Here is a 72,089-nt window from a genome sequence, read left to right as displayed (position 1 = left end):
AATCGCGTGCCGGCGTCGGGGTGGCGTGGCGCAGTTACGGGGATTCTCCGGCCCGGCGCGGGGCTGGGAGAATCCCGCCCAAGGTATTTCCAAGCAGACAACGTTACTGTCATTATTGTGGGTGGGATTCTCCGATTGCCAACGCCAAAATCATGTTTGGCGATTGGCCAGAGAATGCGGGCTGGATTCTTCGTTTTGGAGACTAAGTCCCCACGCCGGCATGAAAACGGTCGTCCTTTACGCCAGGAAAACTGGCACAAAACGGTCACCAATTCACCATTTTGCTGGGGGCTAGCAGGCAGGAGCGTAGAGTTCTAGCTGCCGATATTGCTCTGAGCATTTCTGTTTCGTGGCTGCGCACACGCTGCGGCCGCGCCATGCTTCTTGGCAAACACGGCCTGCGGACCCGGACCGCAAAAGTAGTGCCCCCCTTCGGCCGCTTGCACGTCCCAAACCCGCCCGCCCACAGTGCTCTCAGCCCCGAATGATGTACCCCCCCTGCCCGCGGATTGGCCCTGCTCCAACTGTGGCAGTGCCGGATTCAGGATGCGGCCGCCTCGCGAGGTTCCCGGACGATGTAAGCACACATAACCCACGTCGTCGGGAACTCAGCCGTTCAGGGCCGGAGCCTCGTGGGGCAGGCCTCAGACAATAACCTGAGGCCATGGATGATCGGCGCAGCGTACTCTTCAGCAGTTGTAGAATACAAAAACCAGCGCCACTCCCGATATTGGCGTCAAAATGGATTATCTGTCCCGTCGCCGAATGCGATTTCAGCGTCGGGAAGCGGAGAATCCAGCCCTACATTTTTACGATGAAATCGGGGGCGGTGCCGTTTTTCAGATGCCCCGCCCCCTCAAAAACACCATAATTGCTGAGTATGCCGTACGCCTCAGGACGACTCACGAAGATCGACCTCCCTGAATCTCCGCCCCCAATGGGCCGACTTCCCGACGGCATCGGTCACGTGACCTCACGGTTTTCGGGGACCTCGGATGGCGGCTGTGGACTGTGTGTAGCGCCGCCATAGTCGGAGGGGGTGGGGGCAGCCACTCCGCTGGGCAAGGGGGCTTCGGCAGGGGCTGGGGGGACTGCTGGGGGTTAGTCCGGAGGTGCTGAGGGGGGTTACATGGGGGCACTATCTGGCAGGCCAGGACCGTGCGCGGCCGCACCATGTAGTACGATGCAGCCGCCGCAGGTTGCCGCCATGCGCATGCGCGGCCACGGACTCGGCCATTCTCCATCCGTATCTGCAGGTAAAACCGGGGGCTTTACGTGTCTGCTAGCCCCCTACTGGGCAGAGCATTGGTGCGGGGATGGCACTGACGTTTTGGTCGTAAGATCAGAAGCTTCCTCCAAAGATAGCCGCAAAATCGGAGAATCCAGTCAGTGTGTTTCTCAGTCATAACTTCCTGCAAATCAGGATCACCCGATCTCTCTGTCATAAACTCCTCCTCATAGATGATTTAATCATTTTCCTCAACCACTTATTCGGACTAATGCCTTGCTGAACTTTAAGCACTATGTACTGTTCATCAGCAAGACTGCCTATTTCCACCTCTGTCCACAGGATCCTCTGTCGGGAGATTTGGCCTGAAAAATCGGATGAGGGCAAATGGCTAGATTTTTTTTGCCTGATCAGCGTTGGAAGCAGGGGTTCTAATCCTGTTTGGAAGATTTGGGAATATTTGGTTCGATCTGGCAGATTGCTGCCTCCGCCTTTATTATAGCATTTTCTGTTGAGACAATTCTTTTGAAACCCTTATCCATAGACTAAATCTTCCAGTCTCCGGATTGTCGGGGACCAGATGTACAACTGGAGAGACACTTTGGGATCCATCGGAAGTTTCGATGCACTGGCTCCATGAGAATTACCCAGTAAATTTGAACTTCCAATGGACAATCTCCAGGACTTCGCCCAGAAGGTCTCCGGCTCTGAATTAAGAGTCAGAGACTTTGGATCATACCTGAATAGTTATGCAGGAAATGGAGAGAGAAGAACCTTAGTCTAAGTCCTGGGTAACTGTACAAGGTAAAGGTAAAGTTGCCATAGTCCCAGATGACCATTGACTGCTTTTCTCTTTGAGGAGGAGAGCTGACTGGTGGTGATTGAACCTGAGGATCACCCCACCTCAGGTGGGAGACACAGTTGAGAAGGCGGGGTCTTCATGAATACCCTCATCCTGTACAATACACAAGTGACTCCCACAATGACTCACATTGACCCCTGTCCCCCAACTCTCCACTGACCTAACCTGACTAGTCCCCTGTCATAATCCCCAAGAGCACTATGGGGGAACCACTATCGATTTCCCTGTGGGACTCATGGAGTACAAGCTCTCCAGATGGGGGACAAAGTCCACCCATCTATGGCTCGTTATGTACAGATATAAAAGCTGGCCCAAAGCAGGGTCTAGACAGACTAATCCTCCCAACAAGGATTGTAGTGGGAGCGAGATACTGCTTTACGCAGAGCTTTGTGTACAGTTAAAATAAATTAGTATTCAATTTTCGTCTGCTTCCTCAAGTTACAACACTGAAAACTGCCCCCCCAGCCATAACTTCCCACTCCTCCCCAAACTGACTTCACCACCCTACTCAGCTGCCACCCTGCCCAGCTGCCAACCTACTCACTTACCTCACCCACCCTACCCCCTTACACATGTACCTCACCCACCCTACCCACTTATACACCTATACATTCCCAAATTGCTCATACTCTCATTCGTTAACACATTGAGATGTTTTGGGACATTTAATATTTGACAAGAATATGGCAGCTGGTGCTGCAAAATGGGCGTGGCTTCTGCAGTTTCTCTCCGCTGCTTTCTTCGAGGTTTCCTGCACTGAATTCGTTTTTCGGGATCCCCCCTTGGAAGATTGGCCTGGAAAATTAGAGGAGGGCGAGTGGGTAGATTTCTTGTCTAATCGGAGTCAGAAACAGGAGGTTCTCACTCTGATTGGAAGATTTGTGTCAATGTTTGGTTCAGTCTGGACAAAATTACATTGCCCATTCTTAAGATGAATAAATCCTGTTGATTTGAAGCTGATCTGACTGAACTGAAAACCAGGTCTCAACGCACCAAAGTTACCAAATCAGAACGTTTGAAATAGAAACCATCAGTTTTTGTTTGGATAAATAGTAATATGAGAGCATTTACCCATTTATTTGAAATCTGTACGAGATGCCAACATGAGCAAAGTGATCCTGCAACTAATAGATTAAAGCCCGTCTCTGTTGCGCTGTTATATCTAGTTATGAATGGTAGTGAACAATTTGGCAACTAACAGTAGGAGAGGACTACATAAACATCTCCGAACTCAACAGTGCTGAAGCTAAACAAGAAAACAAATGCTGAGGCTGCAATGTATGAAAAGGTCTTCAGTCAAAAGATGCTCAAGAGGCCAAAGTCATCATCATGGAGGCCAGTGTCTAGCCAGTTCCTTCACTCCCCATGACACCTGGAAGCAGCTGAGTACACTGTACATGGCAAGGGGTCCTGATCATTTAGTGGCTCTATTGCTGAAGACCACTGCACCAGCAATGGCTGTCATCCAAGCCTTAACTATTTCCGTGTAGCTATGACACTGTGGAAATTGTCCAGGTATCTTCTATCCACGATAACGAGGACAATTCTAAATTGAATAATTAATGTCACATCAACATCCTCCCATCATCAGGAAGTTAATGGAGTCATCAATAACGCCATCGGGTAACATCTCCTCACCAATAACTTACTTGCCAGCACAAAATCTGGGTTTCCCAAAACAACTGAGTTTTGGTTCTTATTGCAGCCTTGATGCATAGGTGCAAGAGCAGCATCTCAAAATCAAGGCAACATTTGATCGACCATGGTGCCAAGGATTCCGAGCAAAACTGAAGTCAGTGGGGATTTCGGAAAAACCCTTCAATGGCTAGAGTCATACCTGATGCAAAATAGGATGAACAAAGTTGTTGGAGGCCACTCACCATTGCCTCAGGACATTGCTGCAGGAGTCCCTCAGGGAAGTGTCCTCAACCATCAGTGACCTCCCCACCGTCATAAGATCAAGGATGGGACTGACGGCTGACCATTCTATAGTGTGCGGCTTCATTCATGGCTATTCCAATAATGATGCACTACAACAGAATTTGGAAATCAGGGGCTGGATTCTCCCCTACTCGGCGTGACGGAGGGTCCCGGAGTAGGGGAGTGGCGCCAACCACTCAGGGGTCGGGCCTCCCCAAAGGTGGGGAATTCTCCCCACCTTTGGGGGCCAGCCCCGCGCCGGAGCGGTTGGCACCAGAAGACTGCCGCAAAAAACTGGCGCCCCTGGCAGCGGGGCTGGCCGAAAGGCTTTTACTGGCCGGCGCATGCGCGATGTGGGTTTCTCTTCCGCTTCCGCCATGGCGGAGGCCGTGGCGGTCGCGGAGGAGAAATAGTGCACCCAGGGCACTGGCCCGGAGTCTGAGCGGGGGGCCCCGATCGTGGGCCAGGCCACCGTGGGGGTTCGGTCGCCCCCCGTCCCCTCCCCAGAACCCCGGGGCCCGCTCGCGCCGCTGATCCCGCCGTTCCAGAGGTAGTTCAAACCTCGGCGGCGGGAGAGGCCTCCCAGCGGCGGGACTTCGGCCCATCCAGGCCGGAGAATCACCGCAGGGGCCTCTCCGATCGGAGTGGCGAGATTCCCGCCACCGCCACTGCCCGGGTGGCGGAGAATCTCTGCCACGGCGGGGGCGGGATTTTTGGCGGCCCCGGGCGATTCTCCGACCCTGCTGGGGGTCGGAGAATTTCGCCACAGGTGTGGGTCGAGCAGTGGCAGATAAATACAATACCACACAAGTGTTAGATTATCACCATCTGAAAAAACAAAAGGGAAAAATACTCCCCCTGCCCCATCTCTCACCCAAATCATCAATTGCACCAATGTCACAAAGTTACTCAATGCCCAACATTCTGGAGGTTGTCGTCACTGCTAACTAGAAACTGAACTGGACCAGACATACCAACAGTGTAGTTATACACTAAGCAAAGTAGAATCCGGGTACTCCTCAATGCCCTTCCTCTACCTACAAGCTCAAGGCAGGATTATGAGATACTAGCCCGAATGAATGCAAATCCAGATACACTTCAGGGGCGGAATTCTCCAATCCCCCATCGGGTCGGAGAATCACCCGGGGCCGACGTCAATCCCGCCCCCGCCGTGTCCCAAATTGTCCGTCCCCCGAGATTTTGCGGGGGCGGGAATCGCGGCGTGCCGGTCGGCGGGCCCCCCTCGCCGTTCGGCGGGCCCCCCGGGGTGATTCTCCGGCCCGTGATGGGCCAAAGTCCCGCCGCTGACAGGCCTCTCCCGCCGCCGGGAATCAAAACACCTCTCTTACCGGCGGGATTGGCGGTGCGGGCGGGCTCCGGGTTCCTGGCGGGGGGCGCGGGGCGATCTGACCCCGGGGGGTGCCCCCACGGTGGCCTGGCCCGCGATCGGGGCCCACCGATCGGCGGGCGGGCCTGTGCCATGGGGGCACTCTTTTTCTTCCCCCACCGCCACGGCCTCCACCATGACGGGGGCGGAAGAGACCCCCTCCTCTGTGCATGTGACGGTATGACGTCAGCAGCCGCTGATGCACTGGCGCATGCGCGGACTTCCGCCAGCCGGCGAAGGCCTTTTGGCCCCGCCTGGCGGGGCGCCAAAGGCCGTTCGCGCCGGCCGGCGGAGCGAGAGCCACTCCGGCGCGGGCCTAGCCCCTCAATGTGAGGGCTTGGCCCATAAAGGTGCGGAGAATTCTGCATGTTTGGGGAGGCCCGATGCCGGAGTGGTTCCCGCCAATCCGTCCCGCCGGGACCCCCCCCCCCCCCCCCCCGCCCCGCCGGGTAGGGGAGAATCCCGGCCCATGTTCTCTATCACCAATAAACACAAGATTATCAAGATTCTGGAAACACCATCACCTCCAAGCTCCCCTTCAAACCACACGCGATCCTAACCTGGACTTGATCATCACCTTTGGACAAAAGTCCTCAAACTCTCCAACTAAAGTTCTGGGAATATCATAGCCACAAAGGTTTTGCAGTACAAGGAGGAGGCCGACTCCCACTTTCTCAGGGGAATGCAGGGTAAAAATAATGCTTCGCCAATGTCCTGAGAACAAATTTTGGAAAATAACCAAATTTGCATGGGCTGTTTACCTTTAAATATTAAGTCGTGCCGTGCACTGACAGTCGGTTTTGACACCTTGGCACAGGAACCGCTGCATTAAAAAAGATCACTCTCCATGAAGGCCTCTTGTCAAAAACACAAAATTCTTCAGCTGCTGTTATTTTCTTTTCTGTTCTCTTCCTCCCAACTCCCCACAGCGACTCAAACATCCCAATCACAAGTATCCTGTGCTTCATTTGTTGTTCATCTTGGAGCTACATCCATTACAACCATGAGAGGAATGAAGCTTTCTTCGAAATCAAGACAAACAACTTAGAAAACGATTTCTTGCAATCGATGTGATCTATCGGCATTAATAATTTGTGCTGCCACTCTGCAGCCCCAACTTCATTTCAGTAGAAATAAAGCATAAAGTCTTTCCTTTAAAATAGCTTGATTGTTATAACATTCTGACATTTTCCTGGGAAGTACGAGTTGATTTTCTATCCCATGAACTGTGCGATGAATAGCTGTGTAAGTTTCGGGAGGTAATGAACGACAGATGCACTCCCAATCTTCAAAAACATACCACCCCAATGATAGACATGGCTGCAGTGGGACATGATTGAGGAATAGACTGCGAATAACCAGGAAGCTACTGCAATAGATGTTGTTTGTTTTACTGCAGGAAAGAAGGAACTGTACAGTCCAATGTGGATTAAACAGGATTCTCAGTGCTTTAAAGCTATTGATGAAATGCAGGCATAAACCTTAAACGTGACTGTTTCCTTCATTAATGAAACAAAATGATTGGTAATTCAAGATCCAGCAGAGGGCAGCAGAGCAGAGCTTCTGATTGGCTGTTCCGGGGAGATTTGCATACGTGCAGTGCGGTCAGCGTAAGTTGAAGGTGCACCTGCATCAGTGACCTGAGGAGTTCGACGGAAGGCGAGCATCCAGCAGAGGGCAGCAGAGCAGAGCTTCTGATTGGCTGTTCCGGGGAGATTTGCATACGTGCAGTGCGGTCAGCGTAAGTTGAAGGTGGTTTGTGAAGGGGCTGTTCTCGAGTGACAGCTTTACCCGAAACACTACTTACGTAGTGTCTCCCACCCATCCTCCTCCTCTAACCAAAAAAAAAGTTCTGTCCGTTGGATTGCTAAACTAAAAAGTTTTTTATTTTTATTTTTCAATAGTTGGGAAGTTAGTTCAGTGGGAATGGAGGCTAGGGCAGTTAAATGTTCCTCCTGCAGAATGTGGGAGGAAAGGGTCACCTCTAGTGTCCCTTCTGACTACATCTGCGGGAAGTGCACCCAACTCCAGCTCCTCGAGAGCCGCGTTAGGGACCTGGAGCTGGAGCTGTATGAACTTCGGATCATTCGGGAGGTGGAGGAGGTTATTGAGAGGAGTTATAGGGAGGTAGTCACACCTCAGGTAAAAGAAGAAGGTAGATGGGTTACCGTCAGGGGAGGGAGAGGGAACCGGCAGGCAGTGCAGGGATCCCCTGTGGTCGTTCCCCTCTATAACAAGTATACCGTTTTGGATACTGTTGCGGGGGACGACTTACCAGGGATAAGCAATAGGGCACAGGTCTCTGGCACAGAGTCTGTACCTGTTGCTCAGAAGGGAAGGGAGAAGAGGATCAGAGCACTTGTCATTGGGGACTCCATAGTTAGAGGAACAGACAGGAGGTTCTGTGGGAACGAAAGAGACTCACGGTTGGTGTGTTGCCTCCCAGGTGCCAGGGTTCGTGATGTCTCTGATCGTGTTTTTGGGATCCTTAAGGGGGAGGGGGAGCAGCCCCAAGTCGTGGTCCACATAGGTACCAACGACATAGGTAGGAAGAGAGATGGGGATTTGAGACAGAAATTCAGGGAGCTAGGGTGGAAGCTGAGAGCTAGAACAAACAGAGTTGTTATCTCTGGGTTGTTACCCGTGCCACATGCTAGCGAAGTGAGAAATAAGGAGAGAGAGGAGTTAAACACGTGGCTACAGGGATGGTGCAGGAGGGAGGGTTTTTGTTTCCTGGATAATTGGGGCTCATTCTGGGGTAGGTGGGACCTCTACAAACAGGATGGTCTTCACCTGAACCAGAGGGGTACCAATATCCTGGGGGGGAGATTTGCTAGTGCTCTTCGGGGGGGTTTAAACTAATTCAGCAGGGGGATGGGAACCTAAATTGTAGTCCCAGTGTACAGGATGTTGAGAGTAGTGAGGTCAGGGATAGGGTTAAAAGTTCGAAAGAGGGCACCGGCAAGCAGGACGCTGGTTTGAAGTGTGTCTACTTCAACGCCAGGAGCATCCGGAAAAAGGTGGGTGAGCTTGCAGCATGGGTTGGTACCTGGGATCTCGGTGTTGTGCGATTTCGGAGACATGGGTAGAGCAGGGACAGGAATGGTTGTTGCAGGTTCCAGGATTTAGGTGTTTCTGTAAGAACAGAGAAGATGGTAAAAGAGGGGGGGGTGTGGCATTGTTAATCAAGGAAAGTATTACGGCGGTAGAAAGGACGCTTGAGGACTCGTCTACTGAGGCAGTATGGGCCGAGGTTAGGAACAGTAGAGGAGAGGTCATCCTGTTGGGAGTTGTCTATAGACCTCCGAATAGTTCCAGAGATGTAGAGGAAAGGATTGCAAAGATGATTCTTGACAGGAGCGAGAGTAACAGGTAGTTGTTATGGGGGACTTTAACTTTCCAAATATTGACTGGAAATACTATAGTTCGAGTACTATAGATGGGTCAGTTTTTGTGCAGTGTATGCAGGAGGGTTTTCTGACACAGTATGTAGACAGGCCAACAAGGGGCGAGGCCACATTGGATTTGGTACTGGGTAATGAACCCGGCCAGGTGTTAGATTTAGATGTAGGTGAGCACTTTGGTGATAGTGATCACAACTCGGTTATGTTTACTTTAGCAATGGGCAGGGATAGGTATATACCGCAAGGCAAGAATTATAGCTGGGGGAAAGGCAATTATGATGCTATTCGGCAAGATTTAGGATGTATAGGATGGGGAAGGAAACTGCAGGGGATGGGTACAATCGAAATGTGGAGCTTTTTGAAGGGACAGCTACTGCGTGTCCTTGATAAGTATGTACCTGTCAGGCAGGGAGGAAGTTGTCGAGCAAGGGAACCGTGGTTTACTAAGGAAGTTGAAGCACTTGTCAAGAGGAAGAAGAAGGCTTATGTTAGGATGAGACATGAAGGCTCAGTTAGGGCACTTGAGAGTTACAAGTTAGCCAGGAAGGACCTAAAGGGAGAGTTAAGAAGAGTTAAGAAGAGCGAGGAGAGGACACGAAAAGTCATTGGCGGATAGGATCAAGGAAAACCCTAAGGCTTTCTATAGGTATATCAGGAACAAAAGAATGACTAGAGTAAGATTAGGGCCAATCAAGGATAGTAGTGGAAAGTTGTGTGTGGAATCAGAGGAGATAGGGGAAGCATTAAATGGATATTTTTCATCAGTTTTTACACTGGAGAAAGACAATGTTGTCGAGGAGAACACTCAGGTTCAGTCGACCAGGCTAGATGGAATTGAGGTTCAAAAGGAGGAGGTGTTAGCAATTTTAGAAAATGTCAAAATAGATAAGTCCCCTGGGCCAGATGGGATTTATCCTAGGATTCTCTGGGAAGCCAGGGAGGAGATTGCAGAGCCTTTGTCCTTGATCTTTATGTCGTCTTTGTCGACAGGAATAGTGCCGGAAGACTGGAGGATAGCAAATGTTGTCCCCTTGTTCAAGAAGGGGAGTATTTATAGTAATTATAGACCTGTGAGCCTTACTTCGGTTGTGGGTAAAATGTTGGAAAAGGTTATAAGAGAGAGGGTTTATAATCATCTTGAAAAGAACAAGTTGATTAACAATACTCAACACGGTTTTGTGAAGGGTAGGTCATGTCTCACAAACCTTATTGAGTTTTTTGAGAAGGTGACCAAACAGGTGGATCAGGGTAAAGCTGTTGATGTGGTGTATATGGATTTCAGTAAGGCGTTTGATAAGGTTCCCCACGGTAGGCTATTGCAGAAAATAAGGAAGTATGGAATTGAAGGTGATTTAGCGGTTTGGATCAGTAATTGGCTAGCTGAAAGAAGACAGAGGGTGGTGGTTGATGGCAAATGTTCATCCTGGAGTTCAGTTACCAGTGGTGTACCGCAAGGATCTGTTTTGGGGCCACTGCTGTTTGTTATTTTTATAAATGACCTGGAAGAGGGTGTAGAAGGATGGGTTAGTAAATTTGCAGATGACACGAAGGTCGGTGGAGTTGTGGATAGTGCTGAAGGATGTTATAGGATACAGAGGGACATAGATAAGCTGCAGAGCTGGGCTGAGAGGTGGCAGATGGAGTTTAATGCGGAAAAGTGTGAGGTGGTTCACTTTGGAAGGAGTAACAGGAATGCAGAGTACTGGGCTAATGGCAAGATTCTTGGTAGTGTAGATGAACAGAGAGATCTCGGCATCCAGGTACATAAATCCCTGAAAGTTGCCACCCAGGTTAATAGGGCTGTTAAGAAGGCATATGGTGTGCTAGCCTTTATAAGCAGGGGGATTGAGTTTCGGAACCACAAGGTCATGCTGCAGCTGTACATAACTCTGGTGCGGCCGCACCTGGAGTACTGCGTGCAGTTCTGGTCACCACATTATAGGAAGGATGTGGAAGCTTTGGAAAGGGTTCAGAGGAGATTTACTAGGATTGTGCCTGGTATGGAGGGAAGGTCTTACGAGGAAAGGCTCAGGGAATTGAGGTTGTTTTCGTTAGAGAGGAGAAGGCTGAGAGGTGACTTAATAGAGACATATAAGATAGTCAGAGGGTTAGATAGGGTGGACAGTGAGAGTCTTTTTCCTCAGATGGTGATGACCAACAGGAGGGGACATAGCTTTAAATTGAGGGGTGATAGATATAGGACAGATATCAGAGGCAGTTTCTTTACTCAGAGAGTAGTAGGGGTGTGGAACGCCCTGCCTGCAACAGTAGTAGACTCGCCAACTTTAAGGGCATTTAAGTGGTCACTGGATAGACATATGGATGAAAATGGAATAGTGTAGGTCAGATAGGCTTCAGATGGTTTCACAGGTCGGCGCAACATCGAGGGCCGAAGGGCCCGTACTGTGCTGTAGTGTTCTATGTTCTATGTTCTAAGACTTTTGACCATTCTTATTTCCCATTTCAGATTCAGATCAAATTAAGCTGAGTTTCCTTGATTAACTAAAAGTGAACCTCTTCACCCACGGGGAGATATAAATACTTGACATTATGGGGTGGATTCTCCACTGCCTGATGCCAGTCGCGTGTTTCCTGATCGGGTGGAGTATGGGGCATCGGACGAAAAAGGGATGCTGGATTCTCCGATTTTCAGGCTATGTCCTGATGACGGAGGGTGAACGGTGGCGTTTTATGACCGAAAATTCAGCGCGAAATGGCCACCGATCATCCTTCTGGTGGGGGGGGGGGGGGGGGGGGGGGGGGGGGGCCAGCAGGCACGCAGCGTAGAGCTCACGGCTCCACATGCCAATACGGCTGGAGGATTGCTGGGTCCATGGCCGCGGGTGCGCACAAGGGCGGCCTGCAGCGGCCACGTCGTGTAACATGGCGCCTGTTGTGTGTGGACCTGGCCTGCCAAATAGTGCCCCCCCTTTGGCCAGGCTCACCACCCCCATACCACCCCCCACCAGTGCCCCCAACCCCGGCCAAAGCCCCTTGCCCGCGGATGGGCTCTCCCCCGACTGTGGCGCCGCTGGACTGAATCGCAGCCGCCACGCCAAATTCCCGAACAAAAATAGCATGAGAGACCCACAGCGTCAGGAACTCGGCCGGTCGGGGTGAAGCATTGGTGGGGGCGAGCCTCAGGTAACGTCCTGAGGCCGTACATATGGCTTGCGGCATACTCCTAGAATACGCCGCATTGAAGGGGGTGGAGCATCGTGAAAGCGCCGTCGCCCCCGATTTTGTCGCAAACGGGAATTCTCCGGCCGATTGCAAAACGTGACACCGGAGGATCCCGCCCAAGGATCGGAATCGGGTGCCAATCCTGTGCCGATGCACTGATCCCCCGCTGGCACCGGCAGCAAGCTACACGTTCCACGCCGGCGGGAGGATGCAAATCTCTGAGTTGCACATTTCCATCTGATTAATGGGCTGGAAGCCTCAGTCTTCACCTCCCCCACCCCACCCCCGCCCCGCCCCGTTATTGACCGATACTCACAATGATGTTTAACCGCAATGTTCATAAACATTCTTTCTGTGATTGACAGCTCTTCACCACATCAAAAGCAGCTAACTACTCACTTCCTCTTTTTCACATCAGGATTCCCTTGGTGGGGATGGGGCGGGGGGTGGGGGAAAGATTTGCCTTGTCAGGAGGAGGGGCGCCCGCAGCTTGTCTCAGTATCGGACTGCTGCCTCAAAATGGGGGCCTGATACCGGAATTCCGATGAAATCCGGCGAACGCTCCTCCATGTATCAATTAGCATGGTAAAGGAGAGGGGACCTTACCTGGCCACTGCTCCTAGCCCAGTGTAGACCAGTAGTGAGTTTCTGCTGGCAGGGGCACAGTCTCTAGAATGGAGATCCAGCCCTACATTAAGTAAGTACTTTTGTAAGTCTCCCATTATCGTGCTTTGCTGTATAGAATGGTATGTAGATTGCAGAATGACAGGTTGCATTGTAATGCTACAGCTCTATATCCAGCTAGATGTCAGAAACTGTTTTAAAAATTATTCCATCAATGCCAGTGTGTCGAGAGACAATACATGCATATAAGTTCTGTATCCTTACAATTGATTCAGAACAGCTCAGTAATCATTTGTGGGCATCCTCACTCAATAGATCCCTAATCACACCATTGTGCCTGCTTACTAGACATAGATAATATAAGCAGTCACAAAGGGACTTTTTTTGATTTGCTGATTGGATTAAAGTGAAGTTCAACCTCAGAAGTACTAGCTTTATACTGGGAGCTGACATGTTTTACATGGTGGTGATGAAGCTTTGTGTTCTTTCAAAAGCAGGACTGCCACCATCATTAAAGACAGATTAACTGATCACACATTTTATTGCTATTTGCGGATCTTGCTTCGTGCAAAGCTGTTGTTGCATTTATCCATATTATGATAATAACTGCACAATGGATTCATTCCATGTGAAGTATCTCTGAGAGGAACAGTAAGGTGCTTTTATGATTTCACTTCGGTTTAGTGCATTTATTTCACGCCTAAACTTATATAAAATTTACTTGAAAGTAACAACACATTATATTGAGTTTTCTATAGCGCACATAATGGATTGGGTTACAGCACTCCTTGGATGGATTAGGTTATCTAAAGTGCACATTGGACCGGTTTGTGTATCTACAGCATGCAGCGTGCAATATTAAAGGATCTCTGATTAAAAATTGCTCAATTCTGTTTCATTAGATGTTTTTCCAAAAGAGCCACTTTGACAGGGCTATGTTTCATAAATGTGACCCTGGTGGTGATACAAATGGTACTGAAGTACTGTTGACTAAGACATCAATTCACCATTACCCAATTTGCAAAGATCCTGGGCCACCAACTGATGCTTGACACCACATTACAACAACAACTGTATGCTGCAGACAGGTTTCAGAGCCTTATGTTGACTGGGAGAGGAATCCACAAACAGGAGGACTGGATGTTGGATTTTGTTTGGAGCCAAGTGGTAGGTTATTCAAATGTGTACCTGAATGGTTAATCTCCACTTGCTCACACTGGTATTGATTTAAAACTAATTAATCAGCGTAAATATACTATGGGTTGGAGGGGGTATTTTGATGGAGTTGGGGGTCACATCTGACCTGCCAAGATATTTCAAAGGTAGCTTACAATAGAGATCTGATTCGATGGAAAGGTTTTTCACACGTTATCCATGAGTGCAGAGTAAATGACAAAGTCCATCTTCTGCCCAAGTTGGTTGACATTACAGGTTATTAGGAGGATGGCATCTTCCATGGGCAGATCAGTCAATTCCATGGAATACCAATCACAACAAGTAAATTAATCCATGCAGATCTTGATCACAGCCAAAGAAGACTCGGGCTGCCAACATATCTTTCACTTTGAATTTGATGACAGGCACTATGGCCTTGGTCGGTCTTATATTGTACATAAAAGTTGATTAGGGAGGTCCTGTCATGCAATCGATAGTGTCCCAGCCTCTTGCTAGAAGCTCTGGGTTCAAGTACCACTCCAGGACTTAATGACCACAAAAGGTGCATTCATAACGCAGTCAAACAGGTTGATTATCAACCTGAAAATTCATCCAATACACAACAGTGGCAAGCAATTAAAGCAAGAGGAACTCCTGGTCAGCCATGCTTGATGCGGAGTGGCACCCCTCAACCTATAGCCTCTGGCTTCAGGCTAAAAACAAGGTATGGAAACAGATGTAAGCACGTGCGTGGTCTCCCTCATATTTCACACAGCACAGGAAACTTAATCAGAAAAATATACTGTATTATGTGTCTGTTGCAGTAATGTTATTAAAAGAACTTTGGTTGAGGTATCCATGTCTGCAACAGCTGTGATTAAAGGGTTAACAGCTAGACAGGCTGTGATGTCACTCATGGGAGGGGCTGGGTCTCTTTTTAGTTTTGTTTTCAGCTCTGTCCTGTGTCTGCTGTTTTCAATTTCATTTGTAGAATTTTGCTCTGATTCCTGAGGAAAGGAGGGGTGCTTCTCAAACTGACATCTGAAAGCTCTTCTCCCAAGGACTGTGAGCATAAATCTGTAAGCCACTGAGTGTTAACTCCAGCAATAAGCGGTATTTGATATGTGTGTGAGGATTTTGCCTAATTCAAGGTTTAGAAGTAGATGGGAAAGTAAGCTCAAAGACTGAGCTGTTTAACTGTTAATTGAAAAAATGTTAATCCTGTGTTAATAATAGTTTGTTTTAATATAAAAGATCCGTAGTTGTCACTGGAATCACTCCTTGTGCGAAGTATTCTTTCCTCACGGTTTACAAATTGAAAAATTGTTGGGATCCTGTCCTGTTTCCCAATATGAATTGGGATATGGTCTGGGTACTGTACACCTCTAAGTAAACAGAGACAAAGAAAACTTAAAAGAGAAAGGAATTAGTAAAAACAAGCAAGAGAGATGCTGAGTGTTACTTTCCTATCTGTGGCCACAGTGACAGAATGAGAGGAGGCACACATCAAGCTTGTGTAACACAGGGGTTTACTACAAGATGCTGCTAGAACAGGGTACACTGGTAAACTCCACAAAACCCCACAAAACGCTCTGATTATGTCATTACATAACATGTGACACTAACCCGACAATAGTGTTACTCTGATACATAACACCCCACCCTCTTCACTCCTTTAGTGTCCCCAACAATTTTACTTAATAAAACACTTTACACAGATCCGAAATATTATGCCATAACTAACATTGCTATGTTATAGATACATATGTACATTAGTAAGACAATCCCGAGGGTGGACGTCTGGTTCCTTTTGGCAGAACATGACATTCAGGAACTAGGCTCTTAGGGGTACGAGGAGTATCTTCCAGTACACAGGTCAGTGTAACATTTGGCAAAACCAACTCAGGAACTGTCTGCGTTTGTGTGCATGATTCTGTCATAACAGATTCCGTAATTCTGGCAGTTGTAGTCCTCAAATTGGGCATGTCTGTGGTGTAAACATCTGGTACAGATTCTGTACTCTCACTACGTACAGACAGTAATTGGCCATGTCAAATATGTTCGACGTCAGATTGTACCATATATGAAATCGGAACCGTTTTGGCTAATACAATTGCTGGAGTCAACCTGAGGTGTAGTTTCTTGCAAGAACACATTCCTATCTGATTTTGGAATGATCCCTTGTGTCTGAAGTTGTTGCCTAACAATCTCTGAAGCCGAAGAGGGAGTCAAAAGGTCAAACTGTGTGTATAGTTTCCTTTTGAACATCAGTATGGTCAGTGGCCGTTGTGTTGTTGAATGCAGTGTTTCTGTCTACCATTAGAAAGTTATTGATACATTTCGGTAGAGAGCTTTTATCCCTCGAAACCTTCACTGCATACTTGAGTGATTGTACGAAACATTCAGCTAAGTCCTTGGTGAGGGACAGGTTTGTTATGGCGGATGCCACACTCTTTTTGGTAGTTCTCAAATTCAGCTTATGTGAACTGAGTACTGTGATCGCTTACAAGTTGTTCAGGTCTCCCGGATCTTGCAAAAACCTTGTCAAGCTTTTCTATGTTCTGTTCTGCAGTTGTCGATTTCATGATGACAACCCCGGCCCTTCAAAAGTGTATCAACCTGGACCAAAACATGTCTCCCTCGACTGGTCTCATATAATCAACATGGATTTTTTCCATGGCCTGGTACGCCACTCCCATAGATGCAAAGGTTGTAGTGGAGGTACATTTCTCAACGTAGCACAGTGTTGGCATAACCCCATTTCCCCGGTATTTGGGCATTCAACCTGGGCCACCAGAAGTAGCCTCTCGCCAACTCCTTCATTCTAACTACATCAGGATGGTCTACGTGCAGCAGTTCCAGGATTCTACTTCGTAGACACTGCAGAATGATTATTCTAATGTCCCACAACAATACTCCATTTTGAATCAAACTCAAGATGTCTGATATGATAGGGTTTAAAGTCTGGATTCCTTCTGTGCTCTTGTGTTAATGTGACTTTTTGAATCCTGTCCAACACCTTCCCCATCACCAGATCTGTTCAGATAAATGTTCTCACCTGAGAAGACATTACTGGGACATTTTCCGCATGAGACAGATAGAATTTTATGCAGAAGTGTTCATCAGATTCACGCTTATCTTTTTGGCCTTGTTCAACTTACAGCAGCAATCTGGCCCAAGCATCTACATTCATTTGCTATTCAGATGTACGATATTTGATGACATAATCATGTGCCAATAAGATTAACAGTTGTAATTGACTAGCAGCAAGTGAAAGGATGCCCTTATGCAGATCAACTATTAGGTGAATTGGGCATTCTGAATTCTCCCTCAGTGTACCCGAACAGGCGTCAGAATGTGGCGACTAGGGGATTTTCACAGTAACTTCATTGCAGTGTTAATGTAAGCCTACTTGTGACACTAATAAAGATTATTAGAAATGATTATTATGTTATTGTTAAGGCTCGATGGATGGTCAAGAGAGTAAATTGACGGCCAAATAAATAAAAGTGGACCTTTGAAGTACCAAAAATCATGCTGAGAGCTTTTCTCAGGTTGAGCATATTGGACTCAGCGCAAGTCAATGCCTGGAAGCAAATGCTATTGGCCGCTCTTCGCCTGAAGGCATTATATGTGAGACAACTACTCCAATCCAATAGGGTACTCCGTAATAAGCAAGTTGCAACTTCAGTTTTGGGTTATAATGGACGAATAACTCAGATTCTTTTCATTTTTTTTACATTTTGGTAAGCATCCTCACAACCTTTCATCCAGAACAAAGCTTGTTTGTTACAAAGCAACGTGTGTAAAAGCTTCAGTCTTGTTGCAAAGTGCGGTACAAACTTTCCATAGTAATTCAATAATCCTGGAAACCACCTTAACTGAGTTACATTCTTTTTGTTTTTTAAATTTAGAGTATCCAATTCATTGTTTCCAATTAAGAGTCAATTTAGCGTGGCCAATCCTTCTAACCTGCATGTCTTTGGGTTGTGGGGGTGAAACCCACACAAACACGGGGAGAATGTGCAGACTCCACACGGACAGTGACCCAGAGCTGGGATTGAACCTGGGACCTCGGTGCCGTGAGGCAGCAATGCTAACCACTGCGTCACCGTGTTGCCCTCAACTGAGTTACATTCTGTGGTTGTAGAGCATCCAGGATCATTGACATCTTCTTATGTTCTTTGTGAAGACCGTCTTGGTCGATGATATGTCCAAGATAGAGAATAGAAGGTTTAAAAAATTCACACTTCACTTTCTTGACCCTGAGATTATGTGGTTGTGTGAATTGCGCTTTCACGTATCGGATTGTCAGTCCAGAAGTAAAACACTCGAACACGTCAGTAACGAATATTCGTTTATTTACGGCCGGGACAAATCTCTAAGCAGTCGGGTAACTACCTTCGAGAAGTGCCAAAATCCCAGAATAAGGACGGTATCTTTATACATCTTACAGCTTAGGGGTGGTCCCTTTAAATTCCTAGATACACCTATGATTTGGCAAGGATCCAGAACATGTACATATATGGAATTATTCTTCGAGGTCGGGAGGTTATTTTTGACATAATCATTAGCACAAGTCACTATCAATATTAATACAAAGGTTTTTGTATCCCATGGCCATATGGCTCAACTCACTCTAAAGACAGTCCCTCTTACATTTCAATGTTTATTTGTTCCAACTGGTCAAACGAGCTTAATTATGTTATCTCTGCAATAAAGTAACGGTTCCCATTCATTCCATTCTTTGCCTTTTTGACCTCTCTGCTTTTACAGATACGGGTCAGAACATTAATTAGTACCAATGCCACACTCCCTATATTCCATCCCATAACCTTCTGACATCTTTGCTTTTACAGATGCCGGTCAGACACACTCCCTTTATTTCATCCCTTGACCTGTTGACATCTCTTTCACAGAGCTTTTCAGAACTGTTATATTAACCCTATCAGCGAAGTTCCAAATGAAATCCACTTCTACATTCCCCCCTTTGATCATTCCTTGATCACATAACACTCAGGATACTTTAGATGGAAATGAGAGCGAGGCGGAGGTACTCCTCCTCTACTAGGCTCCGGCAGGATGCCACTTCCTCATATAGGTCAGGGGTAGGTGGAACCAGTGTTTCTTTTTCGTCTAGGGCGGATCTCTGAAGCATCTGTGGTAATGCAGTGGCACCCAAACGGTTGCATAGGCATTTCACACCAGTAGCTATGATACAGAGCAACAAACAGATGGTAACGAAGATAATGAGCCCATGGAATAGGTAAGTGGCCCAAGAATTGGACCACATCCAGCTCCACCAGTCAGCCTGACCGGCGAGTCGCAAGCGCTGTACTCCATCTCTGATATGGGTTACCAGACGCGTGATATTCTCTGAACTGTCTGGAATATAACCCATGCAGCCGTCTGTTCGATCGAGAAAGGAACAGATATCAAGGGAACGCCTCCATGGGCATGGGTCGGGACCTGTGTACATACCCAGCAAGAGGAGACACCCACTTTCTTAGCATAGACATAGGACATAAACAGAAATGAATTCGCCGTTACATGGTGCGTTGCCCGCTTCCTTCTGGAAGGCGAGTAGGGGTGAGTAGTCCTTGATGGTAAAATTTGTACCCTGTCCTTATCAATGCACCGGTGGTTCCACCTGCATGTGCGGCGATCGTACATTAGAACCATGTACGTAATCAGGAATCGGCGCTTCTGGTCGTCGGGAGGACCGGTGGTTGGGCAGGTTTTGATAGCGGTGGTGATCCATCGGAGATCTGTCGTTGTTCCACATCGTGGGGTTCCTTCTCGGCACAGGGGTGGACGTCGGCTTCCATACGGGCATCTCCTTCTTTCGGATGCAGCGAGAGAGAGCAGGGTGGCGAGTATTGTGACGGTGAAGAGGGACTTCATCCTGGTACTCGTGTTCCTAGGACTTAAAGGAAAAGTTTAGAACATCATGGATACTTAATTAACTTACAATGGTGCATATGTACCCATGCGTTCCGGCCCTCCACTTTTACTGCAGTGGGGGTAGTGAGTAGAACCTGTAGGGGACCCTCCCATCGAGGTTCCAAACCTTTACGTGTCTAATTTCGAATTAGGACATAATCCCCAGGGTTGATTGGGACGTCATGAGTAATGGATGGGACTTCTTCCTGGGTGGCACGAACTCGGGAGTGTAATCCTTTCAAAATTCTAGTTAGTGTTAATATATAATTAGCCATCTCGGTAGTCATGTAATGGAATTGAACATTCCGTGGAACACTGCTGTCCCAAGGCGTTCGAAAGGGTCTGCCATATAGTATTTCCGCTGGGCTTAGGCGAGTTTTTCCTGCGGGGGTGGCACGTAGCTGGAAGAGTGCTAAAGGCAGGAGTTTGAGCCAAGTGGCCCCAGTGTCTGCTTGTAGTTTAGCGAGTTTAGTCTTTAGAGTCTGATTAGCCCTTTCCACCACTCCAGCGGCTTGTGGTCTGTAGGCACAATGAAACTGTTGCTTTATTCCAAGCAGAGCACAGAATTCCTTATTGATTTGACCTATGAAATGGGGACCATTGTCAGAGCTCAGCCGGGCTGGAATTCCAAATCGCGGAACAATTTCTCGCATTAACACCTTAACTACTGTCGAGGCCTTGTTATCCGTAGTCGGGTAGGCCTCGATCCATTTGCTAAAAGTGTCCACAATGACTAACACATATTTATAGCATTGACATCTTTCCAACTCAATGTAATCCATTTGCAGGGTCTCAAATGGACCCTCAGGTAAGGGGGTTGTGCCAGGATCACAGGGGACGGCCTTACCGGGGTTGTGCTGTTGACAGATTAGGCACCGACTGCTAATTTGTTGGGCCATTTCTTGCAGTCGTGGGTGCCACCAGCTTTTTAACAATATGTCCCCTGTGGCACGAGCTCCACAGTGAGTTGCAAAGTGTACACATTCGGTCACCCAGGCTGCTAATGCATCGGTCATACATGTTTGTCCTACCGGGGTGACCCACAGCTTATTTTCGATATCATATATACATCCTAAGTTTTTCCACATATTTACAGCAGTTGCAGGAGCGTCCTCCTGCATTTGGATTATGTCAGCAATGGTTGGCATAGGTTTTTCAGAGGGGGACTTTCCCGAGGGGGTTTTAGTCTGCCTCATCATTCTAGGCACCATTAGTTTGCCAGATTTAGAAATTTCTTTTGCCTTCTCGTCCGCTCTCCTGTTGCCCGTTTCCACCAGTCCTGTGCCTTTTGTATGCGCTGCGCATTTTATCACCGCTATCTTGTCTGGGAGCATAAGGGCCTGCAATAACTGGGTTACTAACTGCTGGTGTGAGATGGGTGTACCAGCGGAGGTTAGAAATCCTCTGTTTTTCCATCACCGTCTTGATCGATGATTGCATAGCCAGATTGTCTATCCCCCCTTACGCCGACGGAAGAACTTCCATCGGTGAAAAAGGAACAATCTGCACTTGGGAGGGGTATATCGGAGAGGTCGTCTCGAACCGAGGAGACTTCCTGCAACAGTTGCAGACAGTCATGAGTTGGGTCGCGCATGTCTGTGGGAGGATGCGTCAAAAAGTTAGCAGGGTTGATAGTGGTGCAGTGGGCAAACTGGACCTTTGGGTTATTAAGGAGAGCAATCTCATATCTATTCTGACGAGCCATCGTGAGATGCTGAGTCTGTAGCTGTCCCAAAAGGGCCGTAACAGAATGGGAACTATAGACAGTGATATCTTGTTGGAGGGTAATATTAGCAGCCGATTGCAGGCTGTTGTAGATAGCTGCAAGAATTTGGGTACAGATAGGATAGCCAAGGGCTACCGGATCGAGTTTAGAGGAGTAGTATGCAACCGGGCGACAGCGGTCGCCGTGGCGTTGGGTCAGGACAGCTGTGGCGCAGTCGGCAAGGACTGTGCAATAGAGCTGAAAAGGGCGATCATATAAGGGTCGACCAAGGGCAGGGGCTTGGAGGAGTGCCTCCTTGAGGCGGTTCTGCTAGTGACTGTTTGTGATCAGCGGGCACTAGGACCCTGCGGAGCCATGCAGTGTCAATTTCAACGCAGCAGTTTCGAAACTGCCCAGCACAAATTCTTTATCTGTTTATTCTGAGACCAATGTAGTTCTGAACATACTGAGTTACTCATAATACTGATCACATTCCAGGGGCGGTGGCGGAGGTGGCTGTGGGGGCTGTGGAGGCTGTGGAGGCTGTGGGGGCTGTGGGGGCTGTGGGGGCTTCTGACGTCCCCCGCAATTGAACAGATGTTCCTCATCCCCATCGTCCCCCTCCTCCCAACCTTGCTTCGCATTGCTGACCGGCGCCAGGGTAGGATTAGCATTCTTACGTTTCTTATATTCTTTACATTCCCTTTTTAAGACCTCTACTGTTTTAACAATTCCCCCTTTTGTGAGGCCAATACCCAATTTTGAGGCATTTTCCTGCCAGCTAGCCAGTATAGATGCATCTTTCATTAACTGACAGTATTCCCTCCACAAGGCAATTAATTTCTTTGCGGTGGGTTCTTGATAATACAGAAAAATGTGTCATTTGAAACATGAATGTCTGGCAATATCTGGTTTGAGAGGGTACAGGGAAAGATCCCACAAAAGGTTAATAGCAGCTGCAAAGAGCAGGGTTATAAAATGCAGATTCTTGCTCACAATCAGGCCTCAGCAGACACACAGGCTTCATGTGGTAAGCTAAAACAATGGCTCACACCTTCATGGAATGTAACTATCTCAGAAAGCATCTGAAAAAGCATGGATGAGAGTTTCAATTGCATTAAGTGACGAATGTTTAAAACAGGCAAGTCTTTCAAGTCACAACCAAGTTAAATTTTAGCATACAGCTAAGAGCAAAGTTTCACACCTTAACTGAAATAAACTCTCTTAGTAAACAGCTGGAAAGAATGGAAGATGCTCAGTCGAATTTAGTGTCAATTTAAGGGGTAAAATTCTACAAACATCAAGTTAATTAAAAGAAAATTGGAGATGACCTGGCTACGAGAAACAACATTTAAGTCAAAATCAAAGGCAAAGTTATGAACTGGGGACAATTGGAAAATTAAACGATTTGAAATCACAGAAATAAAAGTTAACTATTGAAACAAAAGCATTTTTTAAATCAAATCTGAGAGGAGACAATATGCCTGAAATGAATAACGAGTTGTAGTAAGATGTTTACATCAAAGATACTTTTAAACTATCAAAGTGAAACAAGCCCATATACAATACAGTCGTTAAAACTTACTAACTCTTCGAAAGAGAATATAAACCCAGGGAGCAGAAGCAGCAGCACTCTGCAACAGCAACAGGAGAGAGAGAGAGAGAGAGAGAGAGAGAGACGCAGCCTGCTGGAGAAAGACAAGGAAATCTGTAACTGACTTTGTAAGCAAATATCAACGATAACCCACTAGGATAGACAAGGAAAGCAGCCGAATTTAAACAGCTAATACAACTCAAGAAGACCAGATTTTAAGTGGTTATTAGCTTACTTCACTTCCTTAATAACACAGGACCCAGGACACCAATGCTATTAAGGGGTAAGTAGGTAAAATTCTTTGGTGAAGGTATGGGTTATACCGGGGGATAGGCTCCGAGAACCCCGCCCGTAACTTCCAGAGAACGCTGCCTGGAATCACGGCGGCAGTCCCGTCCGGAGCCCACAGCCCGTTAACCGTCCCCTAGCAATCCTGAGAACCCCGCCCGTAACTCCAGCGAACGCTGCCTGGAATCACAGCGGCTCCTCAGGCTGCCTCTAGCAGTCCTGGCAACCCCGCCCGTAACTCCAGCGAACGCTGCCTGGAATCACGGCGGCAGTCCCAGGCTGCCCACAGCCCGTTAACCGTCCCCTAGCAATCCTGAGAACCCCGCCCGTAACTCCAGCGAACGCTGCCTGGAATCACGGCGGCTCCTCAGGCTGCCCCCAGCAGTCCTGGCAACCCCGCCCGTAACTCCAGCGAACGCTGCCTGGAATCACGGCGGCAGTCCCAGGCTGCCCCTAGAGACGATAACCACAGAACGAGGTCATTCAGCCCATTGAGTCTGCACTGAATCTCCGAAAAAGCACCGTACCCAGGCCTACTCCCCTACCCTATACCCGTAACCTCATAACCCCACTTAATCTGCACATCTTTGGACTGTGGGAGGAAATTGGAGGATCTGGAGGAAACCCACGAAGATACAAGGAGAACGCGCAAACTCCACACAGTCACCCAAGACCAGAATCAACCCTGGTTCACACTACAGCGCTAAGTGTACTGAAAACTTCAATCCTCCGTTTGAAGTAAGCCTCCTGTAATTCACAGTTTGATAGCCTTTTATTAAAAAAAACTTTTACTTGCACCGATGGCGGTCGTGATTGACCGGATGATTCATTGACGCCTCACTACAAACTGTATGGTGCCCAAGTATTTACTTGAGAGTTAGTTTTACTTGCCACAATGACAATTTCCCCTGGGAAGTCAATGATATTTCTTCTGGCCTCACTCCTGATGGTTTATGGGTTGGATCTCCATTGATGATTCCTTGGGTTAAAGATATATGGCGAACAGATAGGGAGGCAGCTTTGAGACTAGGAAGAGATCAGTCATGATCTGATTGAATGGCAGAGTAAGCTCGAAGGGCTGAATTGCCTATTTCTGCCCCTAATTCCTATGTTCGTCTGGCTCACAAAACCATCATCGAAAGTTGATTTTCTCCCTTTCGTTTTATGGCCCAGATCTCATCACCATTTTCCCTTTTGTTATGTCCTTTGTTGCAGAGAAAGAATAAGAAGTAGTACACATCAAGTTCATATAACATAGTGCAATGGGTTCATTTACAAGATGTTGCTTGAACAGGGTACAATGATAAACTCGACAAAAGCCTGCTCCAATGACATCACTGTGCAACATGTGACATTACCCCATCCAATGGGGTTACTCTAATACATAACATTGAGATAAAACTGAAAAGCAATATTAGGCCTGGGTGTTTCAGTGAGATTATCCTGTACTTTCAGGACAGAACTGCAGAATGTGGTAATTGAAGGCTAAGTACTCCCACACAGTGTTGGAAGGTTGATCAGTAGGGGATTGACCCGATGCCATTCTGTCTGACCTCTTAATATTAGCTTGAATGGAGTTCATAACACATTTGTCCCTCTGCATCTAGAACTGTGGAAAATACATTTTGACACTTTCAGGTTAAAGCAGTTGTGTTCTATTGCTCGACTGTATCAGTGTGACACTTTGATTTGTTACATTCACTAAACTTCTGTCCTCTCAAAATACGACTGTGAATTCGAATCAATAACTGTTAAGCCTGAGGGAAATATCAGGCTCTGAAATATTGCCATCTGACAGACAAGTTGACGGTGCACAGATTAATTGCACCCACAATCTGAACAATCTTTGGAAATTAGAGAGTTGCGTTCCACCTTTCTAAAATGGACTCAAACCAAGATCAAAAGATATTGCCAGTGTGTGATCTGATCCTTTCGCTTGAAAGATGCGTCGAATATGCAATTCACTGATGCTTAAAATCATTTTGGTGATTTGAATAATTAGGACAGTCCGACATTGTTACTCTTATCGCAGTAACTATTTTCTCTGTTTTTATATATTTTGCTCGACTGAAAGGCAGGGTGTTCTATTCTATTTCCACTCTGCAGCTGAACAAGCAATTCTCTGCTCCAAAGAGGTGCGCGGGTGCCAGGACTGGTCGATTGGAACCTTCTGATCGCTGATGGAAAGATGTCAGAAGTGAAAAGCAAAGGTTGCCTGCAACATCTTTGTGCTGCCCACCATCTCCACACTGTCACTTCCCCCTATCCACTTCTTAAGCCGAAAGCCCGGCAGACATTGGCTCCTTTGGGCTCTTTGTGCTAGCCTGGGGCTGGATTCTCCGACCCCCTGAAGGGTCGGAGAATCGGCGGGGGCCGGCGTGAATCCCGCCCCCGCTGGCAGCCGAATTCTCCGGCACCGGATATTCGGCGGGGGTGGGAATCGCGCCGCGCCTGTAGGTGGGCCCCCCCCCTGGCGATTCTCCGGCCCGTGATGGGCCGAAGTCCCACTGCTGCTATGCCGGTTCCGCCGGCGTGAATTAAACAAGGTATTTACCGGCGGGACCAGGCGGCGCGGGTGGGCTCCGGGGTCCTGGGGTGGGAGCGCGGGGCGATCTGGCCCCGGGGGGTGCTCCCACGGTGGCCTGGCCTGCAATCGGGGACCACCGATCCGCGGGCGGGCTTGTGCCGTGGGGGCACTCTTTTCCTTCCACGTCGGGCATCAGCCTCCGGGATGGCCGACGCGGAGGTGACCCTCCCCCTCGCATGCGCGGGGATGACATCAGCAGCTGCTGACGCTCCCGCGCATGCGTGGATTTCCGCCGGCCGGCGGAGTCCCTTCGGCCCCGGCTGGCATGGTGCCAAAGGCCTTTCCCACCGGCCGGCGGCGCGCCAACCATTCCGGCACGGGCCTAGCCCCTAAAGGTGAGGGCTTGGCCCCTGAAGGTGCAGAGGATTCCGCATCTTTGGGGCGGCTCGACACCGGAGTGGGTCACACCACTCCATCCCACCAGGACCCCCCGCCCCGCCGGGTAGGGGAGAATCCAGCCCCTGGTTACCAAAATTAGGTACCTGTAAAGATGCACTTCTGCAGATTTCATTGGTGAACACAAAAGATATTTACTAAGAAGAGTCGTACAATAGTAGCATGACTGGAGTTAGCTAGCTCCCAAAATGGGCCAGAATCTCTGGCCTCCCAGCCGCGTGTTCCTTGGCAGTGCATCATTTGCTGGTGGTGGGATACTTTGTTCTTGCTGCTTTCAATGGAAATTCCCATTGAAGCCATCCTGTGCCACGGGGAAACAGGTGGGTGGCAGCGTGCTGCTGGCAGGAGCAGAGAATCCCACTGCCAGCAAACGGCAGGAGAATTCCAGCCAATGTCCTTTTATCAATAAGGACTCGGCTCCCTGGAGTGAGTTCCTGTTCGAAGTCCCAATTGGTCACCCAGACCAGGTGATCCTTAGTCTGCTGTGTTGCCCTTAAAAGGACAATCACCGCAGCACCCAACAATCGACTGAAGGAAAGCGAGGTTAGGGACGGTAACAATCCGTTGGCCATTTTTTAAATGTCTCTGTGATGAGCCCACCCTTTCTGTAGGTGTAGACCCAGCTGTGGTGATTGTAGATCTGTGTAGATGCAATACAATTGAGCAAGCACTAGAGGGAGCACGGGAGAGCTATAAATACAGAGGAACAGGAAGTGAGGGCACACTTCACAGAAGGGGGAATTGGCAGCAGGACAGGCAGGCAGCATTGAGGTACCTGTAAGATAAGCACTGAAGACAGAACGAACTCACAATAAAGCATCTACTCCAACTTTGAGACTACGAGCTTTATTAAGGCACAAGGAACAACACATGGTACCAGAAGTGGCTTCAGACACTTACTACAAGATTACTCAGCTGCAGACAGAGTCAGGGGTCGCGCATGCACACGGCGGTGGCCTCCTGCAGCTGCGCCGTGCTCCATTGGAGCCGGACCGTGGCGGTAGACCCACAAAAGAGACCCGCCACGCGCCCGACCCTCAACCCCTGCACGAACATTCCCCGGCCGCCTATAAGTCCGCAGCCACCACGCGAGTATCTTGACCAGTGGGAGCATATTAGTTCCACGCCGTTGGGACTTCGGCCGGTCGGGGGCGCAGGATGGCGGAGCGGGCCTCTTGCAATTGCCCCAAGGAGTACGCCGCTTTTCGGGGCCCGCAGAATCAGTGAGCCAGTGCCAGTTCCAATTTCTTGCGAGAACATGAATTCTCCGCCCCCGCAGGAGGCCGCGATTTCAGAACGAGGGTGCAGAGAATACAGCCCACTAACTGAAGGCAATTGGCACAAGAAGCAACAGCAACACGAGGAAAACCCTTTTTACACAGCAATTGGCTAACATCTGGAATGTACTTCCTGAGAGTGTGGCGGAGGCAGTTTCAATCGTGGTTTTCAAATCGTTTATAATCTGAAGTAATAATAATAGTCGCTTATTGTCACAAATAGGCTTCAATGAAGTTACTGTGAAAAGCCCCTAGTCGCCACATTCTGACGCCTGTTCGGGGAGGCCGGTACGGGGCTTGAACCTGCGCTGCTGGCCTTGTTCTGCATTACAAACCAGCTGTTAAGCCCACTGTGCTAAACCCGCCCCTAAGTGGAAACATTTGCACAGATACAGGCAAAAGGCAGGGAGGTGGTACTAGATGAATGATTGACAGTCGAGCGCTGACCAAATCTTTTTTTCTGGAGATTTTTAAGATGGTTATCAGACATACCTGCAGAGTTCAGTCTGTGGAGGACTTCGTTGCCTTTCGCATTTTAAACTTTAATGGCTTGCTTATCTCTCTCAGAAATATGGAGGTCCAGAAAATACAGCTCGGCGCATTGTCAGAACAAAGCAAACTCACACAGGAGTTCCATTTCCTTTCAATTGAGTGTTGGAACTTTTACCTTTTAGCTTTTTGGAGGATTTTTGGTAGCATCTGGAGTTTTTGACTGCCATGCAAATTTCTTTTGGCTCTTTTAGGGTTAATGTAGCTCTGAGCAGCAGTACCTTTAGTAACACCTGCCTTAGCTGGTCGTGAGTTACTGCTTGACTGCGATGGTGGCCCTTTGTAACATCCCGGTTTTATCTGTACCTTCCATGAAGTAGTAATTTCAGCAGGAAAATGGCTGTGGACTTAAAAATGAAATGGAAGTAAGAAAAAGCTTTTTAATAGGCTATTTTGAGTTGTTGGGAGCTGTTTCTGGGAATTAAATCTTCTTCTCAGCTCAGCATGCAGTAATTCCCCAATAAGGATTTCTCCAGTCTGTGGAGTTCTAGTTAAAGTGCCACTCCTTGCAGTCTGCTGTTTAATTTCCCGTCCTGATTAAACTTTGTAGCAGTTAAACTTTTACTCATTAAGCCCTCCCGAAGTTGAACATTCTCACCAAAAGTTGATATCTGTCTCCTGGAGCAAGGTGCGATGCCAGAATGAAAGGACAGTATGTTTAGGATCACTAAAAAGCGGCAGAATCTTTACACATGGTGAGGTTTAATGTTGGTTCACTCTCACACCAGCTCTTTTCTTCTGTGGATGCAGTCAATTAAAAAAAAACTAACCCTGTCGCAATGTTACATTCTTCTTTTCGATGAAACATACTAATCATATACAAGGATTGGTGAGACAATAATGTGGGTTGTGAATTTGAAGATAAACTAGATACAGATAGTGTTCGCTGGGAGGTTAAGTATAGTACACCGGCAGTGGGATTCTCCCTTCTGGGGGACTAAGTCCCCATTACGGCGGGAGAACCGGCGTCAACCACTCCGGCATCAACATCCCCGAAAGTTCAGAATTCTCACCTGTCTCGGGGGCTAGGCGGACGCCGGAGGGGTTGGCACCGATCCAGTCAGCGCCGGCGTGATCCCGCACATGCGCAGACCGGCCCGGCGTATTTGGCGCATGCGTGGGGGGTTCTCTTCTCCACACAAGTTATGGTGGAGCCCTACAGGGGCCGGCGCGGAAGGAAGGAGTGCTCCCATGGCACAGTCCCGCCCGCACATCGGTGGGTCCCGATCGCGGGCCAGGCCACCGTGGGAGCCCCCCCGCAACCCCCCCTCCCTTCCCTCCCCCCCGCCGACATACCTGCCAGGTCCTGCTGTGTAGGACCATACGCAACCCACGCCGGCAGGACTGGCCACAAACGGACGGCAGCTCGGCCCATCAGGGCCCGGTGTATTGCCGGGGGGCGGGGCCACTGCCAATAGCCCCCAACTGACGTTGCGTGACTCCCGCCCCCGCCTGAAAAATGGCGCCGGAGCATACGGCAGCAAGCGTTGGAGCGGCGGGGTGGGATTCGCGGCGCCCCCGGGGATTCTCCGACCCGGCGGGGAGTCAGAGAATCCTGCCCCGGATCGCTACCTTGCTGCATGCCAACTCACTTCAAGTCATGGAACTAATACATACATCCTGTCAATGTGGTCTTCATTGACAGTCACTTAAAATAAGCTCCCATAAATGTGCACTCCATATCACAACACTAACAACCCTCTGAGAAAAAAGATTCTCCTCAATTTCATCTTCAATGTTCTTCGTTCTAATCTCTCTCATGAGGGGAAATACCCTCTTGGCACACACCCTGTCAAGTTCCCCTCAAGGTCTTTATGGTTCAGGAAGGTCACCTTGCACTCTAAATTTCACTAAATATAGGTCTAATCTGTCCAACTTTCTCTCACAAGATAACCCCTTCATCCCAGGAATGAGCCAAAAGAACTTTTTCTGAATTGCTTTTTATGCATTTCTATCCTTTCTTAAATAAGGGGCGTGATTTAACCACTGCGTTGTGCCCGGTGCAGATGTGGGCGTGCTGATTAAATAGTGGGATAGGCCAAAATTGGCAATGGAACCGGCCTGCTCACGATGGCAGATCTCTCCCAAATCCAGTGAGCGTATCATTTACCCCCATTTGATATATTTCCATCTCATTAGCGATTTTGAAGTTGAATGCAGCGGCCTCCAAGGAATTAACCAGCACCCCAGCGAGAAAGCACCCAGGCATTGTTTTTTTTAAAAATATTTCTTTATTCTGCTCCTTTTTCACATTTTCTTTCAAATTTACACCCACCAGCAATAAACAATAATCAGTAACAAATATGTCAATTCCCATATCAATAACAACAATCCCATCCTCCCACCAAACCCCAAACAGTAGCCCGCATGTTTACATTATCAAATGACAGAAAGGAATCAGGAATCACCCATAGTCACTATCAACACACACCGCCCCTCCCTCCAACCTTCCCACCCACCCCCCTAACTAATGTTCGATGTTATCCAGTTCTTGAAAGTGCATAATGAATAATGCCCATGAATTGTAGAACCCCTCCGTCCTTCCCCTCAGTTCAAACTTATCCTTCTCAAGAGTCAAGAATTCCAACAAGTCCCCCCCGCCACGCCAGGTCACAGGGTCGAGAGGTTGCCCTCCATCCCATCAGGATCCGCCTTTGGGCGATCATAAGAACCTAAGAATATAAGAACTAGGAGCAGGAGTAGGCCATCTGGCCCCTCGAGCCTGCTCCGCCATTCAATGAGATCATGGCTGATCTTTTGTGGACTCAGCTCCACTTTCCGGCCTGAACACCATAACCCTTAATCCCTTTATTCTTCAAAAAACTATCTACCTTTATCTTAATCTTAAATACATTTACCTTTATCTTAAATACATTTAATGAAGGAGCCTCAACTGCTTCACTGGGCAAGGAATTCCATAGATTCACAACCCTTTGGGGGAAGAAGTTAATCCTAAACGCAGTCCTACATCTACTTCCCCTTATTTTGAGGTTATGGCCCCTAGTTCTGCTTTCACCCGCCAGTGGAAATAACCTGCCCGCATCTATCCTATCTATTCCCTTCATAATTTTATATGTTTCTATAAGATCCCCCTGCATCCTTCTAAATTCCAACGAGTACAGTCCCAGTCTACTCAACCTCACCTCATAATCCAACCCCTTCAGCTCTGGGATTAACCTAGTGAATCTCCTCTGCACACACTCCAGTGCCAGTACGTCCTTTCTCAAGTAAGGAGACCAAAACTGAACACAATACTCCAGGTGTGGCCTCACTGACACCTTATACAATTGCAGCATAACCGCCCTAGCCTTAAACTCCATCCCTCCAGCAATGAAGGACAAAATTCCATTTGCCTTCTTCATCACCTGTTACACCTGTAAACCAACTTTTTGCGACTCATGCACTAGCACACCCAGGTCTCGCTGCACAGCAGCATGTCTTAATATTTTATCATTTAAATAATAATCTGTTTGCTGTTATTCTTACCAAAATGGATAACCTCACATTTGTCAACATTGTATTCCATCTGCCACACCCTAGCCCATTTACTTACCTATCCAAATCCCTCTGCATACTTCTAGTGTCCTCTGCACTTTTCGCTTTACCACTCATCTTAGTGTCGTCTGCAAACTTGTACACATTGCCCTTGGTCCCCAACTCCAAATCATCGATGTAAATTGTGAACAATTGTGGGCCCAACACTGATCCCTGAGGGACACCACTAGCTACTGATTGCCAACCAGAGAAACACCCATTAATCCCCACTCTTTGCTTTCTATGAATTAACCAATCCTCTATCCATGCTACTACTTTACCCTTAATGCCATGCATCTTTATTTTAGGCAGCAACCTTTTGTGTGGCACCTTGTCAAAGGTTTTCTGGAAATCCAGATATACCACATCCATTGGCTCCCCGTGATCTACTGCACTGGTAATGTCCTCAAAATATTCCACTAAATTAGTTAGGCACGACCTGCCCTTTATGAACCCATGCTGCGTCTGCCCAATGGCACAATTTCTATCCAGATGCCTTGCAATTTCTTCCTTGATGATAGATTCCAGCATCTTCCCTACTACCGAAGTTAAGCTCACTGGCCTATAATTACCCGTTCTCTGCCTACCTCCGTTTTTAAACAGTGGTGTCACGTTTGCTAATTTCCAATCCACTGGGACCACCCCAGAGGCGATCAACGAGGCGAAGGCTATAACATCTGCCTCTGCACCCGTTTCCAACCCTGGCTGGTCCGACACCCCGAATATGGCCACCCGGGGACTCGGGTCCAGTTTCACGTGCACCGCTTTAGAAATTATCCTAAAAACATCCTTCCAGTAATCCTCTAGCTTTGGACAGGCCCAAAACATATGAACGTGATTAGCCCCCCCCCCCCCCCAACGTTCACACACATCTTCTACTCCTTCAAAGAATCGGCTCATCCTCGCCCTCGTGAGGTGTGCTCTGTATACCACCTTTAGCTGTATCAGCCCCAATCTCGCGTACGAGGTGCAGGCATTCACTCTCGGGAGCACCTCACACCAGAACCCCTCCTCCATATCCTCTCCCAACTCTTCCTCCCACTTTGCTTTGATCCCTTCAAGTGGTGCCTTCTCCTCTTCCAAAATAGCTCTGTAAACCGCTGACACTACCCCCTTCTCTGGTCCCCCTCTCATTAGCACCTCCTCCAGCAATGTGGAGGCCAGCTCCTCCGGGAAGTTCTGTATCTCCTTTCTGGCAAAATCTCGAACCTGCATGTACCTAAACAGTTCCCCCTGCTCCAGCCCATACTTCGCTTCCAGCTCCTTCAATTCTGCAAATCGACCCCTAAGAAACAAATCTTTCAGTGTCTTAATCCCCTTCTCTTCCCATTTCTGAAAATTTCCATCCCACCTCCCTCACTCAAATCTGTGGTTCCCCCGAATCGGCATTTCCCTTGATCCTGCCCCCAACCCGAAGTGTTGGCGAAACTGCCCCCAAATTCTCAATGAAGCTATTATTACCGGACTCCCTGAGTACTTCCCCGGGGCTTTCCCCAGGGCTATCGGGAGCGGCGCTTTCAGCCCCGACCCCCTGCACAGACTCTCCTCCATTCTGACCCACTGGGAATCTTCTCCACATTTGCCGCCCAGGAGTAATACATCAGGTTCGGAAGACCCAAACCCTCTGCCTGCCTTCCCTTCTGTAGTACCACCTTTCTAACTCTGGCCACCTTCCCACCCCATATGAATGACATAATCCTTCCCTCAATCTCTCTGAAAAAAGCCTTTGGCAGGAAAATCAGTAGGCATTGAAAAATAAACAGAAATCGCGGCAACACGTTCATTTTAACCGCCTGTACCCGACCCGCCAGTGACAGAACATCCAGGCATTGTTTAGTGCTCCTTTTTAAAAATGCAAAGCTGGAGCAGTGGCAGCTGAGAGAAATAAGTAGCCATTTGCATTTGCTGAGATGCAGCTCATTGGCACCAGAGCCCTGTACTTGGGAGGAGTTGCGCCTGGCCTTTGGGGGGGGGGGGGGGGGGGGTGGTAGTGAGGGGCTTTTGCATCTGCGAGGCTTCCAGGCAATCTTTAAATATTGTGGAGACCCATAACAGGGGCAACCACAGCTTCTGCCTGCCTGTCCTGCCAAACACTTACAGGACAGAGCCCGTTGGTTTTATTTTTTTTATTTTTATTTTTTTTCTTAAATTTAGAGTACCCAATTAATTTTTTCCAATTAAGGGACAATTTAGCGTGGTCAATCCACCTAACCTGCACATCTTTGGGTTGTGTGGGCGAAACCCACGCAAACACGGGGAGAACGTGCAAACTCCACACGGACAGTGACCCAGAGCCGGGATCGAACCTGGGACCTCAGCGCCGTGAGGCTGCAGGGCTAACCCACTGAGCCACCGTGCTGCCCACCCGTTGGTTTTATGCTGAAGATCACTGATAACTCCCTTTGATTGTGAGCAGACCCTAGCTTCACAGCTGAAGACTATTGCTAAGGAGGAATTGGCCTTGTAAGTTGTGAGAGCAGTTCACAGCTGCAGGTTGTGTTTGCTGTTTTTTCCTGGTGGCTGCAGATGCCTGGAGGCTGCTGTTGCTGTTTCCTTTTCCGTAGCTGGAAATAAGAACATTTTTTCTAAGATACCTGAGTCCTGAAACACCAGGCTGAGGGGGACGTATAAGTCCAGAAGGCAATCCGGTTTGAGGCAAGAAAATGCTGCAGCACCTGGTGCGCAACATTGATCCAAGTGGCCACCTGATGGCGCCATTGAAGAAATGCTGTCACAGATTGCTGATGGTTTTGTTGCTGGTGTGGTGAGTGCTGCATGTAACTGGCTCGTCACCGTGGGTTAAACACACTGGAAGTCAAGCGTGTTCAACTGCACCTTGAGCACCAGTGGAATTCGTGGATGCTAGGTTTTGGTTTGGGTGAGATTGGGGCGTGTGGGATGGGCCTGCACAGCTGCAGCTCCTGGACGGAGAATGGCACTGAGACGTGGAACAAGTCACCCATTGATGGACAGATCATTTCTCTGACAAAGTGCTGGACATGGTAACACATTCTCAGGCATATCCTCCATTTCTGGTGAGGAACGTGTGAGAGATGATATCATGGGCGGGATTCTTCATTTCATAGACTAAGGGCTGGATTCTCCGCTGTTGGGATTCTCTGATACCGCCAGCAACTCACCCACGCCCGTGGATTTCCCGACGGTGTGGGGCTGCCCACAATGAGAAATCCAATTGGCAGGATTGCGGGACGGAGAATCCGCTGCCGCTCAGGGCAGGCCGCACCAAAAACGAAGTGTTGACTCTGGCGCAGAAATCGTGGAGTTCCACGACAGCAAAACTGGGCTGATTCTGCTGCTGTTGAAGGCCCAGCACTGTCGCCATGTGGAACACAATTGATTGCAGTGAGAAACGATGCGGGATTCGCTGGCTTCACGGTTGACACTCAGGAGGCTGACATGCTGCAGCTGCATATACAGACTGCACTCCTCACACACACACACCATCCCGGCCAACAAGATGGCAGCAAGGAGAGCAGCTCCACGCTTCACCGAGCTGGAGACCCTCCTGGACGCTGTGGAGGGGAGGTGGATGCCCCTGTACCCAACCCGGGAAGGAGGCTGCCAACCGCCACCATTTGCCACACCTGGGCGAGGTGGCAGACAAGATGAGCGCCATGGGTAACACCACCCAGACCAGCCAGCAGAACCATAAAAAGCTGCACGACCTTCTCGGGACAGCACTGTGCCCCTGGCACTATCCCCCATCCCACACCCCCATAACCCTACCCCCCCCCCCCCCAACCCGGAGGGCGGCCGAACCCCCACCCTGCCCCAAATGCTGGTACCCATACCCGCCACCATGGCCGGGTGCTCTGTCCACTGAGGCCACCAGCTACCCACCCCCTGGGCTGCAAAGGTTAGACTGTCTAACACTATCGTCTCTGTTTGCCGCCACCCCCACCTCCCAGGAGAAGGCGCCAAGAGTGAGAGAAGACTGGAGGGGGACCACCAGACCTGCGGACCCTCACCATGGCAGAGCAGATGGCCCTGGACGTGGTCGGCAGCCCGGAGGAATGGGAGGTCACCGGAGTGGAGTTCGGCCGTGGGTGAGGAAGTGTGATCCTGCTGGGTTACAATTCCCCATGACTCATGTGTCAACCTCCTCCAACACCACCCCCAAACTACCCTCACCCCCACCCTCATGCTACATCACTCCCACCCACACCAGCCGCTCACCCACATGCTCATCCTACCACCCCCAGCCAGGCCGCGCTCCAATCATGTGTCTTGTCTTTGTCTTGCAGAATCTGCTGGAGATGGGACAGGTGCATCTGGTGTCCCCCCCCCCCCCCCCCCCCCCCCGTCTGCCAGTGCTACAGCCGGAACACCCCCGTGAGCTGAGCAGTGATGGGAGCAGCTCGGACACCAGCCCTCCGCCCAAGACACAGGACAACCCGGAGCTCGAGTCCGAGGATGACACTGACTTCCCGTCACAGCTGTCTCCAACACCCGCCACCATCCCAGAGACACTCACCTTGGTTGGGCACTTTAGTGAAGAGGCTCCTGGGACACTCTCTGGTGTGCACCACGCAGCTGATCCGGTACATCAGGTGGAGGTCGGAACACCTGAGGGGGTGAACGGTCGAAGGGCAGGCTGCCCCCAGACAGTCGTCGAGGGGATCCTCCTCAAGCTAGATCGTATCGTTATTCCTCACAGTCTGCAGAGCTTAGTGCTCAAACTAATCCACGAGGGACACCTCAGTGTTGAAAAGTGTAGGCGCAGGGCCCGGCAGGCTGTCTATTGGCCTGGTATCAGCCAGTACATATCCAATATGGTCCTCAATTGTCCGACCTGCCAGCGTTTCCAGTCTGCTCAAACAAAAGAAACACTCCAGCAACACGAGATTGTGACCTCTCCGTGGTCCAAGGTGGGAATCGACCTTTTTCATGCCAATGGGCGTGACTATGTGCTCATCATAGATTACTTCTCAAATTATCCGGAAGTTGTGAAACTGTCCGACCTCACATCGAGGACAGTCATCAAGGCCTGCAAGGAGACATTTGCCTGGCATGGTATTCCACTCACTGTCATGAGTGATAATGGTCCCTGCTTCCACAGCCAAGAGTGGTCCAATTTCGCCAAGTCGTACCAATTCAACCACATTACCTCAAGCCCACACAACCCACAGTCCAACAGGAAGGTTGAGAAAGGGGTCCATATAGTGAAGCAACTGCTCTGTAAGGCTTCGGACTCTGCTTCTGACATCAACCTTTTGCGCTTTTGGCGTAAAGGGCAACCCCTCTGTCCACTGGTATGTCTCTGGCTCAACTCCTCATGAATTGAGACCTGCGAACGACTGTTCCAGCCATACACTTACCAGACCTGGATCACCTCCCAGTGCTGCAAAAGGTGCAGCAACTCAGGAACCGGCAAAAGCTGACGAACGATGCTCATGCTACTGATTTGCCTGTGCTATCTCCGGAAGATGCTGTTCGGATCAAGCTACCTGATAGAGGCTGGTCAGCTCCAGCTGTTGTTGTTCGACAGGCTGCTCCCAGATTGTTTGTAGTTTGTATGGCTGATGGCTCCATTGTCAGGCGCAACAGAAGGTCACTGCACAAAGTTGCCTGCCCACCACCAGATCCTACTTTTCCATATGTTGTTATGCCTCCTCAGGACACCTCGCATCACGAGGCCACCAATCTGGCAGCAATCCCGCCTGTCAAGGCGTCGTCGTCCCCACCTCCACCTCTCAGACGGTCAACAAGGATCAGATGCAAGCCCCAAAGATTGGAGTTATAGACATTTATCTTGTAAATCTTGTTCTGTCTCTGCACGCTAGACACTTCTTATGTATCTATTCATCCACTCACTTTCATCCACTCACCATTTAATGTACATAGTTCTACATGTAAATACAGTCGTATATGCTCCAAGCAAGCAACATTTTTTTTTGAAAAAGGGGAGATGTCATGATGTGCACTCATGCACATAATGAGATACAAACAGGCAGTGACAGACACCTAGTACAGCCAATCAAGACACAGGATAGAACACACCCAATCACCAGGCAGAACACTAGAAGGTAGTCTCCCACTATAAAACACACAAGGCATCAACATCTGCCTTTTCCGCTGGTGACAACCGGAGTGACAGTCAGGGTGTATATATCAGTTAGCACCTTCTACACGTGGCTCAAAGCTAGTCTGGTCTAGTTAGTTATAGTAAGCACGTTTCGATTAGTAGAATGTCAAACCCACAGCGAACTGTGTGCACTGCTTAACAAGTTCAATAAAGCATATTGAACCAACACCCAAGTTTGGAGTCTACTTTCAAGTACAACTGCATCCAGTTGCAGTCCGTGTTACCCCAGGGTGATTAACACGACAGGAAGGTAAGCATTATTGCCTAGACGCTGGTTCAGGTGACGCAGACACAGTGGGAGGTGGCCCAGTCCCAGGGGGAGATGGTGCAGTCACTGGCTGATGTGACACAGACCCAGAAGGTGGTGGCACAGTCAACGGGTGATGTGGCACAGTCCCAGACAGAGATGGCCCACTCCCTGTGCTTCATGGCTGTGAGCATACAGAACCTGGTCGAGACCAGAGCGGGCCTCCAGGACTGGCAGTGCCAGGTGACAGGGAAGCCTCAAGGGTTAGCTCCGCTCGCAAACCCGTCCTGTGGAGTAGGCCAGGGACCATCGGACACGAGGCAGAGGTGGTGGGGCCCGTGATTCCCACAGGGGAGGTGCCGGAACACTGCAGCACCTCGGCTTCCCCCACCTGTACTTGGTTCATCTGGTGGGCAGTGGGCAGAATAGGGCAACACCATGCCACCTGGGATGCGTAAGCAGCAGCCGGGCCCATCCAGGCCCATTCACCCCAGGAAATGGCCACCAACGAGGACCCAGGTCATAGGGCAGGGATCAGAGCATGCCACCTCCATCCCTGCTGTACCATTTGGGGATCCACCAAAACATAGCATTAGAGTCCCCAAGCCCAGAAAGTTAGACATTAGTTAAGTTGGCACGGGTGCAGGGCATAGTTTAGTGATAGGGGCTTGGGCACAAATCTGTATGTATATTGTCACAGTAAACACCTGTTCACACTGTTACAACCTGCCTCAGTGCCCTGAGATAGTTGCGATAGGTGGGCTGGTCCGGGCTATTGAACTTTGGTGCCATGTCTGCAGAAATTCAAACATTGTTTCATAAAATGTTTCAGAAATATTTCACGTAATGAATAGACCATTGTATTCACAGTATTGCTATTCACAGGGACGGCAAGGTAGCACAGTGGTTAGCACAGTTGCTTCACGGGTCCCAGGTTCGATTCCAGGCTGGGTCACTGTCTGTGCGGAGTATGCCCGTTCTCCCCGTGTCTGCGTGGGTTTCCTCCGGGTGCTCCGGTTTCCTCCCACAGTCCAAAGGTGTGCGAGTTAGGTGGATTGACCATGCTAAATTGCCCTTAGTGTCCAAAAAGGTGAGATGGGGTTACTGTATTAAAAGGGTAGGGTGAAGGCGTGGGCTTAAGTAGGGCGCTCTTTCCAAGAGCCAGTGCAGACTCGATGGGCCGAATTGCCTCTTTCTACACTGTAAATTCTATGGTTCTATGACTCCAGTGCATTTAGCAATGAAAATATATCAAATACATAGCAACAGCCAGGTTAATGGCTAGTCGTGACATAAGCACCTTATCCTTGTAAGGTGTGGTGCAGGTAGACACTGAATTAATTTTGATGGGCATTAGTAAAGCTTAAGTAATAACCAATGTTTGATTGAGAAATCATCTTCTAAGTGACAGACATTTATTTGAATAAATCAGGAGGTAACAGCTGAGAATCAGAAACCAGTGAGAGTGAATGAGGGAGACCATCGATATGAATTTCCTTAAGAGTAAGACCTCATGGTTAAGGGTTTGTTCCGAATTTATGCTTTCATGAATTTTAAACCATCTATCGTTTTACTTTTTTAAAGTAATTCTCTTTGTAGTTTGCTTATGCTTTTTGTTTTATGCTTTTCAATGTTTTGATCAACGTTTTGACTCATTTTAATGCAAGTGTATTAAGGTGAATAATTAGCAAATAAAAGTTGTATTTTAGACGCCTCCAACCGGACTTTTGACTCTTATTAGAAGTTAGAATAAGAGATCTTATAGGGGGGGAATGAGCGTTTGTTGTGTGTGGCCTGTGCTCCCGCCCTCCCCACCCCCTTGACTGCCCCCACCACCATCACTCCAGGGATTCGATGGGACCGTGTAATGGAATGGCCAGCTCGCATGCAGGGATCGCATAGGTGGACACTGCTACCGTGGGCAGGAGTGAGACTTTGACAAACGATGTGGAGCACCAAAGCTCATCGCAGAGCGGGTGGTCATCATCCTCCATCCCATCGACCAGACCTGTAAAACCAGGGCCCACACCCCGCTGTACGGCAGGCATGTATCACGGAGGGAGTTGCAGATGAGGGGGTTGATGGGGAGGAGGGGGGAGGTGTATGAGAGCGGGATGCAGTGTCTGTGCCCCTGGCCAGTCCCTCTTCCCACCCCCCAGTTGGTGAACTGTAAGGCGATCAGAGCGTTCCTTCTGCTTTGGCCCTGGCGCACACATTGTGCATCCTCCCTTGCCTGCCTGGGTTCCATGTCCAGCCCAACCTCCCCCTCCCCTGCATCCTCCTCGTCGGACAAGGACTGCGTTCCTCCTCCTCCTCCAGCACATCGCCACCCCTGCTGCGCGGTGTTGTGGAGGATACAGCAGGCCGCCACAATGCGGGTGAATCTCTCAGCATCATACTGGAGGACCGCTCCAGAGCAGTCCAGGCACCTGAACCACACCTTCAAGAAGCCGACGCACCGTTCGATCACGGATCTGGTCGCTGTATGGCAGGTTGTAGCAGGTCTCAGCGTCGGTCTGTGGCCTCTGGATAGGTGTCATCAGCCACGACCGCAGTGGATAACGTCTGTCACCTGGGAACCAGCCCCCAGCCGGGGGGAATCTCAAACATGTCTGGTGTGCCAGGATGAAGGTGTTGTGCACATTGCCCAGGTGTCGGGCGCAGAGGTGTATGATGCACAGCTGATGGTCACATATCAGCTGCATGTTGATCGATGGAACCCCTTTCGATTTGTGTAGATCGGCCTGTCACCTCTAGGGGGATATGCATCCCGTCGATCACCCCCTGGACCTGGTGAATCCCGTCGATTGCGGCTAACCTCGCTGCTCAGGCATCCTGGTGGGCCCGGTGGACATTGAAATGGATGTATTGAGCTTCCTGGTTATACAGGGGCTCCGTGATGGTGCAGATGCACCTGTCCACCGAGGTCTGTGAGATCCCGGACAGGTCCCCACTCAGAGCCTGGAAGGACTCTGTGGCGTAAAAGGTCATGTTAGCATGGTGTGTATCCCCATGCCCATGGCGACCCCGGTTGACAATACAGGCTCCCCTGCATATCCCCCCCCCTAACCCGCACCCATTTGGGGCCAGCACTGTGGGGGCTGCCTGATGCCCCGCCAGCGGGTAGCAGCTGGGTGGGGGGGGGGGGGTTATGGCGGAGAGTGGGGTGAAGGGTTGGGGGCATTCACATGGCGTGTGTCACTTTGCAGAACTGGCCAAGTTGGGTGGCCAGTGGGGTGCGCAGCAAGTTGGCTGCCTTGCAGGCTTCGGCAATGGTGGTCCTTGTCTGGATACCGCCCCAGTCCCGAGGGGGGGTCAACCCAACCACACGGCATGTTCCCCTGTCACCCCCCCCCCCCCCTCCCCTTGTCCTGGCAGGGCCCCCTCCCACCAGCCAGTCAGCAAGACCAGTGTCAGGCCTGGCATCCCACACTCTTGCATTTCTGTGGCATACCTCCTCTCTCTCGCCCTCATCAGCAACAACGCTGGTTTCACAATTTTTAAAAGTGCAAGTGAACTACGCCTTTGGGAACTGCGGCCCATTGGAAGCGGAGAATCACGGAGGCCCTGGAGAGTACTGGGCCGGGCTCACTCATGACATGCAAATGCTGTTTCATGGACGTGCGTTCCGTAACGTATTGACACCACTGTCGAGGTGACAGTGAATTACAATTTAGTGTCAAATCGGAGCCCACCGTGATTTTGGCAATAGGAACCTATCCTCCGCCCAATCGCATTTCACGATATTGGCAGCAGCCAACGGAGAATCCGCCCCATGTGTTTCCTGGGGAGGGGGGGTGGGATGAGTTAATTTTGCTTTGTAGTGGTGCAAATAGGAATCATCATAGAATTCCTACAGTGCAGAAAGGAGGCCATTCAGCCCATCGAGTCTATACCAACCCTCTGATAGAGCACCCCATTTAGGCCCAATCTCCTACCCTATCCCCATAGTCCCACCTAACCTTTGGACATGTTAAGTTGCCATGAAGGTCACCACAGCCCTGAACGTTTATGCAAGCAGATCATTCCAGGGCTCGAGCGGGGACTTGTGTGGCTCATCACAAGCTACAGCCCACAAGTGCATCCATGAAGTCATGGATGCTCTCCATGCCCGGGCATCAGATTATATCAACTTTGAGCTGGACCAAGCCAACCAAGAGGTCCAGACTGCATGATTCTCCACCATCGCCGGGATGTCCAGGTCCAGGGGGCAATAGATGCCCGCATGTCGCCTTGTATGTACCAGGGCATCAGGGAGCACCCTTCATTAACAGGAAAGGATTTAGATACCTGAATGTGCAACCATCACGTCTGGTCACAGGCTTCCCAGGGAGTGTGCATGACAGCTACATCCTGGGACACTCAAAGAACCCCAGCATCTTCCATGCCACCCTGTGCTGCCCCTGCTCTTGTGATGCGTTGGTGTCAGGAGGGGGGAGTGGGATTTGGAAGAACTGGAGACCACCGTTGTCTCCTTGGTGGCATGCCCCGGGTTGGCCTCCAGAGCTTTCTCATCCTTGATGGTGCCCGTGGGGCCTGGGTGTCTCCATGGGACAGAGAGACAGCGGGAGTGAGCTCTTGAGGCCTCTGAGTCACCTGACTCCGCCAGTCCTTGTGACTCCTCATTGCCTGCATCAAAGTGTCCAATGCGCGGATGACGTCATCACGCATATGCGTGAAACCCGCGCATGCGCGGGCTGTTTTGCCCCTCAGCCGCCCCGCGGACTGATCCAGCGGGGCGGCGGAGGAACAAAGAGTGCGCGCGGTTCGGACCCGCTGCCCACGATCGGTGCCCACCGATCGCGGGCCAATGCCACCCTTGGCACGGCCGTGGTGCGGCCGTGCCAATCGGTGCCTTGGTTCTCCAGAACGGCACTTTGCGGCCGTTTTCACGAACGGTGAGAGCAGGTGTGTTGGCGCTCGTGAAAACGGCCGTAAAGGCCTGGGAACTCGGCCCATCGGATAGGGGAGAATCGCTGCTCGCCGTAAAAAACGGCGAGCAGCGATTCGTGTCGTGGGGGGGGGGGGGGGGGAGAGAATAGCGGGAGGTCGGGAAAAATGTCGGGAAGGCCCTCCCGCTATTCTCCGACCCGTCGTGGGGGGCGTAGAATCGCGCCCCCTGTCTGCATTTTGAAATTTCAATACCCATGATTCACAGCAATTATTGCTGATTTGTTGCCGAACTGTGAGCGGGTCATAATAGAAAAGCAAAGGAGCTTAATGTTTTAAATAAGAAACTTGCCTGAAATGAAGCTTGGAGAATTCAATCTCCAGTTTGTTTAGAAGTTTGTTTCTCAAAGCTCCATGGGATCTTTTGTGTCGATCTGGTACAAGGCCTTATTTGACATATGGTACTTTGATAATTCAACACTATCTTCGTATTGAATTGAAAGCTTGGAATGCTGTCTCTTAAATGTTCAAAACCACTTTGGATGATTTGATTGGTTCACTTTATTTTGGATTGGGAAACTGTTATGCCTCTGGGAATGCATTCCCGCTGATTCCGTGTCACATGATTTGTAGTGACGTCAGCTGAGTGTTTGCATGAAATTTGAGCAGATCACCACCTTGACTGTATGAGCAACACCCTTAATAAAACTCTCATCGTGTTTTACTAGATTCCAGAGTGTCGGCACTGCCACACCTTTTCTCTTTGTGGCAACAAAGAAATATAGGAGGGAAAACAGGCGACGAGGATTGGGGCAGAACAATTGGCAGAAAGAAGATTTTGTTGACTAACTGTGGGACAGCATCGGGAGCAACAGAACATTTTCGGGACCGGACTCAAACACACGCAGATGTCGAGCAAGGCACTGCCACTGATGTAAAGGTTTAACAAAATTTTCAACAGCAACTGTGAGGAAAGATTCCATTTGTTTTAACAGCTAATCTGACACCGGAGGACCTAAAGATCGCAACATTTCTCAGCTCAATTGGTCGTAAAGGTTTATGATGCTACTGAATGTTGTTCACTCAACAAAACCAGGAGATAAATCCTATAATGCATTAATGAAAATCTTAGAGGGACATTTCTCTCCAAAACATCTCATCAATCACGTTGACTAATCCCGTTTGGTACACAGTTGGACGTGAAAAACATTGCCTCGCAAAGTGAATTGTTCTGCCACACTTGAAACACACCTTCCCAAATGCCTTGACAAATTTTGATTGCTGCATCGCTGGCATAAAATGACAGACCTGTCGGCCATTAAAAATGGCCACCCGCACTGCGACTGTGTTTCTTATTCAACTGCGCCACTAAGCTTATAGCGCTGGCGTCTTCTTCCAGATTGGCGCCAAATTATTTCAGATTGAACGTGCTAATGTGCTGTGCAGCTAGCTCGCTCGCATGACGAATCTTGGCGCCATTTTCTAGTTGAAGCTCTTCTTCCCTCAATAGCATCTCATGTATCTTGTCATTTGATATTCCGAACTCTATTTGATCGTGGATCATCGATATCTTTAAAGTACTAAAAATGCACAACGGGGGGATTTTATTGAAACTTCCTGCAAGGCCTGAATAGAGTGGATGTGGAGAGGATGTTTCCACTTGTAGGAAAAACTAGAACCACAGGACACAATCTCAGACTAAAGGGACGATCCTTTCAAACAGAGATGAGGAGTAATTTCTTCAGCCAGAGGGTGGTGAATCTGTGGAACTCTTTGCCGCAGAATCACTGAGTGTTTTTTAAGTCAGAGATAGATAGGTTCTTCATTAATAAGGGGATATGGGGTTATGAGGAGAAGACATGAGAATGGGGATGAGAAAAATATCAGCCATGATTGAATGGCGGAGCAGACTCGATGGGCCGAGTGGCCTAATTCTGCTCCTATGTCTTGTGATCTAAATCTGGGATTGTTGTCAGCAACCCGCTCATAAAACCTACGTCATCCCAATTCGATGCATACACATTCACCAGTACCACCGGCATCCCTTCTAATAACCTACTCATCATCACATAGCTCCCACCCATGTCCCTCATTCCTTCATGCTCACAAACCCCGTTTTATTCCTCATCAAAATGGCCACCTCCGCGACTTTGAATCAAACCCAGAGTGGAAAACTGACCCACCCATCCCTTTCTTAGCCTAATCTGGTCCTTCACGTGGAGGTACGTCTCCTGTAGAAAGACCGCTTTTAAACTCCTGAGGTGCGCAAAGACCCAAGATCTTTTGACCGGTCCATTGAGCCCTTGCACATTCCGCGTTATCAGACTGACCGGGGGATACACCTACGTCCCCGTCTACCATCCGCCATCCTCTCCTTTCGGCCTTACTCCCATTAATTTCACCCGGACCCTGGCCCATCCACTCCGCCCCAGAAAAAAAAAGAAAAACCCTTTGCATTGGAGGAAAAGAAAAAATACCCCTCCCTCCAACCGCCACTCTATCCGTATTCTCCATTACTCCAGAGTGCCAGCACCTCTGTCTCCCCAAATTGTCCAGTTCTCCCCCAGTTTATGCTCCTTGATAAAGTCATTGGCTGCTTCTGGGGTCTCAAAATAGTGTTCCAGTCTTTCATAAGTCACCCATAGTTTTGCCTAGTAGAGCACCCCAGACCTGATCTGCCATCGATATAACATTGCCTTGGCTTTGTTGAACCCCGCACGCTGTTTTGTCAGCTTGGCTCCAATGTCCTGGTATATTTCCCCTCCCATTCGCAGTTCCGCTTCTCCATGGCCCACTGCAGGATCCTCTCTTTCTCCACAAACCTGTGGAGTCTCACGATCACCACCCATGGCGGCTCCCTAGCTCTTGGCTTCTGCCTCAGAGACCTGTGCACTCTGTCCACCTCAGAGGCCCTGTCCAGCACCCACTCTGCCACCAGCCCCACCAGCATCCTCAAAACGTACCTTGTGCCACTCGCACCTTCCACTGCTTCAGGCAGGCCAGCTATTCGCAGATTCTCGGCCTGTTTTAATGCTCCTCCACCTTTGCTCTCAACATCTTGCAAAGGTCTTCTAAGAGTCCCACCACTGCCTCCAATGCCACCACTCTATCACTGTGTCCTGAGATCACCCTCTCAGTCTCTTGGATTTGCGACCCCTAAGCCTCCAAACATTTCTCCACCCTCTCCATCGAGGCCTTCAGGGGTGCCACAGCCCTTTCTGCCTCTTAAATTTTGCTAATGTACCTGCTTCCACCACATCCTCAGGCGTCGCGCATTCCAGGCACCCACCACTCTCTGTGAAAAACATACCCTGCATGTTCCCTTACACTTTCCCCTCTCACTTTGAACTTGTGCCCCCTTGTAATTGACACTTCCACTCTTGGAAAAAGCCTCTGACTATCCACCCTATCTGTGCCTCTCATAATTTTGTAGACCTCTATCATGTCTCCCCTCAGCCTCCACAATCTAGTTTATTCAACCTCTCCTCATAGCCAACACCCTCGAGACGAGGCAACATCCTGGTGAACCTTAGAACATAGAACATGGAACAGTACAGCACAGTTACAGGCCCTTCGGTCCACAATGTTAAATCCTAATCTAAGATCAGCCTAACCTACACCCCTTCAATTTACTGCTGCCCATGTGCCTGTCTAAGAGTCGCTTAAATGTCCCTAATGACTCTGACTCCACCACCTCTGTGTAAAGAACCTACCTCTGACATCACCCCTATACCTTCCTCCAATCAGGTTAAAATTATGTCCCCTCGTGACAGCTATTTCCACCCTGGGGAAAAGTCTCTGGCTATCCACTCTATCCGTGCCTCTCATCACCTTATTCACCTCTATCATGTCACCTCTCTTCCTTCTTCGCTCCAGTGAGAAAAGCCCAAGCTCCCTCAATCTTTCTTCATAGACATGCCCTCCAGTCCAGGCAGCATCCTGGTAAATCTTCTCTGCACCCTCTCCAAAGCCTTCACATCCTTCCTACAATGAGGCAACCAGAACTGGACACAATATTCCAAGTGTGGTCTAACCAGGGTTTTATAAAGCTGCAGCGAAACCTCGCGGCTCTTAAACTCAATCCCTTTGTTAATGAAAGCCAACACACCATATGCCTTCCTAACAATCCTATCAACCTGGGTGGCAACTTTGAGGGATCTATGCACATGGATCCCAAGATCCTTCTGTTCCTCCACACTTCCAAGAATCCTGCCTTTAATCCTGTACTCAGCATTCAAATTCAACCTTCCAAAATGAATCACTTCATATTTATCAAGGTTGAACTCCATCTGCCACCTCTCAGCCCAGCTCTGCATCCTGTCAATGTCCTGTTGTAACCTGCATCAGCCCTCAACACTTTCTACAACTCCACCAACCTTCGTGTCATCGGCAAACTTACTAACTCACCCTTCCACTTCCTCATCCAAGTCATTTATAAAAACCACAATGAGGTCCCAGAACAGATCCCTGCGGGACACCACTGGTCGCCGACCTCCAGGCGGAATACCTTCCATCCACTACCACTCGCTGTCTTCTTTCGGCCAGCCAATTCTGTAACCAGACAGCCAAATTTCCCTGTATTCCACGCCCCCTAACTTTCTGAATGAGCTTACCATCTTTGCACTCTCTCCAAAGCTGCACCAGAACTGTACACAATACTCCAAATGCAGCCAAACCCAGGTCTTATACAGCTGCAACATGATTTCCCAATTGCTGTACTCAATGCCCCAGCTGATGAAGGCAAGCATGCCATATACCTTCTTACTCACCTTGGTCACCTGTATTGCCACTTTTAGGGAACTGTGGACCTGCACGCCCAGATCCCTCTGTATGTATAGGGGCTGGTTTAGCTCACTCAGCTAAATCGCTGGCTTTTAAAGCAGACCAAGCAGGCCAGCAGCACGGTTCGATTCCCGTACCAGCCTCCCCGGACAGGCGCCGGAATGTGGTGACTAGGGGCTTTTCACAGTAACTTCATTGAAGCCTACTCGTGACAGTAAGCGATTTTCATTTCATTTTTTCATTTTCATGTTAATGTTCCTCAGGGTTCTACCATTTACAGTATAATTCAAACCTAGATTTGATCCTCCAAAATGCATCACCTCACATTTGTCCAGAGTAAACTCCACCTGCCATTTCTATGCTCAATCTAAGTCTCCAATCTATCGATATCATGTTGTACCCTCTGACAATCCTCGACACTATCAGCAACTCCGCCAATCATCCGCAAACTTACTAATCAGACCACCCACAGATTCCTCCAGATCATTTATATATACTACAAACAAAAGAGGTCCTAGCACTGATCCCTGCGGAACACCACTAGCTATAGATCTCCATTCTGAAAAACACCCTTCCACCGCTACTCTCTGTCTTCTGTAACCAAGCCAGTTCTGTATCCATCTAACCATCCCATCCCCAAATCCCATGTGATTTTAGTTTTTGTACCAGTCTGCCAGGTGGGACCTTGTCAAATGCCTTACTAAAGTCCATATGAACTACATCCACAGCCTTTCCCTCATCAGTTTTCTTTGTCATATCTTCAAAAAACTCAATCAATTTGGTGAGACATGACATTTCCCGACAAATTGATGCTGCCTGTCACTAGCTAGTCCATTTTTCTCCAAATGTGTATATTCCCTGTCCTTCAGTACCATTACATATGGAATGTTCCACAAACATCCAGCCAAACCTGAAAAGAGCTGGATACCTGGGTGAGTTCAGCCAAGGCGATTGTTGTCAGCACAATTGCTCCAAAGAATGATTTACCATTTAACTCAAACATCTGCTAAGTATTGTAGTGTCAACCTAAGGCTTAGTGGCAGCTGAGTTAAAGTCTATATCAAAGACTTGAACTCATAATCTAATTAATTCCTTAGTGCAGTACCTAGGGAGTGCTATCAGCGATGTCATTTACAAATAAGTGAAAGGTTCTGTCTGTTCTCTCAGGGGCATGTAAAGGAACCTGTGGCACTATTCAAAAAGTAGAGCAACTCTGGTGGGCTGGCCAAATATTTATCCCAAACATCACTACAAGAGACTGGGCCTAGTGTGATTGGATGTACAAAAGAGATTTGCCAGACTACAGAGGGAATTGTGACCAAGACTACAATCTCACGACATATTTTTAACTGTAATTGAAGAACTGTGTGGATTAGTATTTACCTGCAGAACCATCTTCTACTTCAATGAAACCAGCTATAGTAATCGAGCACACAATGTACTGTTGCTCAGTAAAAGATAATGAGAACTATGTGATATTACTGAACAGGATGATGTTCTATTATTTTGGAGTACGTCTTGGAGAGATAATAATCACATAGAAGAAATGGATTAACAAAGAGGGTCTGTACGGCAAAATTATATTAGATGAAGTTAATTCAACTGGCATAATCACGTGTAATTCCTATATTTAGAAAATGATAGCTATATCCAAACCTTCGGAGCAGTGGACTGTCTAAATTTGTGTAAGCCATTAAGTGGGCTGTTCATGGTTATGTAAGCCTCCAGCCATATAAAAGGCAAGATCATGCAGGCGTACAATAAGTGAGACTCTCAAACAAAAATCTGAAAGCTCTATGCAGAAAAGGAGACTCAACAAGGTCCCCAAAATGCACAAAAAACTGAAGCCCTTCTCCAAGCGAGAGCCGTAACCAGGGGTCTGTCGGGAAGATAAGTTTCCCGCTTTAAAATCTTACCTTTCAGGAGAAGCGGCCTTCAGTTGTTCAGCGATAGCAGCGAGAGCCGTAACCAGGGGTCTGTCGGGAAGGTAAGTTCCCCGCTTTAAAAACTTACCTTTCAGGAGAAGCGGCCTTCAGTTGTTCGCGGTAGCAGCGAGAGCAGTAACCAGGGGTCTGTCGGGAAGGTAAGTTCCCCGCTTTAAAAACTTACCTTTCAGGAGAAGCGGCCTTTGTTTTTTAACTAACTTTTCTTTCCTGAGTTGTTTGTTTTTGTTTCAGAGCAGCAGGAAACCGGAAGTCGGCCGTGGGGATTTCTGGGAAGGTGTGTAGTACCTGTATATAAGTTGGGCGGTTGCTAAACCTGAGACACTACACTTGTATTGTCCCCCACCCTTCCACCTTCTCTAACCTAAGGGGTTGAGTGAATATCAGGTAAGCTCTTCCTTTCTTTTTCTTCTTTTATCTAGCAGGGATGGCAGGGAAGGCAGTGCAATGTTCCTTCTGCAGAATGTTTGAGGTGAGGAATGCCGTCAGTGCCCCTGCTGATTTCACCTGTGGGAAGTGCACCAATCTCCAGCTCCTCAGAAACCGTGTTCGGGAACTGGAGCTGGAGTTGGATGAACTTCGGATCATTCGGGAGGCAGAGGTGGTCATAGATAGAAGCTTCAGGGATGTAGTTACTCCGAAGAATGAAGATAGATGGGTGACGGTGAGAGGGCTGGGAGGAAGCAGTCTGTACAGGGATCCCGTGTGGTCACTCCCTTTAGTAACAAGAATACCGCTTTGGATACTGGTTGTGGGGGGGGGGGGGGGGACTTACCAGGGGTAAGCCATGGGGTACAGGTCTCTGGAACAGAGTCTGTCCCTGTTGCTCAGAAGGGAAGGGGGGAGAGGAGTAGAGCATTAGTCATTGGAGATTCCATAGTTAGGGGGGTAGATAGGAGATTCTGTGGGAACACACCTGGTGTGTTGCCTCCCAGGTGCCAGGGTCTATGATGTCTCGGATCGTGTTTTCGGGATCCTTAAGGGGGAGGGGGAGCAGCCCCAAGTCGTGGTCCACATAGGCACCAACGACATAGGTAGGAAAAGGGATAGGGATGTAAGGCAGGAATTCAGGGAGCTAGGGTGGAAACTTAGATCCAGGACAAACAGTGTTATTATCTCTGGGTTGTTACCCGTGCCACGTGCTAGCGAGACGAGGAATAGGGAGAGAGAGCAGTTGAACACGTGGCTACAGGGATGGTGCAGGAGGGAGGGTTTCATATACCTGGCTAATTTGGGCTTATTCTGGGGTAGGTGGGAGCTCTACAAACGGGATGGTCTACACCTGGACCAGAGGGGTACCAATATCCTGGGGGGGGGGGGGGGGGGGGGGGATATTTTCTAATGTTCTTCGGAAAGGTTTAAACTAATTCAGCAGGGGGTTGGGAACCTGAATTGTAGCTCCAATATACAGGAGGTTGAGAGTAGTGAGGTCATGAGTAAGGTTTCAAGGTTACAGGAGTGTACCGGCAGGCAGGAAGTTGGTTTGAAGTGTGTCTACTTCAACGCCAGGAGCATCCAAATTAAGGTGGGTGAACTTGCAGCATGGTTTGGTACCTGGGACTTCGATGTTGTGGCCATTTCGGGGACATGGCTGGAGCAGGGACAGGAATGGTTGTTGCAGGTTCTGGGGTTTAGATATTTCAGTAAGCTCAGGGAAGGTGGTAAAGGAGGGGGAGGGGTGGCATTGTTAGTCAAGGACAGTATTACAGTGGCAGAAAGGACGTTTGATGAGGACTCGTCCACTGAGGTAGTATGGGCTGAGGTTAGAAACAGGAAAGGAGAAGTCACCCTGTTGGGAGTTTTCTATAGGCCTCCGAAAAGTTCCGGTGATGTAGAGGAAAGGATTGCAAAGATGATTCTGGATAGGAGCAAAAGTAACAGGGTAGTTGTTATGGGGGACTTTAACTTTCCAAATATTGACTGGAAACGCTATAGTTCGAGTACTTTAGATGGGTCCGTTTTTGTACAATGTGTGCAGGAGGGTTTCCTGGCACAGTATGTAGATAGGCCAACAAGAGGCGAGGCCACATTGGATTTGATACTGGGTAATGAACCAGGACAGGTACTAGATTTGGAGGTAGGTGAGCACTTTGGTGATAGTGACCACAATTCAGTTACGTTTACTTTAGGGATGGAAAGGGAGAGGTGTATACCGCAGGGCAAGAGTTATAGCTGGGGGAAAGGCAATTATGATGCGATGAGGCAAGACTTAGGATGCATAGGATGGGGACGGAAACTGCAGGGGATGGACACAATTGAAATGTAGAGCTTGTTCAAGGAACAGCTACTGCGTGTCCTTGATAAGTATGTACCTGTCAGGCAGGGAGGAAGTGGTCGAGCGAGGGAACCGTGATTTACTAAAGTAGTTGAATCACTTGTCAAGAGGAAGAAGGAGGCTTATGTAAAGATGAGACGTGAAGGTTCAGTTAGGGTGCTCGAGTTACAAGTTAGCTAGGAAGGACCTAAAGAGAGAGCTAAGAAGAGCCAGGAGAGGACATGAGAAGTCTTTGGCAGGTAGGATCAAGGATAATCTTAAAGCTTTCTGTAGGTATGTCAGGAATAAAAGAATGACGAGGGTAAGAGTAGGGCCAGTCAAGGACAGTAGTGGGAAGTTGTGCGTGGTGTCTGAGGAGATAGGAGAGGTGCTAAATGAATATTTTTAGTCAGTATTCACGCAGAAAAATGACAATATTGTCGAGGAGAATACTGAGATACAGGCTACTCGACTAGAAGGGCTTGAGGTTCATAAGGAGGAGGTGTTAGCAATTCTGGAAAGTGTGAAAATAGATAAGTCCCCTGGGCTTCTCCTAGGATTCTCTGGGAAGCTAGGGATGAGATTGCTGAGCCTTTGGCTTTGATCTTTATGTCATCATTGTCTACAGGAATAGCGCCAGAAGACTGGAGGATAGCAAATGTTATCCCCTTGTTCAAGAAGGGGAGTAGAGACAACCCCGGTAACTATCGACCAGTGAGCCTTACTTCTGTTGTGGGCAAAGTCTTGGAAAGATTTATAAGAGATAGGATTCATAATCATCTAGAAAGGAATAATTTGATTAGGGATAGTCAACATGGTTTTGTGAAAGGTAGGTCATGCCTCACAAACCTTATTGAGTTCTTTGAGAATGTGACCAAACAGGTGGACGAGGCTAAAGCAGTTGATGTGGTGTATATGGATTTCAGTAAAGCGTTTGATAAGGTTTCTCATGGTAGGCTATTGCAGAAAATATGGAGGCATGGGATTCAGGGTGATTTAGCAGTTTGGATCAGAAATTGGCAAGTTGTAAGAAGACAGAGGGTGGTGGTTGATGGGAAATGTTCAGTCTGGAGTTCAGTTACTAGTGGTGTACCACAAAGATCTGTTTTGGGGCCACTGCTGTTTATCATTTTTATAAATGACCTGGAGGAGGGCGTAGAAGGATGGGTGAGTAAATTTGCAGATGACACTAAAGTTGGTGGTGCTGTGGACAGTGCGGAAGGATGTTGCAGGTTACAGAGGGGCATAGATAAGCTGCAGAGCTGGGCTGAGAGGTGCCAAATGGAGTTTAATGCACAAAAGTGTGAGGTGATTCATTTTGGAAGGAGTAACAGGAAGACAGAGTACTGGGCTAATGGTAAGATTCTTGGTAGTGTGGATGAGCAGAGAGATCCCGGTGTCCATGTACATAGATCCCTGAAAGCTGCCACCCAGGTTGATAGGGTTGTTAAGAAGGCGTACGGTGTTTTAGCTTTTATTGGTAGAGGGATTGAGTTTCGGAGCCATGAGGTCATGTTGCAGCATTTGGAGTATTGCCTGCAGTTCTGGTCGCCGCATTATAGGAAGGATGTGGAAGCATTGGAAAAGGTGCAGAGGAGATTTACCAGCATGTTGTCTGGTATGGAGGGAAGATCTTATGAGGAGAGGCTGAGGGACTTAAGGCTGTTTTCGTTAGAGAGAAGAAGGTTAAGAGGTGACTTAATTAAGGCATACAAGGTGATCAGAGGATTAGATAGGGTGGACAGTGAAAGCCTTTTTCCTCGGATGGTGATGACTAGCACGAGGGGGCATAGCTTTAAATTGAGGGGAGATAGATATGGGACAGATGTCAGAGGTAGGTTCTTTACTCAGAGAGTAGTAAGGATGTGGAATGCTGGATCAGGAAAACTGGAAAAGCTTGCCCCTTGTTGTGGTGGATTTTGGCTAGCTGGGGAACAAACATTCCAATTCATCCAGGTCTGGGAATTTCAAAGAACTAAAAGGGTTTCCAACTTTATAAAATTTGGAGAGAATATGGGGTGGTGTTCACATTTGACTAAGAAGGAAAACAATACACTTTGTTAAGTAGGCATGAGATCATGGGCAATATTTAGAATGTGGAATGGACTCGCCAACATTAAGGGCATTTAAATGGACATTGGATAAACATATGGATGATAAGGGAATAGTGTAGATGGGCTTTAGATTGGTTTCACAGGTCGGCGCAACATCGAGGGCCGAAGGGCCTGTACTGCGCTGTAATGTTCTACGTTCTATGTTCCAAAATGTGAACACCACCCCATATTCTCTCCAAATTTTATAAAGTTGAAAACCCTTTTAGTTCTTTGAAATTCCCAGACCTGGATGAATTGGAATGTTTGTTCCCCAGCTAGCCAAAATCCACCACAACAAGGGGCAAGCTTTTCCAGTTTTCCTGACCCAGGATCTTTAAAATACCAACATCCAAAACTGCTGAAGATGACTTTGTGTGTGGAATTTAAAGCAATTTCATGCGCTGAATCAAGGGCGCTTTTCGGCGACATTTGATCCATAAGCCACTCTGGTATGTTATAAAATGTAAAGGGAAGATTTTACACTGACTGTGGTAATTCAAGCCAAATAGTGAAGGAATACCTTGCTTTCCATATATTACTTCAGATTATAGTGGAACACTATAATACAGATACAACCATAAAACAAATTAAAGCAATTATTAGAGGGCAGATATGACTAAGAAGGAAAACAATACATTTTGTTAAGTAGGCATGAGATCATGGGCAATATTTAGACAGTACAACATCATGGAGCAGTGATTATACTTCTAAAGTACTTCATTGGCTGTAAAGCACTTTAGGGCCTTGAGGTTGTGAAAGGTGCTACATAAATGTATGTATTTCTTTCTCCCACGGTGAGCTAAGGTTAAATAATGCTACCACTGCCATCTCTCTCGTTGCCACATTTCTGAGTTTTGAAGTGTCTCTAGTTAATTCACCCTCAGTCGAATACACTTTGCAGCAAAACATAGCTGGAGAAAGGGGAGGTGAATTTCAGTTTCCAGGACAAGAACAAATGACTTTTTTTCGATAGGACTGCAAAGTGCTCATTGATTTAATCTCGCTGAGAATGGATTCACAGAGATCTGTCATGTATTCAAAGGTTACTAACAATAACTTACTTTGTTGGTGATGACACTACCCATCTCTCTGTCGACAAGTGCTGCTACCTACTTTTGCACAGAAGAAAACTTGGTGACCTGTATTACTCGGTCAACGATCACTGAGTAGCCTCCATCAGCATGATCCTTTTCCTGTTCTAGCAATTGAGGCTTCCATTTAAAAAAAAAACTTTAGTCTTATAGATATCAGTAGGGCAGCGATACCCATGTATGGTAAAGATTGTCAAGTTAGTGAACCCTGATGGTTTACAATTCTGTCACTGGCTCAGTCGTAAATATCCATTGTTTATACCTATTTAGTACCAAACGTCTTCATGCCAGGCGGTTCCCAATGCCCACTTAGACATTACAAGCTGACAGATGAATGAAATTGTGACCAGAAGTTGTCAATCAAGCTGAGTTCAAAGTAGAAACTAATGAAATGGTTTATTTGACGGCAATTTGCTGTTGCAATTTAGTTGCTCTGTGTAAGATGTCGTGGGTCAATTTTTCAAAGAGTACACCAAACAGTGGAATTGATTGAGACGAGAGCAAGCATCATCTATTGACAGATGTAGGAACGGCAGTTTTAAAAAAACGTTTATTTTAATGCTTAAGCCTGTGTTGCTTTTGAGCCCAACATTTCAGAATTTGACAAATTCAATCAGAATCAATAAGGGCGAGGAGTGATAAAATTACCTCAATAACTAATATAGCTGCGATAAGATAATAAAGTGTGTTCCTCTAAAAACATCGTCATCAACAGCAATAGAATTTATCCCTGCTCTTGGCTCAAATACAGAACTCAGCAATCTTCCCCCAGTTCAATTCACATTTCTTGTGGAATTGATAAATGACTTCTTACCCAACCCAGCCTAATCGACCATTACCTTTGGCTCAAAATTAATTAATGATCCTATTTTAACCTAATTCCAGTTAAACTAAATCTCAAGATTTATATTGACAAAGGCTGAGGAATACCCACACCAGAGAAGTATAAAGATAAGGAGGGAATCTTGCCAAAAATGGCGAAGTGTCCAGTTTCGGTGAGAAAAATGGTGTGAAACCTGCTGGCAACGGGAAATCTCACGGAATATTCAGTCTCTTAAACAAAAATTTTTTATTCACCTGAATCGTGCCTCGCTTGTGGCGGCCTTCCGCTGATTCGCTTGCCCTGCAGTAGCTTAATCCCTGCAATCAGTGGTGAGATCCATTTGTTCCAGATCCAATCGTGAGGATGGCAGCCAGGAAACCTGCTCCAAGGTCTCGGAGGGAGTCGTCGCCAGACTCCTGCATGGAGTGCAGCAGAGGTGGGACATCTTATTCCACCTCCAGTCTCTCCTTCCACACCCTCACCCACCCCTCACACCTCCCAAGTGGAATCTCATCCAGCCACCTCGTGGGTTGCCAACGCCTGTCACAAGGCTCTCTCTTCCCCCCCCCCCTTTCCCAATCTTCACGGTGACTCCCAGTATCTACTCTGCCCTTTACACTCCCATGCATGCCACTCTTTAACCATTTGAACTGGCAGAACATCTGCCTACAATCTCCCCTTGTCTCCCTGCAGGACAAACTTGAGCTCAACCGGCGTGAGAGGGAACAGCTGCCTGATGCACGAGCTCCAATTTCTCATCTCATTTGAGGGAAGAGCCATTGAGCTGACCGGGGAGGAGCAGGACTACACCTGTGCAGGGGACAAAGTGGGGCCTGTGAACAAAAGTGAGAAACCTCAGGACACACACAGTAATTTCTCAAACTTCACGTGAGTAAACATGCCTCATCACTTATCCCCCGTGATGTGCTAATGCCAACTCCCTTCCACTGCAGGGCACTTAGACTAGCAGCCTGGACCATCCTGGATACCACTGACACGAGCAGCTCTGAGGGCGAATTCTCGGACATCAGCATTGAAGTGGCCTCAGATCTGCCAGCTGCACCCTCCAGCAGCGCAGATACTCACACCTCGGTGGGATTAACTAGGAGGCAGGCTTCTGGGTCACTCACTGGGGGACCCAGTTGATGATCCATAGCAGGTGGAGGCAGGGACATCCCAGGGATCCAGCACTCGGAGGAATGCTGGAGTCCAGGACACTGCTGAGCCCTTGGTCGATGACGTGCCCCTGGGTCCGATCATCCCAGAGCTGCTGGAACTGTAAAGGCAAAGTCATGAGCATCAGGAAGGGATGACAACATCCCTCCTTGAAATGCATAGCTGACTGTGGAGTACCGTTGCCGAGGATATGGTGCCATCATTCCAATACGCCAAGGCTAACACTGCAAGGGTAGTGTCTGCAGTGGAGACTTTGGTGCAGGAGGTGCTCTCTCTGGTGGGGGATGTCTGCTCCATAGCTCAGCTCATAATCTACATTGCTGAGAGCATGAGTTACATGGTGCAGAGCTTCAGCTGCATGGTGCAGGCATTTGTGGGGATCCGAGTGTCTACAGCAGAGGATGGCAGGGCTTCTGGATCTCACTCCAGCTGCCCCTCTATCACACGGAGTGACACAGGGGACCCCCAGGCACCCAAAGGGAAGAGGATCACAGGAGCGCAGACTGAGGCCCTTCACCCAGGAGACCAAGGGGGGAATCCAGCCCTTCTGACACCTCTCTCCCTGTGAGTGACACACCTCCAGCTCCACACATCGAGGAGAGCAGCACTGCAACACCTTTGCTGCCCAAAAGTAGGCCCGGACTCTCAAGGTCCAGGCGCCCCAGGGGACACCCGCCAAGGTAATCTCAGGCAGCCAGGCATGGAAGGTAGTAGGCCACCTCAACCTGAGCTGTGAATCCTGGGGATACACCGAGGTGTAGCAAGAGGGTGAGGAAGAGTAAAAAACTGTAGGCACTTAGTGGGCATGAGTGAACTTGGGCACTAGTTGAGATAGGTCACCATTGTAACATAGCACTTGTAATAAACATCACTTTATTCACCAGCAGATTCTTCACCCTGTCATTTCATGCTACCATGAACCCCTGCACACACAAGGTGCTTCATCCCTGTGGAGAGGGAGAATGGCAGGGATATATCCCTCCCACCTCCCTGATTAATGACTCAGAAAAGACATGCTGCTGCTGCCGGTGATGTCACGCTGGCACCTGCTGAAATGTCCAGAATGAGTGCTCGCTAATTCCATGTTAATATATTAAAATGAGGATCCTGGGCTCCTGTGGAATGTGTCATGTTATTTCGCTGTTCGGGTGGGGGGCGCGGGGGGGAGGGGGGTGAAAATTGGCAATCCTGATCTCGCCAGAGAAAATTGAGTTTTCCGATTCTCTCCGGATTTTGAGCCCACACTGCCTTTCTCACTGGCAGCTAGTGTGGGCTCAGAATCACCGCAAGGGTTCCCTTCGTGCACTTCAGACAGAAACAGATAATTACTCAACATTTAACTACTTCAACAAAAAAGCTTCCTGAATAAATGAATAAAATGCCCACTGTGATTAATAATGATGCTCGTTCATTAATTTATCCAGTTCTTTGATACCGATCAGTTTTTCATCACATTCTCATTTCCCCACTCTGAATCCTTACCAGCTGCATTCTCCAAGAACAACTGTGGCTTCCTTCTATTAGGGGGCACTCTTCATCTCCAATGCCCTCTCATCTTGCTCTTTGGGCCAATTCTTCCTCTGTGGTCCAAATGTGTGTGTTTCTTTGAAACTCACGGTGAATGGGATCTTGTGTCTGTGTCTGTGCCGCTGCAAAGTGCAGACATCTGGGCCTTGTGTGGCATCACAGGAAGGTTCCTGCACTCAAATGCTTGGTCTTCATTTCCTACTCTGTGGCAATAAGGCTTCACTTTAAGACTTTCGTTCTCTCTCCAACCTCCATTGCTCCTGCATGTGTTGCATTTTCTTTTACTGAAGAGGTTATGTAATGGGTGTAAATTACAGATGGGGATGAATGGGCTTGGCAATGCTTTCAAGTTCTATTTAGGGGACGTTGAATCAAGTGAGTGACATTCACAAAGGCACCCATTTCCAGAAATGGGGCGGAATTCTCCGAGCCTCCCGGCGGGGGGTGGGGGGGGGGGGGGGGGGGGCGCGGGGCGATCTGACCCCAGGGGGTGCCCCACGGTGGCCTGGCCTGCGATCGGGGCCCACCGATCGGCGGGCGGGCCTGTGCCGTGGCACTCTTTTTCTTCTGCCCCTGCCATGGCGGAGGTGGAAGAGACCCTCTCCCCTCCGCATACGGTATGACGTCAGCAGCTGCTGATGCTCCGGCGCATGCACGGACTTACGCCGGCCGGCGAAGTCCTTTTGGCCCCGGCTGGCGTGGCGCCAAAGGCCGTGCCAGCCGGCACGGGCCTAGCCCTTCAATGTGAGGGCTTGGCTCCTAAAGGTGCGGAGAATTCTGCACCTTTGGGGCAGCCCGACGCCGGAGTGGTTCACGCCACTCCAACACGCCGGGACCCCCCCCGCCCCACCGGGTAGGGGAGAATCCCGGCCATGGTGTCACCACACTTACATCAGGATAGTGGGCTGGATTTTCCGCATTGCGATGCCAGAAACACGAATTGAAACTGGGTGGGGAATCGGACCTCTGGCCAGAATTGAGGTCCGTGCCCACACACAATTCGGATGCCATGCTTCTGGTCCTTCCCTGTTGGCATTAAAGAGGTTTAAGTCCCACGCTGGTGGGGGCATGCAAATCCGGCATCAGCAGTCATATAAATGTATTGAGTGGGTTGGCCCAGCATGCTCCGGGTCTCCACGATGCTCCACCGCTCTCAGGTGGAAGTCACACGAGCACGGTTTACTACAGGTATTTACAAATGGGGAATGACCGCCATGGAGGCTGAGAGGGAGAGAGAAGGTAAGCAAAGTTTTAAATACTGTTAAAAATTGTACTGCTTGCTGAGGGGTGGCTGCCAGGGCTGGGATGACCAGAGGGGAGTGACTTGCTGACAGCTCTGTAGATTCGTGTGGTCCACCTCAGGATCAGGGTGGCCTGGCTCAGGCTGCTATCGCTGGAACATTTTTTTTAGACAATCATTTAGTACAAGTTACTGGCCCCTGGCTGCTCCCTGCTGACTCCTCACTGTGTCCTGCAAGACAAAAGACAAGAGGCAGTGAGATCTCCGGATGAAGTAGTCAAGGGAGAGGAGGGGTGGCTCACTTGCTATAAGGGAGTCTTGGTTGTCGCATATCAATCTCTGCATCTGAGATGGCCCTCTCCTGCATCACCCCAGCTACCTCCATCGCCTGAGCCCTGAGGTCTGGATGTCCCCTTCCACTTTTGCCTATTATGATCAGCCTTTTCCTAGGGGACACATAAAGTATATGGTGAGACGCATGGAGCCATGTTACACCCGGGGCGGGGGGGGGGGGGGGGGGGGTGGGGGGGGGGGGATGGGGGGGATGGGGGGGGTGGGGGGGGATGGGGGGGGGGATGGGGGGGTGGGGGGGGTTGGGTGGGGGGGTTGGGTGGGGGGGGTGGGGGGGGTTGGGTGGGGGGGCGTGGGGGGGGGGTTGGGTGGGGGGGCGTGGGGGGGGTTGGGTGGGGGGTGTCGGTAGCTGGTGACATGTGTGTGCAAGGCACCTGGCCAAAGAGGACAATATGGGTGTTGGGGTTTTGTGCAGGGTTGGATGTGAGTGAGGTGGGATTTGATCGGCCTCTGGGGGAGTAGGGTGTGATGTGAAGACTGAGGGACAGGAGTGATGCCAAGGGAACAGAGGTGGTGACTCACCTGGCTGCTCTAAGGAGGCCATTCAGCTTCTTCCCGCACTGCAGGGCGGTCCGCCTGGTGAGGCTGGTAGCACTGACTGCCTAGGCCACCTCCTCCCAGGCCTGGTTAACAAATGTGGGCTGGAGCCTCCTGCCCACCCTGGGGAAGAGGATGTCCCAACTGTCCTCCACTGCATCCAGCATCCTATAGGGTCCGGGTCCAGGAACCTTGGAGTCTGTCTCCTTGCTGCCATCTTCTTGGCTGGAATGACAGTGTATGGGGAGTAGAGTGTTTATAAGCAGCTCTGGTTTGTCAAGCTGTCCAGATCAATTCTGGCCCCCGCAAATCGAATGCACGCGGGAATGAGAATTGCTCTAGATTCACGTGGGCAGAGTGCTGGCCCATTGGCATGTCCTGAATTGCTCGCCAAATAGCGCCCCCAATGGGAACGCAAACCGCACGTAATTCAGCCTCTGCGTTAATAGTAAGGGCACGATTTATCAGCCTCGATGCACCCGACTTGGGATGCAACAAGACTGGTAAATCTCACGAGTGGCCTTTCACAAGATTTACCAATCTCCTCATACCTCATGAGATCTAATGAGATCTCGCGAGGTGTCACAATCTGGGTCCTGCTTCTTGAGGTCGGGACCCAGATTTGCATATTCAAGTGAGCAGTTAGTATACCCAGTTCCCAGGACCTAATGGCCTTGCCCCGGACCGTCGCCGTTTAGCACTGTTTTCCACAAATGTGGACCAGGCATACCGGCACATGGGGTGACTCCCAGGTGAACAAGGGTCCCTGGGTGGTTGGGCTCTGGGCAGGGTGTTACTTTGGCATCTCTGATGCCAACCAGGAACCGTGACATTGCCAGCCTGGTACACTGGCACTGCCAACTGGGTGACACCCTGGCAGTGCCAAGATGCCCAGGTGGTGTCATGCCCATGCCAGAGTGTCTGCCCAAAGGATGCCCTGCCCTTGTGTGGTGCGGGGGGGGGGGGGGGGGGGGGGCTGGATATTGGAAAGTTGGGGCATTGGAGGTACCCAGAGGCCAAGTGGGATGGTTAGAAAGTTAATTCTGAATACATCTGGGAGACAGTGGGCTTAAGTTTGTGGATGACACAAAGGTTGGTGGAATTGCGGATAGTGATGAGGACTGCCAGAGGATACAGCAGGATTTAGGTCATTTGGAGACTTGGGTGGAGAGATAGCAGATGATGTTTAATCCAAACAAATGTGAGGGAATGCATTTGAAAGGTCTAGTACAGGTAGGGAATATACAGTGAATGGTAGAACCTTCAAGAGTATTGACAGTCAGAGAGATCTAGGTGTACAGGTCCACAGATCAATGAAAGGGGCAACACAGGTGGAGAAGGTAGTCAAGAAGGCATAAGGCATGCTTGCCTTCATTGGCTGGGCATTGTATAAAAATTGGCAAGTCATGCTGCAGCTGAATAGAAACTTTATTCGGCCACACTTGGAGTATGGTGTTCAATTCTGGTCGCCACACTACCAGAAGGATGTGGAGGCTTTAGAGAGGGTGCAGAAGAGATTTACCAGGATGTTGCCTGGTATGGAGGGCATTATCAATGAGGAGAGGTTGAATAAACTCGGTTTGTTCTTACTGGAATGAAGGAGGTTGAGGGGCGACCTGATAGAGGTCTACAAAATTATGAGTGTCAAAGACAGAGTGGATAGTCAGTGACTTTTTCCCAGGGTAGAGGGGTCAATTACTAGGGGGCATAGGTTTAAGGTGCGAGGGGCAAGGTTTAGAGGAGCTGTACGAGGCAAGTTTTTTACACAGAGGGTAGCGGGTGCCTGGAACTCACTGCCGGAGGAGGTGGTGGAAGCAGGGACAATAGTGACGTTTAAGAGGCATCTTGACAAATACATGAATAGGATGGGAATAGAGGGATACGGACCCCGGAAATGTAGAGGATTTTAGTTTAGACAGACAGCATGGTCGGCGCAGGTTTGGAGGGCCGAAGGGCCTGTTCCTGTGCTGTACTTTTCTTTGTTCTTTGTTTGTTCCTAAGGCTGTTTTATGTCTGTAAGGTAAGTTGGAATTCCATTGGAAAGGGCTGTTACTCTTCTGTCAGTGTCTGAGCAGATTCCTCAAGGCTGTTGGCCCACAGACCCAAAAGGTGTTGAAGTTTAATATTAAATTGGCATTAAAAGACCAGAAGGAGAAATTAGGTCTGTATATTGGACCAGTGGTTACTGTGCACCTAAGGCTTGGAGGATGTGACACACAATTTTGCCGTGAGAAGCTTCATTTTACAGTGAACAGCTTTTTCTTATTTGGAAGTGCTTAAACCTGCCACCTGGTGGCGAACATTGAAATGTGCTCTATTCCTCACACTGCCAGCCTCAGCATCTTGCACAGACTGTAAAGATTTCACTGCAAAGTGTGCATTTGGGAGGAAAATCAGAAAATTGATTCATATATTGAAGACAATATCTCAGCTTGGGTTCAGTATGCCTGTAAACATTACTGAAAGTCTATTAGTCAAAATAAAAATGTAGAGTCGAGGATGGTTGTATCTCGGTGAGGCAGAAATGGTGACATTTTACTCTCATCCATGTTGCATTGTATCTAATGTGTGAGTGTTCTGTGCTGATGCTGGAGGTTTAAGATGAGAAAGTGCTCCATGCTCTTGCACTAACACCCTGGTCTCTGCATGAGCATTAAATCCGGCAAGTTACAAAGATTGAAAGGGTAGAAAGAAAATGAAGATCAAGTGGGGAATCTCTGGACAATGCATTGATGATTTGGCTGACCATTTCATAAGGCAGTTACATAATCAGCAGTAATAGTAGAAATCTGCAGGCAGATAAGAATACTTTTGGAAAATTGATTCGGCTAATTTGGTCCTTTGTAAGTCATATTCAATTCTCAATTCTATACAAGCTCTCTAATTGAAATGAAACTGATTATAAAGCACAGAATCATTAGAAAGAGGTTATTGTGTTCATTATGGGCACCATATTACAATAACTTTCTTTTGAGCATTCTGAAATCTATGGCTTTGTCATCTCAGAAAAAGTATTTTTGTGAAATTGCTGATTGATGTTCAGGATTCAATTCTGATGAAGATAATAATTGAGATGGTCGCACGAATGCAAAGTGAGATGAAGCTCCTCATTCTTTCCTGAAATGCATTCACAACATTGGTCGGTAGATGATTTCAGCAATAATCAGTTAACAAATTGAATAATGTAAACACAGGACAAACCATGTCATTATATTTTGCAACAATGTAGGAAGCGCAGAAATGCTATCTGATGCCTTGTTATGGAAACCAGAAGAGCCAACATTGCTTAGCATAGTGTTTTTCAAACTGTTTTGCCCGGGACCCATTTTTACCAACCGGCCATCCTTTGGGACCCACGTCGGCCGACCTTTGGGACCCACACCGGCCAACTATTGCAACTCACACCGGCCAACCTTCGCAGCCCACGCCGGCCGACCTTCACGACCCACCATTTTCACTTACCTTTAATGTGACAGGTGGGCCTTCTTGGTCCTCACGATCTCACTTGCTTTGTTATTCAATGTTACATATCTGATAATTACTTCAGCTGATGATTTAAGATCTCACTACACCCTTGGAAAAAATCAAGTGGTTTGTCCTCAAACTCACCATGCATAGTCTTCAAATGTCTTTGAAGTTTTGAGGGTTTTAAACTTTCATTTGCCAGTGCTTCCCTGCATTTAACATACATAGGCTTTGCATTCTGATTTGCATTGGCACAATTAATAAAGCCATACCTCAAATAATCATCTTTATGCTGCTTTGTTCCTGTTTTCAGCTTCTTCTTCATGGGTTGTTCACCAGAGGCCCTGGAGCTCACACCAGCGCTGCTAACAGCTGCAGATTGGAGCAATCTCTCTCACACCCAGAAGACATGATGTCAGTGTGTGGGGCGCGTGACCTGCTCTCTGCCGCCACTCCAGGCAGGAATACTCCAGCAATTAAAAAAACAAATCAGCTCCTGGGACAGCATGCTGATGTCAGGAGGAGGCGTTCTGCTCTGCTGCGCTCTGGGCCTGCGCACTGATGAGGGGGCACCCATGCGCGGAATGGCCGGCATTCTGAAAGCCAGTTGTGGCCGGCATTTGTAAAGGCCATTGGGCACTACTTCCCGTGATCAGGAACGTTGTGACACATGGTCCTGTGATTGGGAACGCCTTGACACATGGCCATCCCAACATTCTCCCAACACCCATCTGCAACTCACCCACGGGTCATGGCCCTGGATTTAAAAACGACTGGCTTATCACACACTGTCATCCTGGGCGTTCAATTTCACTGTCAGAACAATTTGACCCATTCGGGATTAGACACATTGTTTGTGTTTGGAACCAAATTTCCTGGGCTGGATTCTCTGTTTCAGCGGCTAAGTGCCGGCGCCAGAGGAGCATGTCGGGTCTTTTTGGACCGAAAAATCGGTGTGACCCCCTCACCGATTCCGGCACTGGTGAGGGGCTAGCACCGGCGCCTATTGAAACTCCCGCCTCCTGTACCAAAAACGGCTAGAGTATGGCCGGATCCCAGGCCATGCACATGGCTGACAACCTGCAGCAGTCATGCGGTACAACATGGCACCGGCTGTGCGTGGACCCAATCCGCTATTCGCGATCCCACAGCCCATCACCTGGCCACCCCCACCAGTCTCTCGAGCCCTCGCAGAAGACCCCCCCTGGCCAGCGGCACGTATCCCAGCTGAGTGTGGCGGCCCTGGATATAATCCGCAGCCGGCACGCTGGGCTCACGATGTGTGGGACCACATGTGTCCTGCGCCGTCGGGAACTCAGCCCATCGGGGGCGGAGCATCGCGTGTGGGCAGCTGATGAGCCACCAAAGGCATTGCGACTGCGCGCCATCACAATGATGCCATTTTGGAGGGAGCAGAGCATGGCTGACCGGCATCAAACCAGTGCCAGCCCCGATTTCAGCGATGGAGCCCGTTCTCCGTCCCATCGCCGAACTCGATTTTGGCATCGGGCTACGTAATATCCCAACCCCTGTGTTTGGGACAGCTATTTTGAGAATTCTATTATCCTGGCATGTACATATTTAAGGGCTGATTCCAGATTGGCTGTTGCTGGGGAGGAATGACACTTGCACACATCACTCATCAAGAAAATCCATCCATTTAAAATGATGGATGGAAGATGGGTTTCTCCACAGCCTCAATACCCTGTAAGTGCCACTCCTCCCTGGTGAATAAACTCTTTAATGGCATAAAGTAGGTGTCAGTAGATTGGGACACCATTCAGTTTAACCCTGTTATTTTACCAGCAGCAGTGGTGTGGAGGATGCCCACGCCATGTGGTGAGGCTGCTAGTTTACCTTGGCGACCTACCTGAAGGCAGAGGTTGGAGTCCCTTCTCATCAGGCACACCTTGTTCCATGGAGGGCACCTGCAATGGCAAGGGCCCTCCCCAGTGGAAGAATCCACCACGCCCTCCATGATCAAATTCGCCCCACCCTCCCTTCTCCTCAAGGGCGGCTAAGTGATCCCACAGCCCATTCACCTCTTTCTACCTGGCCTAGGGCCTGCTGCAGCCTCACAGCATTGGTCACTGCATCCAGTGGAACTGCTGGGGCTGACAAGCTGGTAGCCTTTACAGGTTGGACACACTGCCTCCGAGAGATGTAAACCACCACCGCAAGCCTGAATCATGTAAAATAGAACGGAAAAAGTAGTATTCCAGCCATGTGATGTTTTACTGATGCTGACAGACTCTCAACACCTGTCTATTTTTTTATTATTGATTTGATTAGTTCTAATCCATGGACAAGCTCGGAATCACAAGAAACTGAACCCCTACCAGTTTGTTTGACCATAATGTTGGTGACACCAAATAAAAATTCAGGATTAAACTGTTGTATAACCTCAAGTGTTACACACTGATATGTTAGCAGCAATGTTTCCTTACAAATCTTTCCAGAAATACATTGAGAACAATATCGAGCGACTTAGGGCTGGATTCTCTGCCCCTTGATACCGGAAATGCAGATCCCGATTAGGCGGAGAATTGACCGACCGGCGAAAATCGAGGTTGGCGGTGGGCGCCGAACCAACCACCGTGCCAGGGCCTCGCTGGTGGCGACAACATACACCACACCCCTCCACTGGCGTCAGCGTTAACATATCATTACCGTCTTCGGCCCAGTATTCTCAGGGCCTCCGTGATGCTCCGCCCCTGCCAGGGGGAAATCACGCAGGCGCGGTTTACCACAAGTGTTTAAAAAAAGGACCGGTCGCCTTGGCTACAGAGGGTGAGAGAGGAGATAAGAATAGTTTCCAAACACGCAATAGTATGCGGCACGTTGGCTGGGGAGGGCGCATCTGCCAGGGCCAGGTGGAGTAGCGGGGGTCGACTTGGAGATGGGCTGTGTGTTCGGGTGTCCCTTTGGGGTCGGGGAGACTGGCATGGACAGGCATTGCCTCAGTCTGCAAGGCAGCCATAGTGTACATCTTACAGGACCCTGGCTGCGCACTAGCTGACTGCCTACTGTGTCCTGTAAATGTGCAGAGTGCCACCGGTCGTTTGGGTGGCCCGCAGGCCACTCCCCTGGGAAACCCCTGACGCCAACTGACCCATCAACACGACGGGTGAGGCAATGCACAACCAGTGGCACACCATGCATTAGCGTTCAGTGCACCCATCAGAAGCATTGTCCCACTGCAGGGAGAGCAGGGGAGGTGGAGACCACACCCCGAACAGATGATGTATGCACCATGGCCTTTGGCACCCTCCCTGGCACACTGCCCCTCTCGGCAGAGGCCCCAACAGTTACACGATTAGCTAGTCCACTCTGTGTGACCATCAGCTGTCTCCAAACCCTGCCAGCCTACTGCCCCCCGCTCCCATCTATCCTGCCCCTGGACTGGTTGCTACAGCCCATGTGCCACACCCACGAGCCACAGCTACGATCCCAACTGGTGCCCTACCCCCCTCGCCCAACCCCAACCGTGGGCCCTGCCCGCACGCCTGTCACCAAGCTTGGGGGCAGTCGGTGGCACACGGTGACCCTCCCCACCACCCCAGAACTCAGTTCCACCCTGGGGTATCACGTGACCCACTCAAGGAGGGCACCCACAGTAGACCCCACTGGAGGGAGCAGGACAGGGGCTGCAGCACACATTGCTGACGTGGGTTCCGGTGGCCACCAGTACCCCTTCCGTAAAAGATGGATGGTGGGATTAGAGGCCCCCTCGGTTTCAGTCACCGGTGAGGCCAGGGGTATGGTGTGGAAGACAGGGGCCGGGATTCTCCCCTACCCGGCGGGGCAGGGGGTCCCAGCGTGACAGAGTGACGTGAACCACTCCGGTGTCGGGCCGCCCCAAAAGTGCGGAAGTCTCCTCTCACGTTGAGGGGCTAGGCCCGCGCCAGAGTGGTCCCCACTCCGCCGGCTGGCATGAACGGCCTTTGGCGCCACACCAGCTGGGGCCGAAAGGACTTTGCCGGCCGGTGTAAGTCCGCGCATGCGCCAGAGCGTCAGCGGCTGCTGACGTAGTACCGGCGCATGCGCAGGGGAGGGGTGAAGACCATGGCGAAGGGGGGAGAAAAAGAGTGCCCCCACGGCACAGGCCCGCCCGCCGATCAGTGGGCCCCGATCGCGGGCCAGGCCATCGTGGGGGCACCCCCTGAGGGTCAAATCGCCCCGCACCCCCCCCAGGAACCCGGCGCCCGCCCGCGCTGCCAATCCCACCGGTAAAAGAGGTGGTTTAATCCACGCCGGCGGGAGAGGCTAGTCAGCGGCGGGACTTCGGCCCATCGCGGGCCGGAGAATCGCCGCGTGGGGCCCACCGACTGCCGCGAGACTCCCGCAGACCAGCGCGCCGCTATTCCCGCCCCCACCGAAACTCGGGGGGCGGAGAATTCGGGACACGGCGGGGGTGGGCTTGACGCCGGCCCCGGGCGATTCTCCGACCTGGAAGAGGTCGGAGAATCCCGTCCAGTGTGTCGGGGGGGGGGGGGGGGGGGGGGGGGGGGTGGAATGGCTGAGGGGTGGGGGTGGGACTGGGAGGGGGGGCACGTGGAGGCTGGAGCTGCAGTACAACCAGGGGTCACTGAGTAGCCTTTTGGACCTGGATGGGCACAGGAGTACTCACCATGGTAACATGTCTTCCCATTTTCCTCCTGCAGAGTACATCCTGGAATGGTTGCCTTCTGCCTGGCTTCAGCAGCCCTTCCGGAAGCATTGAGCCTGCAGGCACAGGCGCTGCTCGGGGAGGACCCTGCACAACAGGAGTCTGCCCCAGAGGAGGAGGGGCCAGTCAGTGAGGCTGGAGAGCCGGCTGTCTAACAGGCCGAGGAGGAAGGAGCAAAGAAACGTCACATCAGGCCACATACATACTGTCAACACCTGACTAGCGAGGACCTGCCAGACTGAGCGTGTCGTAGAAAACTTTGGCTAACCAGAGAGACCATGCGACACCTTTGCCAGATTATGGCGCACCTGGAACTGCGGGGGTATGGTGGAGGACACCACTCCTGGGGTCCATCAAGGTGATGGTCTCCCTGAATGTTTTTGCCACAAGGTCTTTCCAGGCACCGAGTGGGGACCTTTCTGGGATATTTAAACTGTATAAACTTCAATGTGGACCGAGCCCACCAGGATGCCTGGGAAGGAGGGTTCGCTGCCATCGCTGGCATGTCCCAGGTCCAGAGGGTGATAGATGGGACACATGTCCCCCTACAAGCACTGTCTCCTCATGGGGTGGCCTTCAACAATAGGAAGGGCTTCCAATCCATGAATGTGCAGGTGGTGTGTGACCAGCAGCTGCACATCATGCACATCTGCGACCAATACCCAGGTAGCGTGCATGACGCATATGTCCCAGTGCACTTGACGGTGCGTGACATCTTTGAGGCGCCCCCTTGTGTGACGGATTGGCAGTTTCGCGACAAGGGCTATCCACTGCAATCGTGGCTAATGACCCCTGTCTGGAGGCCCCGCTCCGACACGGAGAACTGTTATAACGACATCCATGCAGCAACCAGGAGCATCATTGGGCAGTGCCTCAGCATCCTGAAGATATGGTTCCGATGCTTGAATTGGTTTGGTGGAGCTCTCCAGTGCTGCCCCAGGAGGGACTCCCACATTGTGCTGCTCCACTGTGTCCAACATAACATCACAGTTATGCAGTTTGGGCAGCAGGGTAGCATGGTGGTTAGCATAAATGCTTCACAGCTCTAGGGTCCCAGGTTCGATTCCCGGCTGGGTCACTGTCTGTGCGGAGTCTGCACGTCCTCCCCGTGTGTGCGTGGGTTTCCTCCGGGTGCTCCGGTTTCCTCCCACAGTCCAAAGATGTGCGGGTTAGGTGGATTGGCCATGCTAAATTGCCCGTAGTGTCCTAATAAAAGTAAGGTTATGGGGAGGTTGTTGGGTTACGGGTATAGGGTGGATACGTGGGTTTGAGTAGAGTGATCATTGCTCGGCACAACATCGAGGGCCGAAGGGCTTGTTCTGTGCTGTACTGTTCTATGTTCTATGTTCTATCACACTGCAGAGGGGGGAACATACTGGAGGAGGATGAACACCAGGCCTCATTCGACGAAGAGGATGCGGAGGAGGGCCAGAATGGACAGGGCATAGGATACCGGGCAGGCACAGGAGGCTACGCAAAATGTGCGCCAGGACGCCGCGCACAAGAGAACCTCATCACGTCCAGGTTCACCGACTAGGAAGCCTGGCCACCATTTGTTCTGACTTTACGATGAGCTCTGGTGCACCACATCTTTTAGCAAAGTCTGACTCCTGCCTTCGGTATCACTTTCCACTGTCTGTCTGGGTGATTACTGTACGTGTGCTGACCATTCCACCTCATGGGCCAAAGAATCCTCTGGGGGTGCAGTGTGGGAATGGGGCTGCTGGCTATTATGGAGTTGGTGAGCAGCAGTGGAGGACCCACTGGGTAGGCAGTATCACATGGCATCCCCACATCTCTGACCCTATCCCCTGCTGCGAGGTGGTGGCCTACCCGTCCGCCTGGTGGGGGGGACATGGTTGGGGAGGGGTGAGTGGTGAGTGGTGAGGGGAGAAGGTGTGGTGGGGGAGGCTGATGCCAGGAGCACAGAGGTGGTGACTCGCCCGGGCCACCTTAACTAGGTCATTCATCTTCTTTCCACATTGCAGGCTGGTCCTCACGGGGCCCACGGCACTTACCGTCTCTACCACCTCCGCCCTGGCCCAGTTGACCTCTGTGGGTAGTAGCCTCCTGTCCACCCTGTGGAAAATGGTGTCCCGCCTCTTCTCCACAGCCTCCTTCAGTGTCTCCAGCTCCGCATCCGTGAACCTCGGGGCCGCTCACCTCGGTGGCACCTTCATGGCTGTGGAATGAGAGTTTGTGCGGTGTACAGTGTTTATACGCAGCTCCATCTTGTCAAGCTCTCCGGTGCCAGTTCCGGCCCCAGCAAATCCGATGCCAGTGACAGTTAGAATTGCACTAGTTTCACGTGGGCAGAGTGCCTGTCAATTAGCTTGTCCTGAATGGCAACAGTGCGGAGAATCTCGCTCAGAATGTTTTTAACTGTCCCTTAGGGAATAGTAAAAACATTGATCCATTTGCGTTCCAAAAGAAAATAGTGATGAAGGAAACATAATGGAGCTGGTCGACCTGCCCTTTGCGGTGGGTAGAGGTCCCAGTGGGGTATGGGCACCTTGCAGGTGATGGGCTCAGGAGGAGGGTGGTTGAATCGAGGAACCGACTTCCTCTTGAGGCTACCTGCCTTTCCACTCTGAGTTGCTGACTTTCTGCACAGTCTGGTGAAGACGGCTGGAGAGATGGGCTGGAGAGAGTGACGTGAGTGTGGTATTTAAATATGGCACTGGTACCGTGGAATCCATCAGCTGATGGCAGGCGGTGAATAAGGTGCTGGCTCACCAAGTAATTTGGAGGTGAACCATAAGACCATAAGACGCAAAAGCAAGCCATTCGGCCCATCAAGTCTGCTCCACCATTCAATGAAACTGTGACTGATCTGATATGATAATCCTCAACTCCAGATTCACGCCTTATCCCCATAACCCTTGATTCCCTTACTGATTAAACATCTGTCTATCTCAGCCTTGAACATATTTATCAACCCAGTCTCTGCAGTAAAGAATTCCACAGATTCACTGCCCTCTGAGAAAAGAAATTCCTCCTCATCTCCGTCTTAAATGGACAACCTCTTACTCTGAGTTTATGGCCTCTGGTCCTAGACAAGAGGAAACATCCTCGAGGCATTTATCCTGTCGAGCCCCCTGAGAATCTTTTGTGTCTCAATAAGGTTGTCTCTCATTCTTCTAAACTCCAAAGAGTACAGGCCCAACCTACTTAACCTCTGTTCATAAGAAAATCCCTCCAAAACCAGGATTAACCGAGTGAACTTTCTCTGGACTGCCTCCAATGCCAATATATCTTT

This window comes from Scyliorhinus canicula, chromosome 9, assembly GCF_902713615.1.
Source record: "Scyliorhinus canicula chromosome 9, sScyCan1.1, whole genome shotgun sequence".
Taxonomy (NCBI): Eukaryota; Metazoa; Chordata; class Chondrichthyes; order Carcharhiniformes; family Scyliorhinidae; genus Scyliorhinus; species Scyliorhinus canicula.
Note: the sequence above shows the minus strand (reverse complement) of the source record.